This window comes from Schistocerca nitens, chromosome 10 (assembly GCF_023898315.1).
Source record: "Schistocerca nitens isolate TAMUIC-IGC-003100 chromosome 10, iqSchNite1.1, whole genome shotgun sequence".
NCBI classification, from domain to species: domain Eukaryota; kingdom Metazoa; phylum Arthropoda; class Insecta; order Orthoptera; family Acrididae; genus Schistocerca; species Schistocerca nitens.
The window spans coordinates 17,888,406-17,960,494 of NC_064623.1; positions in this window are offsets into that span (position 1 = coordinate 17,888,406).

The window sequence follows — 72,089 nt, forward strand, 5'->3', positions numbered from 1 at the left end:
TCCACGGAATCTTCGTTTACCGAGCAAGTGTTGAAGTCTTGCTTCAAAAAGTGGGCGTGGCGGGCAGGTCTCAGGCACTTCGGTTGCGATTTCAGCACTGAGACTTTGGGAACATATTGTCCATGAGTCCCACTACTAAATAAAAAATAAATTGAAATTAACATTTCTGGACATTTTCGCGAGTTGGTCCAGTGCAATGCTAAGCGATGCTGCGTGGCATTCGACAGGGTCGTGGTAGGTTTCTGTAGGTATGAAGCAGCCGATGTCTACAGACGGGTCATGCAGTTCCCTGTCAATGACGGGCCGCCGGTTTGTGGGCGTGGTGCTGGTTCTCGATAGTGTTATCAGGTGTGTTCCATTGGGTTTGCGTGAGACTAAGTTGGTGGCCAAGACATCGAAGTGAGTTGACTGTGATCCTCCTCAAAGCACTGTAAGCACAATTCTGGTCTTGCGAATTGGGCAGTTATCCTGCTGGAAGATGTAATCACAGTCCAGGAAGACATGAAGCATGGAGGGATGCAAATAGGCTGCAATGAAGAACACGTACACTGAAGAGCCAAAGAAACTGGTACACCTGCCTAATATCGTGTAGGACCCCCTCGAGCACCAAGAAGTGCCGCAGCACGACGTGGCATGGACTCGACTGATGTCTGATGTAATGCCGGAGGGAACTGACACCATGAACCCTGCAGGGCTGTCCATAAATCCCTAAGAGTACGAGTGGGTGGAGCTCTCTTCTGAAGAGTACGTTGCAAGGCATCCCAGAGATGTTCAATAAAGTTCATATCTGGCGAGTTTTGTGGCCAGCGGAAGTGCTTCAACTCAGAAGAGTGTTCCTGGAGCCACTCTGTAGTAATTCTGAATGTATGAGGGGTCGCAATGTCCTGCTGGAATTCCCCAGGTCCGTCGGAATGCATAATGGACATTAATAGATGCAGGTGATCAGACAGGATGCTTACTTATGTGTCACCTGTCAGAGTCGTAACTAGACGTATGAGGGGTCGCATATCACTGCAAATGCACACGCCCCACATCATTACAGAGCCTCCACCAGCTTGAACAGTCCCCTGCTGACACGCAGGTACCATGGATTCATGATGTTCTCTCTATACCCATACACGTCCGCTCGATACAATTTGAAACGAGACTCGTCCGACCAGGCAACATGTTTCCAGCCATCAACAGTTCAATGTCAGTGTTGATGGGCCCAGGCGAGGCATAAGGCTTTGTGATGTGCAGTCCTCAAGGATACACGAATGCGCTTTCGGCTCCGAAAGCCCATATGGATGATGTTTCGTTGTATGGTTCACACGCTGACACTTCTTGATGGCCCACCATTGAAATCAGCAGCAACTTGCGGTAGGGTTTCACTTCTGTCACTTTGAACTATTTTCTTCAGTCGTCGTTGGTCCAGTTCTTGCACGATCTTCTTCCTGCCGCAGCGATGTCGGAGATTCGATGTTTCACCAGATTCCTGATATTCACGGTACACTCGTGAAAGGGTCGTACGGGAAAATCCCCACTTTGTCGCTACCTCGGACATGCTGTGTCCGACTGCTCGTGCGTCGATTGTAACACTACGTTCAGACTCACTTAAATCTTGATAACCTGCCATTGTAGCAGCAGTAACCGATCTAACAACTGCGCCAGACACTTGTTGTCTTATATAGACATTGCCGACCGCAGCGCCGTATTTGCCTGTTTACATATTCTGTATTTGAATACACATGCCTATACCAGTTTTTTTAGCGCTTCAGTGTAGATAGTCAACCGCTGTGTTTGTGGTTTAGATTATTCAAATGGTTCAAATGGCTCTGAGCACTATGGGACATAACTGCTGAGGACATCAGTTCCCTAGAACTTAGAACTACCAAAACCGAACTAACCTAAGGACATCTCATACATCCATGCCCGAGGCAGGATTCGAACCTGCTACCGTATCGGTCGCGCGGTTCCAGACGGTAGCACCTAGAACCACTGAGCCACCCCTGCCGGCGCTTCGATTATTATCACAGTTCCGATGGAAGCCCTGATGAATCTCCCATCCCCCATTGGCCTGCATCTGTGGCGCAGTCTCTGTTCTGAGCACCATTCGCCTAGGTAATAGCGTATTTGGACGCCGCCATCGATCTGGTTTAACAATAAACTTGATTCATCCGATCAGGCGTCACGATTCCATTGATCCGTCGTCCAGTCTCGATGATCCCGTCCCATCTGCAATCATAATTCACGGTTTAATTGGGTCATCATGGGAATTTGTGTGGGTCCTCTGCTGCGGAACACCTTGTTAAACACTGTGTGCTGAATAGTGTGGTACGAATCACTAGTGCCTGCGCCAACACTGTACTATGACGTCAGATGGGCCAGCAATAGTTGCCTATCCTGCTTTACAGAGCGGTCAAACGTCCATCCTCTAAGTCCTGTGGTGAGACGTGGACCTACAACACCTTGTCGCCTACTCCGGGTTTCTCTGTCCTTGGTCCACTTTCTACAGATGGTCACGGCAGCACTACACGAACAACCAACCAGCTTCGCCGTTTGCGAGATGTTCTTTCCCAGGTGCCGGGCCGTAACAACCTGTCCTTTGTCAGAGTCACTTATGTCAGTGGCCGGCCGGTGTGGCCGAGCGGTTGTAGACGCTACAGTCTGAAACCACGCGACCGCTACGGTCACAGGTTCGAATCCTGCCTCGGGCATGGATGAGTGCGATGCCCTTAGGTTAGTTAGGTTTAAGTAGTTCTAGGGAACTGATGACATCATAAGTTAAGTCCCATAGTGCTCAGACCCATTTGAACCATTTGAAGTTATGCCATTGGAGCCCCCACATGGGGCCTGTATCGCTCTAAGAAAGATTCACTATTTGTCTCTGCTCCTCTTATATACGATGTGACTTACCCACATCGCCATCAGGTGATAGTGGTCATCATGTTTTGGCTTATCAGTGTATATACAGTCTGACTTCTTGGAAAAGGATAAAATTGAAGTACACAGTCATAAAATTTTACTACAATGTCATTTTCTATATACACAAATGTTCTGTGCAGTGCTCATGGGATAGTATTGAACTGAACCCCAAAACTGATGGAGCAGATCTGCACTAAAACGGCGAAAAATACGGAAATGTCGCTAATAATGATATTGTACGAGTGTAACTGTTCTTTGACCTTTGGCTACAGGTAGTACTGTAGTGATGTATTATACAACTATTTCCTTTATAGTGGTATGTTCCGTACTAGCGGGAGCCGTTTCTAAATTTAAAATTACCTCTAAATTAGAAATATTTAAATGATGGAAAATGTGTTACATTATTGCTAGGGGATAATTAAATACCATGTTTGGAAAAAATCTTCGAATATTTTCTCATTTTGTGATATCTGAACAAGAACTCAAGCACGTAATTTTTACCTCTGGAGAATACACTGATGGGCCAAAACTTTATGCACTCCGTCTTCAGGCCACAAGTGGCCCATCGGGACCATCCGACCGCCGTGTCATCGTCAGCTGAGGATGCAGATAGGAGGGGCGTGTGGTCGGCAAACCGCTCTCCCGGTCGTTACGATGGTTTTCTTTGACCGGAGCCGCTACTATTCGGTCGAGTAGCTCCTCAACTGGCATCACGAGGCTGAGTGCACCACGAAAAATGACAACAGCGCATGGCGGCCCGCATGATCACCCATGGAAGTGCCGACCACGCCCGACAGCGCTTAACTTCGGCGATCTGACGGGAACCGGTGTATCCAATGCGGCAAGGCCGTTGCCCCAAAACTTTATGACCAACTGCTTAATACGTTGTTTGGTCGGCTTTGGAACGAAATACATTACTGACTCTGTGAAGCAGGGATCCGACAGTTTGTTGGTAGGTATGTGACGTTAGATGTCTACGCACAGGTCGTGTAATTTGCTTCAATAACTGGCCGCAGATTTGTGTATGCGGTGATGGCTCCAGATAGCTACCCAGGTGGACTCCATAGGACCTACGGCAGGCGAATTTGGTCGCCGAGACATCAACGTGAGTTCTCTGTAATGCTCCTCAAACGACTGTAGCATCATTCTGGCTCTGAGACACGGACCGCTGTACTACAGAAAGAGGGCACCGCTGAAGAGGAAGTCATCAAGTATGAAAGGTTTCAGGTAATTTGCAGCTGTGAGCGTGTCTTCGATTACTACCACTGGTCCCATGTAAGCGCAGGAGAATGTCTCCGATAGCAAAAACTGCTGGCGCCAGCCTGCGTCCCTGGTGCGTCGCACGTCTCAATGACGGCATTTGTGGAGACGACCATCGACCTGATGTAGCAAAAATGTGACTCACCCGAAGATATGACATGTTTCCATTGATCGGCGGACGAAACCCGACGGTCCCGTACCCATTGCAATCGTACTTGACGATGTCGTTGCGTCAACACGTGAACACGTAGGGGTGGTCTGCTGCGGAGCTCCACGATCAACAATGTACGATGAACGGTGAGCTCAGAAACACTCGTGCGTGCACCAGCACTGTGCTCTTTCGGCAGGGATACCACAGATCACCATCTATCCTAATTTACATAGCAGACTAATCCCTGAGCCCCACGTTCTGTGAAGAGTCGTGGACGTCCAACTATTTAGTGCTTCGTAGTAATTTCACTGTCCTTCCACCTCTTTCTTTAGATGCTCACGACAGTAGCACGTGAACATTCGATCACCTTCGCCGTTTTCCAGATACTCGTTCACAGTCTCAGTGTAACAATAACGCGTCGTTTTTCAAAGTCACTTATCTCAATGGATTTCCCCACTTGCAGCCCAAATCTTCGAAAAGGTGATGCCCTGTCCGTGTCTGCTACGCTTACATACTTTCGTTACCGCGTGACGTGGCCACAACGTCACCAGGTGGCACCCAATGTCGATATGGGCAGTGGCTGGTTGGTTGATTTGGGGGAGTTGACCAAATGGCGAGGTCGTCGGTCCCATCCGATTAGGGAAAGATAGCGAAGGAAGTCGGTCGTGCCCTTACATCCCGGCATTTGCCTGAAGCGATTTGGGGAAATCACGGAAAACCCAAATCAGGATGGACAGACGCAGGTGTGGGCAGTGGTCATAATGTTTTCGCTCATCAGTGCATAGTTGCTGTTTTTGGGCGGGTTTCGTAATTATGGTCTGTAAATGAATACTAGAATTAGTAACAGAGCCTTTATTCACTCCAAATGTTTCAAATGTTTGTTGCATAACTATCAGTCACTCTGCAGACGTTGCAGCCATTACAAGAAGAATACTCAGATGTCACATTTAAAAACGTATGATTGTCGACACTTGCACAGAGCTCCTGATACCAACGTAAGCAAGTGACGCACTTAATTCAGGTTTCTTTAGAGCTATTAGTTGTCCACAGTTGATCACAGTAAATGCACTGCTCGTCCTCTTCATGTTCAGATGGTGAGTCTTTCAACATGGTTTCATCGATGCATGAATTAGAGTCTTTGGCATCATGATCCTGCTGCTCCGCTATTCTCTGGTTCTTTCTTACGAAGAGCTTTCTTTTGCTAGCCCCAGATGTTCAGGTCTATCAGCCGCTCCAAATGAATCTCCTGCAGTTGGTTTTGTTGAAGACAGTCTCTTCCCTGAAGTCTTGGAACCCCTTTTCTTTCTCCCTTTAGAGAGGGACTCCTTTTAAATGAAAGGACTTAACGTGAGCTCCACTGCTTTACCTGCTATTGTTGTTGGGTTTGATGGTGGAAGTACAGGATGAGGGCAAATTTCAAAACTGGTAACCATTATTTTCTGTGGTTTCTGAGGCCTTATGTGCATTTTATCCAGATTTCTGAGGAGGAAAGTCCATAGACGAAGAAACCTCAGAGGTCACAAGGATAGATCCCACGTTTTTTGGAACCATTTGCAGCCACTTCCATTGTAACGGCTCTACAGTATGCTCAACCCATGAATGGTCCAACGTCTTTCTCAAACACTGGAAAGGTGGCATATGGAGCAACATGTAGAACATCTGTTTGTATCAACTGACGCTAAACGCCGGCCGCGGTGGCCGTGCGGTTCTAGGCGCTGCAGCCCGGAGCCGTGGGACTGCTACGGTCGCTGGTTCGAATCCTGCCTCGGGCATGGATGTGTGTGATGTCCTTAGGTTAGTTAGGTTTAAGTAGTTCTAAGTTCTAGGGGACTGATGACCTAAGATGTTAAGTCCCATAGTGCTCAGGGCCATTTGACGCTAAATTTCGCGTATCCGAAATAGTACAGTCTGTTAGGGACTATCACTTTCTTCTGTTTAGGCTCAACCCATCCCTTAAGTGAATTGTAGACGAAGCGGTTCATCACTTAGATAAGAAGGACACTCTTCAAACTTCTGTCTGACATGAAATACTTGGAAAGTACGTTCTACCGACTCGAGGAAGGACTTCCAAATCAACTTTGTAGAAAATATTCGTGCTGACCAGTATGTTAAAGCAGATGTGTAGAAAGAAATGTTAATAGCACAGGCAGAAAACTCACAATGACGTATCAGAATGGCCGTCGCTACTAGTTATCGGGGCGAGCTACAGAGTGCAGCACTAAGCAAGGGATTCAGCTGTCCGTTATGTCAGTTCGACCGCCTTGTACTGGAATCTAATTCCCAGTGAGGCATGATTGCTCCTTACAATTTTAGTCTCATTACTGACGCCACAGGAATATATCGCTGCTGTACGGGCAGCGCTAATGACTACTACGCGACTTTCAAACTTTTGCTAGTTTTCGTATGTTCCCACATCCAGCCACAAAGTGCAACTTGGCAGCACTTCCCACCTACAGTCGTATACGGGTTCAGAGCTGTCTGTCTACTGATTGACTTCAAGTACAACTGTTTTGAAATGGTGTAATAACCTGAATTTGCTGCAGTGTTGAACTTCACGTAGAAATTTCTTCTCTCCGGTCCAAGGAACATTCGAGGAACTAATTAAAATCCAGGCAATCGATTTCTCATTATATAGTTCAAAATCGAAGTTCCAGTTCTATACATCTCCCATTTACTTCTACATTTTCCACTTTCCTGTCCCTCGTTCACTCAAATTTCGTTGCAGAACAGTGCATTTCAATGATTTCAAACTGTCGTCTTTCCACAAGTCTTGCATAAACGGTTTTACAAATGCAACTCTCGTACTGGACAGTACGTAAGACCCACCACTTGACATCCATGTGCTTCTGGCAAAAAGAAAGAGAATCAAATCAAATTAATTATTTAGTATACTGTTACTTACAGTAATTTAAAGCCTTTTAATGCAATCAAACTTTTGACGCAAAGACAATTTTAATTAATCGTTTTAGCCGCGTAGAGTGGCCACACGGTTTGAGGCGCCATGTCACGGACTGCGCGGCCCCTCCCGCCGGAGGTTCGAGTCCTCCCTCGGGCATGGGTGTGTGTGTTTGTCTTAGCATAATTTAGTTTAAGTAGTGTGTAAGTCTAGGGACCGATGACCTCAGCAGATTGGTCCTTTAGGAATTCACACACACACACACACAAACACACACACACACACACACACAATTAATCCTTTCACAGCAAATATTTACTGTTGAGTTTTCGCTATTATAATTTGACTAACTGCCGAATTACAGTGACTTACCGTTACCTATTATTCAGAATTACAGTACAAATATAGCTGAAGTTCTAAACTGAATATTTATCACGCACATTAATTAGTAGCTATTGGTAAACAAATAACGAAAACAGTAAGATTTCACACTGTCGTTTCTTTACAGAACGTTATTTTGTCTATAAGAAGCGTCTGTTCTTTAGAAGGTCACTGAAGCGCCGAAGAAAATGGTATAAGCATGCGTATTCCAATGCAGAGATGTGTAAACAGGGAAAATACGGCGCTGCGGTCGGCAACTACAATGACAGGTTATCAATATTTAGGTGAGTTCAAACTATGTGTAGTAATCGGTGTACGAGCGATGTGACACAGCACCTTCCATTCAGCGATGAAGTGGGGATGTTCCTGTACACATTTCACGAGTGTACCTTGAATGTCAGAAATCCGGTAAAACATCAAATCTCCGACACCACTGCGGCCGGAGAATGATCCTGCAAGAAAGGGACCAACAACGACTGAAAAGAATATTTCAACGTGACGAAAGTACAACCCTTTCGCATGTTGCTGCAGATTTCAATGCTGGGCCATGAGCAAGAGTCAGCGTGCGAACCATTCAACGAAACATCATCGATGTGGGCTTTCGGAGACGAAGGCCCACTTGTGTAACATTGATGACTGGACGACACAAAGCTTTACTCCTCGTGTAGGCCCACTAGCACTGACATTGGACAGTTGATGACTGGAAACATGTTGCCTGGTCGGACGAGTCTCGTTTCAAATTGTATCGAGCGGATGGACGTTTACGGGTATGGAGAAAAGCTCATGAATCTGTGAACCCTGCATGTCAGCAGGGGACTGTTCGAACTGGTGGAGGCTCTGTAATGTTGTGGGACGTGTGCAGTTGACGTGATACGGGACCCCTGATACGTATAGATACGACTCTGACAGGTGACACGTACGTAAGCATCCTGTCTGACCTGCATCCATTCACGTCCACAGTGCCTGCGGAAGGACTTGGGCAATTCCAGCAGGACAATGCGACACCACTTACGTGCACAATTGTTACAGAGTGGCTCTAGGAGCAATCTTATGAGTTTGAACACTTCCGCTAGCCACCAAACTCTCCAGACATGAATATTATTGAGCATATCTGGGATGCCTTGCAACGTGCTGTTCATAAGAGATCTCCACCCCCTCGCACTCTTACGGATTTATGGACAGTCCTACACGTTTCATGGTGTCAGTTGCCTGCATCGCTACTTCAGACATTAGTCCAGTTCATGCCACGTCGTGCTGTGGCACTTCCTCGTGCTCGCGGGGGCCCTACACGATATTAGGCAGGTGTACCAGTTTCTTTGGCTCTTCAGTGTAGAATGTATTAATTCCGTTAAACTATATTTGAAAAACAATCCAGAAACCAAGTTTTGTGCTTAAATTACAATTCCACTGCTCCGATGTTCGTCATCAGAACACAGAGTCCGTTAGTGACTCACACGGTACGCTACGTCTCGGAAACCCCTAGCGACCAACATTGTTATTGTAAACAACCCACTGCTCAAAAGGAACAATGATGTACGCAATTACAACAACAGAAGAAAAGACTACATTCATTTTTCCTAATTAAGACTGTCTTTGTCATAAAAAGGAGTGCACAATGCTTTTATTTAGATCTGATTGTTTTACCACATGTGCGATATATTTACTAACGGAATGTGAGAGAAAATGGTGAAAGACATTCGACAATATACTATATCCAAGCTATAAGAACTAAATCAGCGCCGGCCACTGTGGCCGAGCGGTTCAAGGCGCTTCAGTCTGGAACCGCGTTGCTGCTACGGTCGCAGGTTCGACTCCAGCCTCGGGTATGGATGTGTGTGATGTCCTTAGGTTCGGATGAAGTAGTTCTGAGTCTAGGGGACTGATGACCTCAGATGTTAAGTCCCATAGTACTTAGAGCCATTTGAACCATTTGAAGTACATCTGCTCAAATAAATATGGTCTAATGAGAAGAATGAATGACTCTAAATAGACCAAGAACATACGCGAATCCTTGAATTGAAGCGGAAAACAAGAATATCCGGGAACATAAAAAGCAAAAAAGACTTCGAGGAAATTGGCATACGGCCAGAAGATACAGAAAACAGGAACAAATTCTGGATAACTTTAGCGACGTTTGAGGTTTTCCGACACGAGAACGAATAGCTGGTACGGAAATGGTTCTATGGATGTCGTGCTGGGCACAGCATATTGACGAAAGACATCTACAGAAAAAAAGAGAAACTCAGAGTACTGTCATAATGGTTGTTAGATTATCGTGTTACTTAAATGACAGACTAAGGTGGTCAATAAAATAATGAAATAAAAAAATTAGAACTTAGGACCTCTTGTATAATTGCTTGACATAGCAGTATTACACCGAAATTGCAATATCAGGAAACTTACGTCAATTTCGCCACTTTGGAGTTTCCTAAAATATTTGACAGTATTTCACAATTTTACCACTGCTTAGGATAAATCTTTCTCATGAAAAGAGATGAAGAGGAGTCTGTAGCCTTAGTTTCTTTTATATTGACAGGACTTCTTTTGTTGGTAATTTTGTTCTGTGTTGTTCGAGTTCCTTTCGAATTTTCGCTTCTCGCTGCCTATTTGCTTTGCTGTTTTTGCTCGAAGTGTTTAATGTATGTGCTGACGTCTTATTTCATGTAGATGTGGTATTTTCTCCAGTTTAACCATTCTTTCAGTGCCTGTTGTCATTTGTCATTTCTCTTTCTCTTATTTCTTTTACAGATTGTACCAATTTTGTATGTATTTTCTAACTTTTTTCCTTCTGGTCGATCAAGCTCTTTGAATCTTTTTGTTTTAGTTTCTTGGTGTCCAGTCGACGCAGAGTTGTTTTGATGCTTTTACTGTTAACAGGTGTAGACCTGAACTCTATTTTTTTAAAAATTCCGCGTCCGGCCATCCTGATTTAGGTTTTCCGTGATTTCCGTAGATCACGTCAGGCAAATGTCGGGATGGTTCCTTCGAAATGGCACGGCCGATTTCCTTCCCCATCCGTCCCTAAACCGAGCTTGTGCTCCGTCGTTGTCGACGGGACGTTTGACACTAATCTCCTCCTCCTTTTTTTTAGTGTGACATTTATTATTTTTGGAGTGTGTCTTCGAGATTTAGCAACAAGATCCGCCTAGGTCTGTCTAGATTTCTTGTAGTGATGGGCTGAGTGATGGCTATCACATAACTCAAGGTTCCGTTTTTCATTTTTGTTGGCAGGTGTGAGCGGTTCCGTGTTCCTCGCTGCCCTTCTGTTTTCTCCGTTCCTGTCGCTGATTCGTCGCCGCAGCCGTCTTTCAGCGAAAGGTGAGTCCTAGGGTACCTACAGCAGAGCTTACTTACCGTAGCTTCACCGCTAGCTGAACAGTTCAAACTTTCGTGGACGTTGAGTAACTCATTATTTGTAGGACGAACTATGAAACAGTATATGCTCAGTGTCACATGACATAATTATGAAGGAGTTATAATATCCCAGTAAAAAGAGAAGTACCCGAAGGGCTCAGTTCTCGGACCTTCCCTGTTCACTGACTACACTAACGACTTTGAGAATTATGTACCGTCTAAGAATGTATCATACACTGCTGGTATGACACTAATAACAGCACAAAACAATTCGTAAGCTGTACTAGATAATGACTGAGAAACGATACAAATAACTAGTCACTGGTGTCGGAGCAATCGACTGTGCACTAATCAGACAAAAACATAGAAAATCATTTTTAATCTCGAGGTTATTATAAATGAGGAACCAGAGAAATTACTTGTTGCACGTTGCTAGTTCGCCATGACGGTTGTGAAACGCGTATGAAGACGCCATGAGATGCCTTCACTTGACTACACATACGACGCTTCATTCTCTAGATCGCATACATCTACTATCTTTGGCCTCCGTAATGCTCAGTGGTTCGCACTAGAGTAAGCAGAAAAATCTGAGATATTAACCCATGACAACAGTAATCTAGGGTCATCAAACATCGTCTTGAAATCGCTGCTCTAAGAATACCAGGCAAACTGACATAATAAATAACAAAAAGCACCTAACAGCTTCTAAATTAAATTTATTTCACCGACCCATGTGGTCGACGAATTGTAGCTGAACACACAATTTGATGCAAATTGTATTCTGTGAATTACCGGAAGCCTATGAGCCAACTGTGCACTACGTGCATGAGACTAATCTAACTTCCGTTCGTCCCTGCGTGATCCACCTCATACCGCCCCTTACGTTACCACTTGGTCGATATTCATGCTACGGATGTTTCTCACAAACTAGGCATGTTCCTGCAGGTACATCCTTACTCTCCATCTACAGCTTACGGCCACAGGAATGTACAAAGTGAAAGCCTAGGTTCTACATCCATATTTACACTTCGAAAACCGCAGTGAGGTTCATGGCAGAGGGTACGTCCCATTGTACCAGTTATTAGGTTTCTTTCCGTTCCATTCGCAATATGGAACGCAGGAAGAATGATTGTTTGAATGATTCTGTGTGTGCAGTAATTAGTCTGAGCCTATCCTCACCATCCCTATGTGAGCGATACATAGGGGATTGTTGTAAATTCTTAGAGTCATCATTTAAAGTCGGTTCTTGAAACTTTGTTAATAGACCTTCTCGGGATTGTTTACGTCTATCTGCAAGAGTCTTCCAGTTCAGTTCAAAAAATGTGTGTGAAATCTTATGGAACTTAACTGCTCAAACCATCAGTCCCTAAGCTTACACACTACTTAACCGAAATTATCCTAACACACACACCCATGCCCGAGGGAGGACTGGAACCTCCGCCGGGACCAGCCGCACAGTCCATGACTGCAGCGCCTCAGACCGCTCGGATAATCCCGCGCGGCCCAGTTCAGTTCCTTCAGTATCTATGTGACACTGTCCCACAGGTCAGACAATCCCGTGACCATTTGTGCTGCCCTTCAGTATCCACTGTTAGTCCTATCTGGTACGGGTCCCACAAACTTCAACAGAATTCTAGAACCAGTCGCACTAGTGATTTGCAAGCAATCTCGTTTGTAGACTGACTGCACTTCCCCAGTATTCCACGAATAAACCGAAGTCTACCACCTGTTTTATCTATGACTGAGCCTGTGTGATCATTCCACTTCGTATCCCTACAAGGTATTACACCCAGGTATTTGAATGAGTTGTCAGGCTGCAGCAGTGACTCATTGATGTTATAGTGATATTGGTTACTACGTTTTTTCGTTTTGTAAACTGCACTATTTTACATTTCTGAACATTTAAAGCTAGTTGCCAATCTTTGCACCATTTTGAAATCTTATCACGATCTGACTAAATATTTATTCAGATTCTCTCAGACAGTACTCCATTGTACACAACTGCATCATCTGCAAAAAGCCTGAGGGACTACTAATGCTGTCTGAAACTGCAACAGCAAGTGCCCCAGCACACTTCCCTGGGGTACACCTGAAGTCACTTCTACATCTGACGATGACTCTCAGTCCAAGATAACATGCTGTGTCCTCCCTACCAAAAAGTTCTCAACCCAGTCACAAATTTCTCTTGATACCTCGCATGATCGTAATTTTGACAGTAAGCGAAGGTGTGGTAATGAGTCAAATGCTTTTCGGAAATCAAGAAACGCTGTATCTATCTTACCGCCTTGATCCAAAGCTTTCATTACGCCTTGAGAGAAAAGTGCGAATTGCGTTTCACATCATCGATGTTTTCGGAATATATGCTGGTTGGTATTGAGAAGTTCATTACTTTCGGCGTACCTTATTATGTTTGAGCTTAGAATACATTCTAAGAATCTACAACGGTAGTGGATGGTAGTTTTATGGATCACTTCTTGCAGACGGGCGTGACCTGAGCCTTTTAAAAACTGTGAATAACGATGTGCGATCTGCCTCGAAAAGTTGTGATTGCTGAAGTGTGACCAATAACTCCCGAACGTTTTTTACACTACTGGCCATTAAAATTGCTACACCCAGAAGAAATGCACATGATAAACGGGTATTCATTGGACAACTATATTATACTAGAACAGACATGTGATTACATTTTCACGCAATTTGGGTGCATAGATCTTGAGAAATCAGTACCCAGAACAATCACCTCTGGCCGTAATAACGGTCTTGATACGCCTGGGCATTGTGTCAAACAGAGCTTGGATGGCGTGTACAGGTACAGCTGCCCATGCAGCTTCAACACGGTACCACAGTTCATCAAGAGTAGTGACTGGCGTATTGTGGCGTGCCAGTTGCTCGGCCACCATTGACCAGATGTTTTCAATTGGTGAGAGATTTGGAGAATGTGCTGGCCAGGGCAGCAGTCGAACATTTCCTGTATCCAGAAAGGCCCGTAAAGGACCTGCAACATGCGGTCGTGCATTATCCTGCTGAAATGTAGGGTTTCGCAGGGAGCGAATTAAGGGTAGAGCCACGGGTCGTAACACATCTTAAATGTAACGCCCACTGTTCAAAGTGCCGTCAATATGAACAAGAAGTGACCGAGACGTGTAACCAATGGCACCCTATACCATCACGCAGGGTGATACGCCAGTATGGCGACGACGAATACACTCTTCCAATGTGCGTTCACCGCGATGTCGCCAAACACGGATGCGACCATTATGATGCTGTAAACAGAACCTGGATTCATCCGAAAAAATGACGTTTTGCCATTCGTGCACCCAGGTTCGTCGTTGAGTACACCATCGCAGGCGCTCCTGTCTGTGATGCAGCGTCAAGGGTAACCGCAGCCATGGTCTCCGAGCTGATAGTCCACGCTGCTGCTAGCGTCGTCGACCTGTTCGTGCAGGTGGTTGTTGTCTTGCAAACGTCCCCATCTGTTGACTCAGGGATCGAGACGTGGCTGCACGATCCGTTTTAGCCATGCGGATAAGATGCCTGTCATCTCGATTGCTAGTGATACGAGGCCGTTGAGATCCAGCACGGCGTTCCGTATTACCCTCCTAAACCCACCGATTCCATATATTCTGCTAACAGTCATTGTATCTCGACCAACGCGAGCAGCAATGTCGCGATACGATACACCGCAATCGGGATAGTCTACAATCCGACCTTTATCAAAGTCGGAAACGTGATGGTACGCATTTCTCCTCCTTACACGATGCATCACAACAACGTTTCACCAGGCAACGCCGGTCAACTGCTGTTTGTGTATGACAAATCGGTTGGAAACTTTTCTCATGTCAGCACGTTGCAGGTGTCGCCACCGGCTCCAACCTTGTGTGAATGCTCTGAAAAGCTAGTCATTTGCATATCACAGCATCTTATTGCTGTCGGTTAAATTTCGCGTCTGTAGCACGTCATATTCGTGGTGTAGCAATTTTAATGGCCAGAAGTGTAGTATCTTCAGCTTCCATTTCTTTCTCGGCAATTTCCTTCCCAATCTTCACAACAATGTTCTTGTATATGTTCAGAGCTGCACACACAGAGCGAGCAGCAAGTGTTGTGGTGGTAATGGGTGAAGATTTGCCGACTTTGTGGGCTTTCTGTGGCCGCATGTAACGTGGGACTGTCGGAATGCTGCTGCCTGTGTCTTCGGCGCGTGCTTTTCTCCCTACTACTTCCGCCGTAACTATCATTTCTTCAGTAATAATGAACATACTATACCTTCTGGGGGCTCTTAGAATACTGAGACTGCTGCATTATGATTCGTGCAGAAGTTATGCGCAAAAAGTTTGGAGTGGCTAGCGAGAGTGCGTCCTTTTACTTAAAACCGCCGACTGCTTCTAACAAGAGGAGCGTACTTCCATTGTTTCGGTGTGTGGTACAGAGTGTTTGGTGGCAGCCAGGCTGTCTCGCAGCACCTCATTACAGTTGTAAAACTACCGTAGACTATCACAAGTAAGAGTAGACTGTGGTTATTTTCCGGTAGCCTTGGTCAGTTAAGGTGGTAATCGCGCAGCCTGTACGTTATGTGTGTGGCATACCTATCAGGCGTTACTTTATTTCAATGATTTTGTTTGCGGTTGCGATCAGTGTCTTAGTAGATTCCCCTAGAAACCGGAAGAGGTGAACCGTGCACAAACCAGACTAGATGAGGATATATAAACGGACACGTAATCAACGGAACAGTTTTGTTCTACGTAGTTGTCCTGTTGTCTGTTACTTAAAAATCAAAAGTATTTATGCTAACTTGACACTGTTAATGTTTAATTCAGATTTTAATCGGAAATTGTTTATTTGTAAAGTGAAAGAGAGGGATATTGTAGGAAAATTAAGGGTAGAGGTTTATAATATAGCTCTAGAATATTCAGTTTCTTAAAGAAAGGCAAAGTTTAAAAAAGTTGCAAAGCAGAGACCTACCAAACATCACTTCAGTACTTCGTCGAGTCGATATAAAGCATGTTTGTGTTATTCACAAATAGCTTTCGCACTCATCGATAATAACATGATATTATGGCCTTTGATCGTGGTGAAGAACGTTTTGTTGAATGCAGAATAATAGCAATAATTGTATAAAACTCTTATGTTTGTGTGTGTAAACTATACTTGTATAAAAAAATAATTGCTTTCTTTACATAAAAGCTCAGAAGCTACGATGTCAAACTAATTTTTGTTGCTTACAAAATACTATTTATATTTTTTTTCGGATGTAAAAGACACAAGGAGCTAACACTCAAGGACGCGCGGTTCTAATTATATGTACAACAAACAAACAGAAGACAAAGAGAGATCGTCTGTTCCCAGTTCCTCTCACACACGTTCACTTACACTGAAGCTCCAATGAAACTGGTATAGGCATGCGTATTCAAATACCGAGGTATGTAAACAGGCAGGCAGAATGCAGCGCAGCAGTCGGCAACGCCTTGATAAGACAAGTGTCTGACACAGTTGTTAAATCTTGATAACCTGCCATTGTAGCAGCAGTAACTGATCTAAATAAGTTTGAACCTGGTGTTATAGTCGGCGCACGAGAAGCGGGACGCAGCATATCCGAGGTAGCGATGAAGTAGGGATTTTCCCGAACGACCATTTCACGAGTGTACCGTGAATATCAGGAAACCGGTAAAACGTCAAATCTCAGAAATTGCTGCGGGTGGAAGAAGATCCTACAAGAACAGGACCAACGATGACTGAAGGGAATCGTTCAACGTTACAGAATCCGCTAAAACATAAAATGTCCGACATCGCTGTGGCCGGGAAAAGATACTGCAAGAACGTGACCAGCGTGAAAGAAGTGCAAGCTTTCCGCAAATTTCTGCACTTTTCAATGCTGGGGTATCAACAAGTGTCAGCATGTGAGCCATTCAACGAGACATCATCGATATGGGCTTGTGGAGCTGAAGGCCCATTCGTGTACCCCTGATGACTGCACGACACAAAGCTTTACGCCTCGCCTGGGCCTGTGAACACCGACATTGGACTGTTGATGACTGAAAACATGTTGCCTTGTCCGACGAGTCTCAAATGGTTCAATTGGCTCTAAGCACTATGGGACTTAACATGTGAGGTCATCGGTCCCCTAGACATAGAACTACTTAAATATAACTAACCTAAGGCCATCACACACATCCATGCCCGAGGCAGGATTCGAACCTGCGACCGTAGCAGCAACGCGGTTCCGGACTGAAGTGCCTAGAACTGCTCGGCCACAGCGGCCGGCTTGACGAGTCTCGTTTCAAATTGTATCGAGCGGGTGGACATGTACAGATATGGAGACAGCGTCATGAATTGATGGATCATGCATGTCAGCAGGTGACTGTCCGAGCTGGTAGAGGTTCTGTAATGGTCTGGGGCGTATGCAGTTGGAGGGACATGGAACCCCTGACACGTCTAGATACGAGCCTGCGGGTTACACATAAGTAAGCATATTGTCTGACAACCTGCATCCATTCGTGTCCATTGTGCATTCCGACGGACTTGGGAAATTCCAGCAGGACAATGCGACAACGCAGACTTTCAGAATTGCTACAGACTGACTCCAGGATTACTCTTCTGAATTTAAACACTTCCGCTGGCCACCAAACCCCCCAAACATGATGATTATTGAGCATATCTGGGATGCCTTGCAACGTGCTGTTCACAAGAGATCGCCATCCCTCGTACTCTTTCCGAATTATGGACAGCCCTGCAGGATTCATGGTGTCAACTCGTTTCAGCCCTACTTCATACATTACTCGAGTCCATGGCATGTCGTGTTGCGGCACTTCTGCGAGTTGGCGGGGGCCCTACACGACATTAGGGAGGTGTGCCAGTTTCTTTGGCTCTTCAGTGTATGATTCTTTCAGGGGACTGATGACCATAGATGTTAAGTCCCATAGTGCTCAGAGCCATTTGAACCATTTTGTATGATTCTTTCCATACCAGTGCTACCGATACTACCTATAATCCTACCATTTGCTACGTCTTTTATGTACTGCAATAAATCTACCAAATCGTTGTTTTAGTGGAGCCCAGCTCTACACACGTTTATTTGAAAACGCCGGGCTCACTGACCTTTACTAGTTTGCCTACGCCATTTCCCCACTGTACACCACCACCATCTCGGCATCTGTCCTTCCCGCGTTCCTCAATGCTAATTAAACAACTTCTGCACTCCCTTTCACTACCAATGCTAACTAGACATGCTACATGTTCGCTATCGCTTGGACTAATCACAGACTAAAAACGCTCTTCTCTCTACAGCAGACTAGGTCGTGCACCGTTTTATTCTATAAATTAAGAAACGGTGTGAGCAAACAGTTGTTACTACACTGGTACACTCATACTTTCCTTTCTTGCATTCCCATCTGCAGTATGAAAGATTGCTATGGATTTCTCCATGAACTGAGCACATTTTCAGACGGCAGAAGAAGACAGAGTTCCGTTAGGATTAGTTCCCAGAAAGTCCTTCAGAAACTACTTTAAATGGCTCTGCATACTGACATGTCTGGGCTGCAGATATACAGGATGGTAAGAAAAAATGTGAATAGCTTATAAGGGCGTTGCCGGGTAGGTTTTGCTGATAAATAATTGTTAAGGAAGAAAATTCAATACATTGCGCCGCTTCCGAGTTAATTATCTTTGAATTAACCAATCAGGCCACTTCGCGCGCAAGTTCAAAGGGCCCGACAGAAATTAGTGTCAGTTATTCTCATAGCTTAGATGACAGTGCACGGACTGCAGATTTTGGCTCGGGTTCGATCCTTACTATCGTCCCGTGTCCAATTCTTGTATTGCTCTCTTGTTCGGTTTTAGGAAACCAAACGTTTGGCCTTACCGTCTTCGGCGAGCCTCTCGAATTTGTGCTCCCAACGGCCTGATTGGCTAACTTCAAAGCTAATTACCTCGAAAACGGCGCAGAGTAACGAATTTTTTTCTTAATATTTATTTCTCGGCACAGTTTAACCTGCAACACCCTAACGAGCTTTTCATATTGTTTCTGACCACCCATTATAACTGTTTAATAGATGCTTGCGAAAATGTAGAAAAATTCAACATGAGACGTGACGTTCATGTACGCAATAGCAGAAGCAGTCACTTGTTGGATTTACCTTCCTCGATACTTGCTTCGCTTCGTAATTACTATCAGTACTCAAGAAACAAATTTTTCAATAAGTTAGCGTGCACATGACTCAGATTACCACTAAATACACTCCTGGAAATTGAAATAAGAACACCGTGAATTCATTGTCCCAGGAAGGGGAAACTTTATTGACACATTCCTGGGGTCAGATACATCACATGACCACACTGACAGAACCACAGGCACATAGACACAGGCAACAGAGCATGCACAATGTCGGCACTAGTACAGTGTATATCCACCTTTCGCAGCAATGCAGGCTGCTATTCTCCCATGGAGACGATCGTAGAGATGCTGGATGTAGTCCTGTGGAACGGCTTGCCATGCCATTTCCACCTGGCGCCTCAGTTGGACCAGCGTTCGTGCTGGACGTGCAGACCGCGTGAGACGACGCTTCATCCAGTCCCAAACATGCTCAATGGGGGACAGATCCGGAGATCTTGCTGGCCAGGGTAGTTGACTTACACCTTCTAGAGCACGTTGGGTGGCACGGGATACATGCGGACGTGCATTGTCCTGTTGGAACAGCAAGTTCCCTTGCCGGTCTAGGAATGGTAGAACGATGGGTTCGATGACGGTTTGGATGTACCGTGCACTATTCAGTGTCCCCTCGACGATCACCAGTGGTGTACGGCCAGTGTAGGAGATCGCTCCCCACACCATGAGGCCGGGTGTTGGCCCTGTGTGCCTCGGTCGTATGCAGTCCTGATTGTGGCGCTCACCTGCACGGCGCCAAACACGCATACGACCATCATTGGCACCAAGGCACAAGCGACTCTCATCGCTGAAGACGACACGTCTCCATTCGTCCCTCCATTCACGCCTGTCGCGACACCACTGGAGGCGGGCTGCACGATGTTGGGGCGTGAGCGGAAGACGGCCTAACGGTGTGCGGGACCGTAGCCCAGCTTCATGGAGACGATTGCGAATGGTCCTCGCCGATACCCCAGGAGCAACAGTGTCCCTAATTTGCTGGGAAGTGGCGGTGCGGTCCCCTACGGCACTGCGTAGGATCCTACGGTCTTGGCGTGCATCCGTGCGTCGCTGCGGTCCGGTCCCAGGTCGACGGGCACGTGCACCTTCCGCCGACCACTGGCGACAACATCGATGTACTGTGGAGACCTCACGCCCCACGTGTTGAGCAATTCGGCGGTACGTCCACCAGGCCTCCCGCATGCCCACTATACGCCCTCGCTCAAAGTCCGTCAACTGCACATACGGTTCACGTCCACGCTGTCGCGGCATGCTACCAGTGTTAAAGACTGCGATGGAGGTCCGTATGCCACGGCAAACTGGCTGACACTGACGGCGGCGGTGCACAAATGCTGCGCAGCTAGCGCCATTCGACGGCCAACACCGCGGTTCCTGGTGTGTCCGCTGTGCCGTGCGTGTGATCATTGCTTGTACAGCCCTCTCGCAGTGTCCGGAGCAAGTATGGTTGGTCTGACACACCGGTGTCAATGTGTTCTTTTTTCCATTTCCAGGAGTGTAAATACAAGCGTGTACTATGAACTCGGCTAAAATAAAATATATTGTGTTCAACTGAAGAATTTCTAGAAATGAATCATTGTAATATATGATTTTCTTGAGTGAAAGAAAAAATTTTAGCTCTATACTTATTTTTTGTGACCAAGTATACAATTGATCACCAACAAAAGTTGGCCGGCCGGAGTGGCCGAGCGGTTCTAGGCGCTACAGTCTGGAACCGCGCGACCGCTACGGTCGCAGGTTCGAATCCTGCCTCGGGCATGGATGTGTGTGATGTCCTTAGGTTAGTTAGGTTTAAGTAGTTCTAAGTTATAGGGGACTGATGGCCTCAGAAGTTAAGTCCCATAGTGCTCAGAGCCATTTGAACCCTTTTTGAACCAACAAGAGTTGATTCCACTGTGTATTACGACGAAGCCGACCATATGAAAAGTACTGAAAGGCGAATAAAGATCCTGGTTCTGAATTACTCGGTCTACGTATCACAATAGCTGATGTTTCGGTTTCACAATCGGCCAGTTTTAGCAATAGATTGTTAAGAATCTTTCAGATAGCTTCAATTAACCATATCGCCTGTTGTTTCGTCAGTACATAGACGTGATGTTGCTTCACGATATCGGTATGGGTATTAAAAATTGTTTTACAAAATGGAATTAAAGTATTGTGCAAAATTTTAGCTAGGACCTATATGACCCCAAAAACACTGCGTCTGCAATATTCGTAAAATATGCGACGCACTGGACAGAACTTAAAATTTTTTGTAATGAATACGTAGTTCCATTTTACCATCGGTACTTATATCTGATTCGTAATGGGCACATGAATCATCTCTTGTTACTTGACTCAGTTTTTGTTGGTTTTGACGTGGTGTCTCGGAATCTTGCCTACGCAGCATTCTCCAAACTTCAGATTTTTGTTGGTGCATAGAAGTCAACATGAGTATACGTTTTCTTTGCACAGTAGATTGTTAAAATACATTTGGCTTAAACTATGAAAAGAAAAGTTTAGAAGACCTATCGTAGCGAAACTTCTCGGCAGATCAAAACTGTGTGCCGGACCGAGAATATAATTCGGGACCTTTGCCTTTCACGGGCAAGGTGACGAGTTCGAGTGTCGAACTGGCACACATTTCTGATCTGGCAGGAAGTTTCATATCAGCGCACACTCCACTGCGGAGCGAACGCTGCAGAGTGAAAATTTCATTCTGGACCTGTCATAGTGGTTGTGGGACTATTCTGGTCTTTACATGACCGACTAAATGAATAATTGCGTAATAATAAGAATAAAATCAAATGGAAGAACAATTAGAATAACGAGCGAGGTGGCGCAGTGGTTAGCACACTGGACTCGCATTCGGAAGGACGACGGTTCAATCCCGCGTCCGGCCTTCCTGATTTAGGTTTTCCGTGATTTCCCTAAAATCTCTCCAGGCAAATGCCTGGATGGTTCCTTTGAAAGGGCACGGCCGACTTCCTTCCTCATCCTTCCCTAATCCGATGACACCGATGACCTCGCTGTTTGGTCTCTTCCCCCCAACAACCAACCAAACAACCAATTAGAAAAATATTAAGGAGGTTTAAGGAGAGGAAGGTCATATGTCAAACAGATATTACGCCTAAACCACTCAATCAGGTATAAGGAACTTCATGCTCAATATTTTATGTATCTCTTGTTGATTCTAAAGAAGCCTATTTCTACGTGTACAGAAATACACTATTCAGCGTCATAGAAGAATTTGGAGCGGCCAATAAAACTAAGCAAACTTTGTCTAATACTAATTCCACAGGTAAATTTATCGGTGAAATATCAAAACCATTCAAATTAAAATCGGCATGAGGCAGGTGAATGGGCTGCCTACACTAATATAAATTTAGTTTTGGGGAAAACAGTACTAGAATGAAGAAAATGACTGTATAAGAAGGAATAAACAAAGTGAAGGTTGGAAGCAAAAGAGAGAAACTTGAAATTGACTGCTTAGCTTCTACAGATGATTCAGCAGTTTTAGCAGAGAATCTACAAGATGCAAGAAAACTTATAGACGTTCTCTAAGAGGTAGGAGAAAGAAAATTGGATTACAAATTTCACTTAAAAGGAAGAAGTATAATTGACCAACGTTAAAGGTCCATCAAAATATATGGAAGCAAAATATGGAAATTAAGAAAGTTTCAGAATTTAAATACTTACAATAATCCTGTCAATTGCTTTGGACAAAGCATACAGATACTTCTAAGAAGCATTCTACTGTGCAAATGAAAGGCCGAAGTGGCCGTGCGGTTAAAGGCGCTGCAGTCTGGAACCGCAAGACCGCTACGGTCGCAGGTTCGAATCCTGCCTCGGGCATGGATGTTTGTGATGTCCTTAGGTTAGTTAGGTTTAACTAGTTCTAAGTTCTAGGGGACTAATAACCTCAGCAGTTGAGTCCCATAGTGCTCAGAGCCATTTGAACCATTTTTTTTTGCAAATGAAAGTACAGTAACAAATCCTTACCGATTAATACAAAACCGAGGCATTTAATGTTCTGACGATGCCTGTCTTCATGCTGAGAATTCCTAACCGTAAGTACAGCCAAAGAGTCAAATAATTTGGAAACGAAACAAAGAAACGAAAAATGGATGCGAAAGTGTGGAGAAGAGATATGGGAATGGAAAGACAACAAGGAGGTCTATGAAAAAGTGATAATATAATAGATACAATAAGACGGCATAGAATTACATTTTATGGGCACTTAATGAGAATGGATAACAACAGACTGACAGTTTATTTATTTCATACATTTTTCTTGCTGAAATGCAAAGAGGTCGCATATTACATATTTATAAAAAGGAAAGAGAACGGCTTTGCCGCAGTGGTAACACCAGTTCCAGTCAGATCACCGAAGTTAAGTCCGTCCCTGGTAGCTGAGTGGTCAGCGCGACGGATTGTAATACCTAACGGCCCGGGTTCGATTCCCGGCTGGGTCGGAGATTTTCTCCTCTCAGGGACTGGGTGTTGTGTGGTCCTTATCATCATCATCATCTCTTCCCCATCGACACGCAAGTCGCCGAAATGGCGTCAAATCAGAAGACTTGCACCAGGCGAACGGTCTACCAGACGGGAGGCCCTAGCCACACGGCATTTCGATTTTTACATAAGCTAAGCACTGTCATGCTCGGATAGCACTTGGCTAGTTGACTGTCTGGGTCTGCCTAGCGCTGTTGTCATGAGGGCTGCACTCAGCCCTTGTGAGGCCAATTGAGGAGCGACTTCACTGAAAGTAGCGGCTCCGGCCACTAAAACTGAGAACGGCCGGGAAAGCGGTGTGCTGGCCACATGGCCCTCTATATCTGCACCCTCTGTGGGCTAAGGATGACACGGCGGTCGGTTGATACTGATGGGCCTTCACGGGCTGTTTGGACAGAGTTTAGATTTGTAAAAAGGAAAGAAATTAAGATTTTAAATATAAAAAAGAAATAATTATAATCGCACATTTATACGTACGAGAGGCGTTCATCACGTAATGCAACACATTTTCTTTTCATTCAGTTTCTCTTGAAAAGATACGGAATTTGTTGTTGAACATGGTGGAACATTCACTCTTTAGCTGGTATAATTTCATAAAATTCCGATCGGTAGCTGAAATATACGTAGCCTTCAAAATAGGATCATTCCAAGCAGACAGCTGTCATTGAATTTCTTTTGGCGGAAGACCAGAGCATCTTACACTTTCATAGGTGCTTGACAAGGTTTACAGAGATCTGGCAGTGAACAAAACCACGGCGAGACGTTGGGCGAGGCGACTGTCATCATCGCAACAAGGTCGCGCAACCCCCCCCCCCCCCCCCCCCCCCGTGTTCCGGCCAGCCGCACACATCTGTGACTCCTCCAGTGTTGGAACGTGCGGACACTCTCATTCTACGTGATTTACCGATCAAAATTTGAACACCTCACTGCTCAACTGGACGTTTCTGTTGGTAATGCTGACAAACTCGTCCACCTTGGTGTACTCAAAGGTAGTATACGCAACCCTGGGTTCCTGGTTGCCTAACAGAAGATCACAAGGAGCAACGAAGGACAGCGTGTGCAGATTTCCTTGCGCGTTACGAGTATCATGGTCACAATTTTGTGTCGAAAATCGTCACAGGTGGTGATACATGGTTTCGAAACGGCAGACCACGAAGTGGCACCATACACCTCTCGTCTGGAGAAAAAGTTCAAAGCCACAGCCTTTAAATTAATGGCAACGGACTTCTGGGACTCTGAAGGGGTTATTCTGTTTGACGTCCTCCATCAGCGTGCACCTATCAACTCTGAAGTGTATTATGCTACCCTCAGGAACTTGAAGAAACGAGTTTCAGTGTGCTCGTCGTCGCAAAACTGCAAACTAATTTGTCCTTCTCCATAACAACACAAGGCGTCACACAGGTCTACGCATCCGAGAGGACCAACACCGTTTTTCGGTGTTGTTGATATCGTAGCATTTTAACAGCACCAATGCTGAGAGTGAACCTGACGAAGTAACGATTGTATCTTCGAGAACTACTTTTGCATATTTAAGTCCCCCTAAAATCGCTATATGATCAGCAGCGAGTATGGTTGACGCAATTTGAGGGACCTTGAATTTGCCCCCTTGCTATCTATGTCTGATCTTTCTGCACTGTCTTTGTACTTTCACCCTGTGGTCATGCTGCTAAATTCTCATTCAGTATACCTCGAATGTCTTGAAGCTCTGTCTTAATTTTCAACGTTGCAAGACTACAATGGTCTTGCGGTTTGATTTGAAAGGCTACACGCGACTACGTTTACTCACTGACAGCAATCACTTTAACTTGTAGGCCTTCCACTTGTCTATCTTGCCGTGCATCTGCTAAATTGATTCTGTCCTCTGACAGTGGTAGTTGTTGCTAGCCTGCATTGGAGGTAATCACTTATATCAGAATCTTAAATAAAGATTGAATGCTGAAATAATTTAATGAAATGGTGGCCATAATTATTGACTGATTTTTAACACGAGATTAATCTAATACGAGGGCTGTTCGGAAAGTAAGGGACGATAGGTCGCGAAATGGAAACCACAGTGAAAATCAAAACTGTTTTATTTGCAACAGTTAGCTACAACTTCCAGCTACTTATCTCCAAAGTCGCTGATCCGACTTAGGCGTTTGTCGTAGCGTTGTACTAACTTTCCAATACCCTCGTTGTAGAAGGTAGCCGCCAGTGCTTTCCGCCCATTCTGTACACTGGCCTACAGCTCGTTGTCTGTGCCAAAATGTTGTCTTCATAGCCTGCGGTTCGTTTGAGCAGAGATGAAACTCAGTGGGAGACAATTACGGGCTGTATTGTGGGTAATGAAACAATTCAAATTGGAAACGATACAGGAGCATCTTCATTGCCCCTGCAGAATGCGGCTGAGAATTGTCTTGAAGAAGAAAACGCACGACAGTTATGTATGTTGGCTGCATAGCTTCAGGCGAAATCTCTCTCCAGGCCCTCGTACTTAGCGGGAGATACTATTGTTCTAGGTATCTTTATGTGGTCCCTGTGTGCTCAGAACTAAAAACAACGAAGGAACGCGATCTATTGGCATACTAGAGACACTGCCCAACACACCTGTGCAAAAACTTCATCGGGTTTTCGCTGTGGTTTCCATTTCGCGACCGATCGTTCCTTGCTTTCCGAATAACGCTCGTATTTAATCAATGGCACAAGTTTATTGATTATAAAATAGCACAAATGACACAAGATAAGGGAGGTGACGAATAAATCATGAACTGTTGGCAACACAGAGAGAAGCAACAAATAATTAGCATTCCACTGGATGGCGTTTGGTTGGCAAAGACTAAGGTTTTTCTGCTTTATCGATTTACCCTGGCTCAAAACATTGACAATGCAATCTGAAGCCATCTAACACTGAATAGATTTCGATGTATTTGTTCTACACAGAAGTTATATATACTATGTTCGTGCAGCTGAGAACAACTGACGAGATTGTGATTCTGTTTGCCCTAACACACCGGAGCAGCAATACCACAGCCCTTCCTCGATTTGTAGCCTTATCGTGGGCACCAAATATGCAAATTTGCGGGCTGCTGATCTGTTAGGCAGATCGCAATTACTCATGAATGGAGCTCTGACACCTCCGCAGATTCCAGCGTGTGACAGTTCCAATCGCCGGTAATACCATGGATCAATTTGAATCACTTATACGGCAGTGCACACTTGGGGATCAAATGTCAAGGCGCGTACCTGATGCAAATGAGTTTGTCCTTGGCACTGCAAGTTGCCCAAGATGACTGAGGTCGAAACTCTCAGTACAACTGTGACTTCACCACTGGCTCCACAGTCAAGACCAGTGCCAGCGAGAAGTCATGCTCAGGACGAGCGTCCCAGGTGCAAACCCACTAATAACAAGAGTCAAGTCCAGAATCTTCTATCCAGATCCTGAGTCAGAATCAGAAGCCCCGTTTCTCCACTCCTCCCTTTCCACCAAACCTCGGTAAACTCGGAAAGAGCACCTATGTGGCCAACCCCAAAACAGTCTCCTGCCAATCATAAGACTCGACGAGGACCAGGTCTTCCCTCTAGCTCGTCTGCTCTACCATCCAGCCAATCCTAGTATCTATCAACTTTATGCATGTACTTGCCAGCAGTAGATGGAGCAGTATTCGAGGAGGACATGTAACTCGACAGAGGCAACTCATGTAGCATTTGCCTTTGTGCATGCATCTCCACGCCAATTATTGGTACAAATTTGGCGATGTGAAATACCAGTCTCAATAAGATCTTGAAATCCCTCTTCTCCTGATGCATTTATCAACACTTAAACCAATACCACATCCCTCCTGTCCCAATTTCTCCTCTAATGACCAGCTCCTGCACCTCACTCGCCTCCTATTCCATCAACTCAAGTCACATTAATCCACTATTTTCATTTCTCTCGACCTCGGAAAAACCGTGTGTGGCAGTCTGGTCTCCTTTTTAAACTCCAGACATAATTATGCATTTCCTGCTTACTATGTCCACCATATTACATCCTTCCTATCTAATTGTCCATCCTTTGTCACTATTAACAGTACCAATTCCCATATTTCCTATCCCACTGCAGGAGTACCCCAAGGCTCTGTCCTCCCTTTTCTGGTTTATCTCCTCTACACTGCTGATATGCCAAACCACCCCAACCAGCTCGCTTCCTTCAGTATGCTGATGACAACGGTTTCCTGGTCCTCTACCATGCACTCCAGAAATCCCAGTCATCCCTCCACATTCACCTCAGTCAGTTTACCTCCAGGAGTAACCAGTGGCTTCTCAAGATCAACTCCTCCAAAACCCCGGCAATAATTATAGGATGAACCATCTGCACCTTCCACCTTCATGACTTCTAACTCACCATTTGCAGCCGTCTTATCCAGCTAACTAACACACTAAAATATCTTGGTGTAATCCTCAACCGGCAACTAACGTGGAAACCTCTCCTACTAAACATCCGACGGAAAGCCCACAACAGACTAAAACTACTAACAGGTCAAACTTTTTCACACCTACAAAAACCTGATCCGAACCATCCTCTGCCTCGCAAATGTTGCATGGATCTCTCACCCACCAAAGTCCTGTAAGTCCTTCCAAATCCTCGAACGTCATGCACTCCATCTCGCTTTCTGAATCCGTTTACATTCCCCAATTGGGATCTTCCACCGTCTCATCACATTCTCAACCATCCTCATCCACATCTATCACCTCCCCAACTCCTATAATGTCTGCAAACTAGGTTCCAACCACACCATTGTCTCCCCTCTGATTACCAACCCTGGTATGCTGTTGCGCTTCACAAACACATCCCCACATCCTTACACCTACACACACTCGATATCCTATCCCAACTGAACTTCAAGCAACTCCCTCTCCCAGACAATGAGATCCACCCCGATATTTACCCCACCTTCCAACGTTAACTCTTCCTCACCTCTCCTACTTCACATGAGGACTCTTCCCTCCTTTCCGCCTCTCCATCCATCTCCATCCCTTCCTCTTACAACCACTACATTACCCACACGACACACTACTCTTCACGCTCTGTCTTTCCCACCGACTACATTTCCCACTATCCACCTCATCTCATATCTCTCACCTCCGTAGCTTTTCCTACCTACCAGGCCCCCATCTTTCTACTCGCACCCTTCACATCAATAGAATATACACTACTGGCCATTAAAATTGCTACACCACGAAGATGACATGCTACAGACGCGAAATTTAACCGACAGGAAGAAGATGCTGTGATATGCAAATGATTAACTTTTCAGAGCATTCACACAAAGTTGGCGCCTGTGGCGACACGTACAACGTGCCGATATGAGGAAAGTTTCCAACAGATTTCTCATACACAAACAGCAGTTGACCGGCGTTGCCTGGTGAAACGTTGTTGTGATGCCTCATGTAAGGAGAAGAAATGCGTATCATCACGTTTCCGACGTTGATAAAGGTCGGATTGTACCCTATCGCGATTGCGGTTTATCGTGTCGCGACATTGCTGCTCGCGTTGGTCGAGATTCAATGACTGTTAGCAGAATATGCAATTGGTGGGTTCAGGAGAGTAATACGGAACGCCGTGCTGGGTCCCAACGGCCTCGCATCACTAGCAGTCGAGATGACAGGCATCTTATCCGCATGGCTGTAACGGATCGTGCAGCCACGTCTCGTTCCCTGAGTCAACAGATGGGGACGTTTGCAAGACAACAACCATCTACACGACCCATTCGACGACGTTTGCAGCAGCACGGACTATCAGCTCGGAGACCATGTTTGCGGTTACCCTTGACGCTGCATCACAGGCAGGAGCGCCTGCGATGGTGTACTCAACGACGAACCTGGGTACACGAATGGCTAAACGTCATTTTTTCGGATGAATCCAGGTTCTGTTTACAGCATCATGATGGTCGCATCCGTGTTTGGCGACATCGCGGTGAACGCACATTGGATGCGTGTCTTCGTCATTGCCATACTGCGTATCACCCGGCGTGATGGAATGGGGTGCCATTGGTTACACGTCTCGGTCACTTCTTGTTCATATTGACGGCACTTTGAACAGTGGACATTACATTTAAGATGTGTTACGACCCGTGGCTCTACCCTTCATTCGATCCCTGCGAAACCCTACATTTCAGCAGGATAATGCACGACCGCATGTTGCCGGTCGTGTACTGGCCTTTCTGAATACAGAAAATGTTCGACTGCTACCCTGTCCATCACATTCACCACATCTCTCACCAGTTGAAAGCGTCTGGTGATTGGTGGCCGAGCAACTGGCTCGTCACAATACGCCAGTCACTACTCTTGATGAACTGTGGTATCGTGTTGAAGCTGCATGGGCAGCTGTACCTGTACACGCCATCCAAGCTCTGTTTGACTCAATGCCCAGGTGTATCAAGGCCGTTATTAGGGCCAGAGGTGTTTGTTCTGGGTACTGATTTCTCAGGATCTATGCACCCAAATTGTGTGAAAATGTAATCGCATGCCAGTTCTAATATAATATATTTGTCCAATGAATGCCCGTTTATGATCTGCATTTCTTCTTGGTGTAGTAATTTTATCGGCCAGTAGTGAACTCTCTCCTCAGGCAATACCTCTCACACTAGTACAAGTCATTCAGTTTTTTAAGTGGAAGTGCAGTGCTTCAGTGGTTTTATCAGAAGACTTTCACATTCCTGCGATGTGTTTTTGAACTGTATACATTTCCGATTTTTAACTGTTCAGCTCTGATTTTTAATTTAAACAGAACACAACACCAACTTTTGTTAAAATTTCTCATTGTAACTTTTTTTTAATTCGCTTGGCTGAAGAGCAGAGACTTTTACTGCTAAAAGCCAACCCCCCCTCCCCTCCACACACCCATATGGTGCGGGTAGTATAAAATATCAACAAAGACAAAAAAACAGTCTCCAGTGAAACACTCACCTGATGATAGCTGAATTGCGGTCAGCCGAAAGATGGTTGGAAGAAGTCGACATAATACGGCTGCAATTCTTAAACTTCATGGAATGCTCTTTACGCCGGGATAGTTTCAAGAACCGAACTAACACCTGTCTGCATGGCAGACAGTTAATCGTGACTAGATCTTACTTTGTAGAATTGGTTTTACCGAATATCATAAGGTAGTAATGGAAATGCTGACAGCTAACTCCAACAGGCTGGATACCGGCTTTCTCTCACGGACTGGGAAAGGCTGTTCTAGCGCAACACAGCAGCCAAAGTATTTGCCCTACTTCTGCTTTGTGGCGGTACTAGACACTGATTAACGAAGCTCGTATTACCTCGTTAATTGAAACACTTTTCGTGTCAGATTTCGAAGCAACCAGTGGATTGTGCTGACGGTGGTGGCGGAAGGAGAATTGGTGGGGTGGAGTTGCGTGAAATGATAGATCGACTGAATGTGTGGTGGGGCGAAAGCCTCAGTGCCGGCAGTGGCGAACTGCGAGTGACGACCACGATCACGGAAAAAAAATAGTAGCCGGCCGTAATTAAAAGCGTATCGCAGTGCACCGCAGGGTCGCGCTCGAAATTAATTATGTGCGACGGGTTGGTCGACTCGTGCACGCCAGTGTATGTACACGTATGTGCTGCACGCGGGGTGTCGGAGCTCTGCCTACGTTCAGGAATCAGTTTCCACGCGTTAGTCAGTTAATGCGGCCTCTAGCGTGGGAAAAACGTGCGTGAGAGAGGCGAGGAAAGAAAAAAAAAGGAAATGTGCGGTTCATGAAATTAGGTCTGCGTAATTAGTAAAGTTGCAACGAGGCCACAAAACGGGCCGCGTTGTGTTGCGTTACTTCGCGTGCCAGACACGCTAGCGAGCGGAAATGAATTAGAAAATACAAAAAATAAAGAAGAGTTTGTAGGCACGCGACGACTTCAGTGGAAGAGCCGCACGCGACTTTGTGAGCCAAATAGCGTAGCGTAAAGCAACGGCTTGCAAAATTTGTGCGTGTGTGTGTTTGACGTGCACTTGGAACCAAAAAAAATGACCAATACTACATTTTTCGTTATCTGAACAGACTTACTAACAGGATAGACTTCCCTCTTCAAAATGGTATATGTACCATCTACGCTGAAGAACCAAACAGGTACAGCTATCGCGTAGCGCCCGCATAAGCGCGCAGAAGTGTCGCAGCGCGACGTGCCATGAACTCGACTAACGTCTGAAGTAGTGCTGCAGGGAACTGACAACATGAATCCTGCAGGGCTGTCCATAAATCCTTAAGAGTGCGAAGGGATGGAGGTCTCTTCTGAACAGTACATTGCAAGGCATCCCAGATATGCTCCATGTACCGGGAGTTTGGTGGCTAGCGGAAGTGTTTAAACTCAGAAGAGAGTTCCTGGAGCCACTCTGTAACATCTATGGACGTGTACGGTGGCGCATTGTCCTGCTGGAATTGCCCAAGTCCGTCGGAATGCACAATGGACATTTAACATCCCCCTGCTTCCCGGGATTTGCGAAATTACAAGTTGACAATGACCGTGAATTATGAATTTTGACCCGCGTCGGGATAAGGCATCCGAATCCGAAGTAAATAATGATTATTCCGCGGGAAACAGGAGATGTTATAACTTGATCGTTATTGAATGAGTAATTTCATTCAATAACGATCGGTAAATGAAATAATGGAAATAATTTGGAAATAAATTTAGCCAGTGAAAATTTTGCCGAAAGGAATGAGTAAGTTGTAAAAGCAATTAAAAAATAGTTCGCCAGCTCAACTGATGATCGACAGTACTGTTAAGTACGTGAGTAGTTGTGTCAAAAATAAAGTTTACCTGTTTGTAGAGCAGCAGGTGGAGCGGGAACTTTTACGTAAGTGTCATAACAATCTAACCAAACTTATTTTGTTCATAATTTGTCAGCTGACAACACAGATAATTATCTATCGAGATTTTGAATAATGGACTGTCATTCTGTGTTTAAAATTAATTACTTTGCACAGTTTAATCTACTGATAATGAAATATATTGCCAATAACTGATTAACTACGTTTTGACTGATAATAATTCATTAATTGGGGGATTGGCAGGCGGAATAAGCTTTATAGTTTCATGAAATATCCTTGAATTAACTTCAGATGAATATGCATTGAAATAAATCTTAATAATCAAATTTATTACTTCAGTCTATTATTATGTTACTACGGTTGGCGTAAGCTTATTAAGTGCAGCATTTAACTACGATAACCAGTCTGAAATTTACTCTTCACCGTATATGCAAATAATTTGATAATTTCTATTGATAATGGCGTGACACACTCGGTTCAATAAGGTAAGGATTGGAAGGAACCTACTTGGTGTTATTGTCGGGTGGAACGTAACTGCAACACTTCGATTATAAAGTGCTTGTTATTAATTGTTCAACTTCAGAGAAAAGCACAGTCACTGGCAAGCCTTCTACAATTTTATCCTACGAAAATTACGTAGATCTTACTTCCCTCGTTGTCGGTGGATCGACGGAAGTCCACGGCGGCGACACAATGTGGCAGCGGGCTTTTACTGTTGCGACTTGGGCCCACAGTGCGCTTCACATTTGAGCCCTCGTTTCTTCAGCACTATGCCCATTAATCCATAATAACTTGCCCGGCCATGCTTCCAGATATGCCGACCATTACTTTCCCGTCGTACTTAGGTCCACGCACTAGCCGTTAGATGTAACACAGCTAGGACTAGCAGCACTCGACTGTACGCCTTACTCCGAGCACGGCGTCACTGCTACTATTACCCGCTGACGCGCTCCCGCGCCCAGAGGCGCGACAAAACAATCTCTCTGACTTCAACGTTAACTAAATATGCCCTGACTTTCCAGTGTTAAATATTACATAATTTAAACATAGTATTTACAATACATATTTACTCTAGACAATATATCGTATACAAACAGTTTCATGTGTTAAGTAAGCGAAAACATTCATAGCAAGGACTGCGTTGTAGCGTCACAACATGAATGGATGCATGTGGTAACACAGGATGCTTACGTACACAGTCTCATGTAGACGTATCAGGGGTCCATATCACTCCAACTGCACACGTCCCAAAAAAATGGTTCAAATGGCTCTGAGCACTATGGGACTCAACTGCTGTGGTCATAAGTCCCCTAGAACTTAGATCTACTTAAACCTAACTAACCTAAGGACAGCACATAACACCCAGCCATCACGAGGCAGAGAAAATCCCTGACCCCGCCGGGAATCGAACCCGGGAACCCGGGCGTGGGAAGCGAGAACGCTACCGCACGACCACGAGATGCGGGCGGACACGTCCCACGCCAGTACAGTGCCTACACCATCTTGAACAGTCCCTTGCTGACATACAGGGTCCATGGACTCATGAGGTTGTCTCCACACCCCTACATGTCCACCCGCTCGATACAATCTGAAACGAGACTAGTCGGACCAGACAATATGTTTCCAGTCATCAACAGTCCAATGTCGGTGTTGACGGACCCAGAGAAGGCATAAAGATTTGTGTCGTCATCAAGAGTACATGAGTGGGCCTTCGGCTTCGAAAGCCCATATCGATGATGTTTCGTTGAATGGTTCGCACGCTGACACTTGTTGATGCTCGAGAGCTGAAATCTGCAGCAATTTGCGGAATGGTTGCACTTCAGTTACGCTGAACGGTTCACTTCAGTCGTCGTACGTCCCGTTCTTGCAGGATCTTTTTACGGCAGCAGCGATGTCGGAGATTTGATGTTTTGCAGGATTTCTGATATTGACGGTACACTTGTGAAATGATCGTAGGGGAAAATCCCCACTTCATCGCTACCTGGGAGACGCTGTGTCCCATTGCTCGTGCGCCGACTATAACACCACTGTCAAACCCACTTAAATCTTGGTGAACTACCACTGTAGCAACAGTAACCGATCTAACAACTGCGCCAGACCGTTGTTGTCTTATACAGGCGCTGTCGGCCGCAGCGCCGTATTCTGCCTGTTTACATATCTCTGTATTTCAATACGCATGTTGGTTCAAATGGCTCTGAGCACTATGCTACTTAACTTCTGAGGTCATCAGTCGCCTAGAACTTAGAACTTATTAGACCTAACTATCCTAAGGACATCACACACATTCATGCCCGAGGCAGGATTCGAACCTGCGACCGTAGCGGTCGCTCGGCTCCAGACTGTAGCGCCTAGAACCGCACGGCCACTCCCGCCGGCAATACGCATGTCTGTACCAGTTTGTTTGGCGCTTCAGTGTATATGTGTCTGCAGGTTCGTGTGGCTGTACCGTGAGTAATCCAGTTGTAAAAGCGGAAGTTGAAACCGATTCTGGTCGGATTATACGTAGTGAAAGCGTACCTACATCAAAATCATATCTCTGCGTGGAAAGAACGCAAGGAAATTTTAGAATGGTTTGAGAGAGGTGTGTAGGAATAGTTTAGTGGATCGTAGCACAGTGTCACGATGCTCTGATCGTTTTGATAACGGTCGTGTAGGCACTGAGGACAACCGAAGAAGTGGAAGGCCATCACCTCCAACTGACTACGCCTCTCAGGTTAGCGTTAATGAAATGTGAAGAGAGGATCGGCGGGAACCTTGTGAGGAAATTGCATATCACGGCAGGATATCTGTCACTTCAGTTAACAGAATCATAACTGAAGAGTTAAAGTTGAGGAAAATTGATGCCCGATGGGTCTCGCATAATCTGAGTGCAGAACAGAACAGAAGGAGAACATTTTCTGAAATAGACTGTTGCACTTTATGAAATCTGGTTACGAGTTTTTGAGCCGGAACTGAAGTCTTAGTCGTCAGAGAGGAAAAATTCCGAGTCTCCACGCCCGAAACAATTCCGCTGCCAAAGGTGGAAGTGATGATCATGTTTGCCTGCGACACGAATGGCGTCACAGCTACAAATAAAGTGCCGCAGGGGTCGTCTGTAACAGGCATGAAATACAAGCTGTTTCTGCAAAATGTTTTGCGTCCGAGAAAGTAGTCAAAGAAGGCGTGGTATGCTCGGAGCTGGTGTCCTCATTTTACATGATAATGCAAGGCCGCATATTGCCCTTCCATTGAGACGGTCGATAATTATGGTTCAAATGGCTCTGAGCACTATGCGACTTAACTTCTGAGGTCATCAGTCCCCTAGAACTTAGAACTACTTAAACGTAACTAACCCAAGGACATCACACACATCCATTCCCCAGGCAGGATTCGAACCTGCGATCGTTGCGTTCGCGCGGTTCCAGACTGTAGCGCCTAGAACCGCTCGGCGACTCCTTCCGGCCGATAATTATGGATGGGAAATTCTTTCCCACCCACCATACATTCCTGATATGAGCCTACCAGACTTTGATTTGTTTCCCAAAGTGAAGGAACAGCTCCGTGGAAAACGTTTTGATACAACTGATGAAGAAATCAGTGAGGTGACGCCGGTAATTAGACACCTCAACAATGAAGGTGCCCTGTCCGGAATACAGAAGTTCCAAAACGTCGGAAAGCTGTCATAAGCAAGAGTAGAGATTACATCGAAGGCCTGTGAAGGCATTTTGTAAAATAAATTGTTTTCTTCAGTTTGTCTTTCAGTGTGCAGAACTTCTGAAATGGCGCTCGTATCATTTCACTGATTTCAAAGTGGCGGAAAACTTACAAAGATTTTGACACTATGAGATCACATGGCAGCATAGCATAGCAACTCCCCCTAGCCTCGCTGCCAGCATAGCATATCAACTCCCCTAGCCTCGATCCATGCAGTTTCGGCCGGGAAGGGTGTCATAATGCTGGTGCATCCTCTTCCGAGGCAAGCTGACCCGCAATTGTTGTAAGTGGTCGTTGATGTACTGGAACTGGGAGAGAGTTGACATCCTAGCTAGTCCTACACATTTTCTATCGTGGAAACATTTGGTAATCTTGTTGGCCTCGGCAGTACCTCAACATCATGCATACACTTTGTAATGGTATCAGACGCCAAATGTGGCTTTTGTTGTTGTTGTTGTGGTCTTCAGTCCTGAGACTGGTTTGATGCAGCTCTCCATGCTACTCTATCCTGTGCAAGCTTCGTCATCTCCCAGTACCTACTGCAGCCTACATCCTTCTGAATCTGCTTAGTGTATTCATCTCTTGGTCTCTCTCTACGATTTTTACCCTCCACGCTGCCCTCCAATGCTAAATTTGTGATCCCTTGATGCCTCAAAACATGTCCTACCAACCGATCCCTTCTTCTAGCCAAGTTGTGCCACAAACTTCTCTTCTCCCCAATCCTACTCAATACCTCCTCATTAGTTACGTGATCTACCCACCTTATCTTCAGCATTCTTCTGTAGCACCACATTTCGAAAGCTTCTATTCTCTTCTTGTCCAAACTAGTTATCGTCCAAGTTTCACTTCCATACATGGCTACACTCCATACAAATACTTTCAGAAACGACTTCCTGACACTTAAATCTATACTCGATGTTAACAAATTTCTCTTCGTGAGAAACGCTTTCCTTGCCATTGCCAGTCTACATTTTATATCCTCTCTACTTCGACCATCATCAGTTATTTTACTCCCTAAATAGCAAAACTCCTTTACTACTGTAAGTGTCTCATTTCCTAATCTAATTCCCTCAGCATCACCCGACTTAATTTGACTACATTCCATTATCCTCGTTTTGCTTTTGTTGATGTTCATCGTATATCCTCCTTTCAAGACACTGTCCATTCCGTTCAACTGCTGTTCCAAGTCCTTTGCTGTCTCTGACAGAATTACAATGTCATCGGCGAGCCTCAAAGTTTTTACTTCTTCTCCATGAATTTTAATACCTACTCCGAATTTTTCTTTTGTTTCCTTTACTGCTTGCTCAATATACAGATTGAATAACATCGGGGAGAGGCTACAACCCTGTCTCACTCCTTTCCCAACCACTGCTTCCCTTTCATGCCCCTCGACTCTTATAACCGCCATCTGGTTATGTGGCATATTGACACCAAATGCCACTGAATGTATCAGGATGACCAAATGTAGCGGGAAGACACCAAATGTAGTGGGTGGGTGCCAGGAGGTACCATATTAAAACTTGGCAAGAATTTTCCAGATGATTTATTTGTTGCTTCCACTACAGTGTTCCATTGACCTCGGTCTGTGTCTCAGGCTCTGCAATGCTGAGCAAGCAGCCCAGCGGCCTGTGCAATGCAACACTGTGTCGTGCCGGCCTTGGCCAGCCTGCTGAGTTTCGATGACGTCAGCAGGGCTGCACAAGCAGCCGACTCAATGCTGCTCGGTGTGAGCTGTGGGCAGCCAGCTGTGGCCTTCTCCATGTGGACATGGCTGAGAACGTAGCGATGAACAACAGCCAGCTACCCGGCGTCCGAATCTGCGGCCCTCGCCTCGGGAAGCCTCCGGTGTGTGTCGGGAGCCAAGACGACTGCCTGCGGTAGCGAGCCAAAGAGTGGCCCACCATGGCTGGCTGCGGACCCCACGTCAGCCTCAGAGGGTCGAATGAAAGACCTGCCGTGCACTGGGATGCTGGCGCCCAATCTGTTGCTGCATGTAGTGTAAGACGTCGTGGTCTCCTGACCTTCACTGCTTACATATGCCGCCCTCACAATCATATTCCGCACATCAAGACGCTTCATTCGAACCCAAACTAAATAAGATAACCAGAATGACATTTTCACTCTGCAGCGGAGTGTGCGCTGATATGAAACTTCCTGGCAGATTAAAACTGTGTGCCCGACCGAGACTCGAACTCGGGACCTTTGCCTTTCGCGGGCAAGTGCTCTACCAACTGAGCTGTGGCTAAGCCATGTCTCCGCAATATCCTTTCTTTCAGGAGTGCTAGTTCTGCAAGGTTCGCAGGAGAGCTTCTGTAAAGTTTGGAAGGTAGGAGACGAGATACTGGCAGAAGTAAAGCTCTGAGTACCGGGCGTGAGTCGTGCTTCGGAAGCTCAGTTGGTAGAGCACTTGCCCGCGAAAGGCAAAGGTCCCGAGTTCGAGTCTCGGTCGGGCACACAGTTTTAATCTGCCAGGAAGTTTCAAAATGGTTCAAATGGCTCTGAGCAATATGGGACTTAACATCTATGGTCATCAGTCCCCTAGAACTTAGAACTACTTAAACCTAACTAACCTAAGGACAGCACACAACACCCAGCCATCACGAGGCAGAGAAAGTCCCTGACCCCGCCGGGAATCGAACCCGGGCGTGGGAAGCGAGAACGCTACCGCACGACCACGAGATGCAGGCAGGAAGTTTCGATAAGATAATGTTAGTGTTGTATGAATTCATGTAAACGAAATGCAATTAACAAGTAAGCGCACCGTGGTTGAAATACTCGAGGCTGGCGTACACACATACATTCCAGACACGACGGTCACAGAAGCTTTTAGTTTGGGAGAGAAACTGCACAATGGGACGCCGGTCCCTTCAGAGGATGACGCAGCCTATGTCGGCCGGTGACCGCCCGTGTAGCGGACAGCGTGGGCCCGAGTGAAAAGGGGGAACGGCCCCGTGTTCGGCTTAAAAACAAATTCCGCTACATTGTGTGGGAGCGGCCAGCCTATGCATTCTTTACACATTGCATGCGGTTTCAGAGATTTTCACAGGGAGACAGCAAACGCCAAACGCAATTGCTACAGGTTTCCGGATTGGTCGCCTAAAAAGAAACGTCATTCTCCCGTTTCAGAAGAGCAATGCTGATTGGCAGACGATATTTCTGACGCCTTGAGCTGAAGGAGTAATGGAAGAGACCGAAAGATATACCCCTTCACTTCTGGCGTGGAGCGAGGAACAAGTCTCTCCTCAGTACTTCACTGAGAGAGCATCTCTGTCGAGAGCCAAACGAAGTGCTACACTATATTGAGTCCTTGCGATTAAGCGTTGTACACTGTGTTGGCCGACACACTTATTGTGCGGTGTGACCGGACAGAGTTATAGTTAAACGCCTGCGAGCGAATTTCGTGTGGCATCGCAGTGGACTGGATATCTGACCGGTGTACCACGCCAATGGCGAATAGGAATCTTTGACTTCATCAAGGCGTAGGGAGAGTTTGATTGACGAAGGTCAATCCAGACAGAATGAGAGTTATCTTATTTGTCAGCAGCGAGCGGCGCAGACAGCAGTCATCGCAGCTTACGGTATTGTGCGCTACAGCTCTTGCGAGCCCCATATTTCCTCCACAACAGTACCCTTCACTGCATTTTACACGCGACAGCCTCGACCATACCTAGCAACATTCTAAAGGATAATTATTCAATTTGAGTAGGCACGCCTCTCAGCCATTCTGCCAAGTCAACAATCATCTTAAACTTTGTATAGGAATTTCATTAGCGAATCCTATCCTTTAGAGGTAACTTCACATTCCGAAAAGAACCAGGATATAACTTGTTCAATTCATAACTAAAAGTGCCATTGTGATTTCTCAGAATTTTTGCAAAAAAAAAAAAAAAAAAAAAAAAAATTCGTTAGTTTCATGTTTTTCTTACACTAACTAGCACTACTCCAGTACCCAAGTATCCCACTAGTTACGTAAGAAATTTTGTGAATTTTTGTGTCATTTCCTTACAGTGGACGACTCCAGAAGATATTTATTGCTGAAAGTTTTTCAGGCATTTCTCTTTAGAACGTTAGGAGCGTCTGTCTGACTTCTGTAGTAGTGTGGGGGTGGAAATTGCATCTTGCAGGAGCCACAGGGTAAAGGGTACATCTCAGAATAATCCTTTGTGCACAATAACAGAATAACAGATCAACCCCACACCTCAGAGTAGCCCTATGGTGTGATATGCGCTGCTGTCCAGGAGAGTTGCCACACTTGAATGAATCTTGTTAGAAAACAACACCTATTTATACTTGGCTGTGCTCCTCTGTTTCGCTAATGCACCGCTTTATGTCACGTATGCATAACACTTAGATTGGCCAGTGAATCCTCTTCTGACAGTGGCTTGCGCCATGGAAACTGCCGTGTGCACCCTCTCCTGCAGTTCTACATCCCTGTGGCCTGTATTTGCCTTCGCAACTGCTGGTGTGAGTAACTTACTGCAATCTGGCCTGCACCTGGCTGTAACTTGTGCTCCGAATATGGCACAAAACTAAGTTTCCCTATCCTAAACGGTGGTGCAGCTACAACTTCATAGAAACACGTGCCACATTTCAACGAGTATTGTCCTGTTGAAAACTGGGAACACAATACTATCGTGTTAGAGGTAACACATGAGGACTCGTGACGTGCGTGACGTACCATTCTGCCGCCAGAGTTCCCTCAGTCACTATGAGACGTGACCTGAAATTATGAAATCATACCCAGTGGCTTCTCACAGCGAGATAGGCGTAACCCCCTGCGCCACTTCAAAACATTGTAGAAGGGGAAACTCTCCCTAGGTCGCTGACATAGTCACCGACGATGATCGTCTTGGGTAAGGCAACTAATCACTGGACATAATGCGACGCCATTAACTAGCAGAAAGACCTCTGCTAGCCAACAGTCAAGCAAGCACGCCTCATACAAAACTTAAGCCCTCCTCACGCGGGACGACTGCTAGTCAACGTGATATGCGACTGCAGCGCTCTCCAGGGCAGATGTCGACTCTATGACTCTATCTGGCTCCCAAACCACACAGTTTGTTTACAAAAATGGACAAGCATAAAATTTTGACGTTAGCTCTTTTAAAACACTCATTTCCTCCATTGTCCATATTCTAGTCATGTTGTTCTTATGTAGTACACATAAATACGAGGGGCGTTCAATACGTAATGCCACACCAGTTTCGGTTGAAAAAAATGCGGAATTTGTTGTGGAACATCATGGAATACCCCCGCTTCATCGCCTGTAGTTTCATGAACTTCCGATAGGTGGCAGCGCTATACGTAGTCTTCAAAATGGCGTCTGTAACGGAGATGCGTTTCAAGCAGAGAGCTGTCACTGAGTTTCTTTTGGCGGAAAACCAGAGCATCGCACATGTTCACAGGCGCTTGCAGTACGTCTGCGGAGATCTGGCGGTGAACAAAAGCACGGTGAGTCGTTGGGCGAGGCATCTGTCATCATGGGAACGAGGTCGTGCAAACCAGTCCTCCCTCATCCACCCCAGTGCCCCGATTTCTCACCTTCAGCCTCCCATCTCTTTGGCCCAATGAAGGGTGGACTCCGCAGGAAGCAGTACGTGCATGATGGGGAGGTTGTTGATGTGGCTCCGACGTCGACCAGTAGAGTGGTACAATGCGGACATACAGGACCTGCCAGTAAAGTGACGATAGGTCGTCGCACTCAACGAAGATTATGTTGAAAAAATAGCGTTTTGTAGCCGAAACAGTGGAGAATAACACGGTGTGTTGGAACCCTGAATGAAACCACCTTACTTTCACAAAAAAATATGTTGCACTACTTGTTAAATGCCCTCATAAGATCTTCAATATCCATGAACATGTTGCGAGGCAAAAAGGAAAGTTCCATGTCCAGTCAATATAGACATCAACTTATACTCGTAAAATCTCACAAAATCGGCCATACTCACTTCTGCAATTGAGCACACTTGTATTTACACGTAGCATCAAAATTACAGAAAATATTTGTATTGATTTGATAGGAAAGTTTCAAAACGTTTTAGAAAGCACAAAGGTGAGAAGAATAACTGGATACAGCAAGAAGAAAACTCACTTCAGCTTTTGTAACTTCTCAGCTCTAGCGACTACGCTATGCAGAACTTCTACAAAACTCGACGTTATGCTTAGTTATAACCTTCTGAAGACTTTACTGAGCGATGTATTAAAAACAGACATTTAATTATAACACATACCACCAAGAACAACGCGCTTTTCATCAATCTTCCATGTGCTAAACTCTTAAAATGGCGGATTTTCACAACATGCGCGTTATAACTCGGTAATAACTAATTACGAAAATTCTTTCACCACCACTACTAAGTTTCCCGTCATTTCATTACAAAAAAGGTCATATTAATAACGGTGCGTTTTCGAAAGACCTCGATGTGCTGGTGCTTAGAAATAGCATAATTCATAGCGTTCAAGCTGCAATATGAAACGCCGGCCGTGTGGCCGAGCGGTTCTAGGCGCTTCCGTTTGGAACCGCGCGACCGCTACGGCCGCAGGTTCGAATCCTGCCTCGGGCATGGATGTGTGTGATGTCCTTAGCTTAGTTAGGTTCAAGTAGTTCTAAGTTCTAGGGGACTGATGACTTCAGATGTTAAGTCCCATAGTGCTCAGAGTCCTTCTTTTTGCATATGAAACCCAGCAAATATGTGCATCATCTGTTTGTGGTGTATACTGCGTTCTTGCCTTTTGTTGGTTCACTGTTTCGTCGCAAGTAACCGAAACATAGCACAAGTCATTTTGCGTTTCCCTCGAGGCAATAGTTCAAATGGCTCTGAGCACCACGGGACTTAACATCGGAGGTCATCAGTCCCCTAGAACTTAGAACTACTTAAACCTAACTAACCTAAGGACATCACACACATCCATGCCCGAGGCAGGATTCGTACCTGCGACCGTAGCGGTCGCGCGGTTCCAGACGCCTAGAACCGCTCGGCCACTCAGGCCGGCTCGAGGCAATGGCTCCTCAGCGTGGAATAACAGGAAGTGACGTCACAAAACTGGTGCAGCCCCACATCATCGTTATCTAAGTCGTGTCTTTGAGGATGATGTACACCTTGCTGGTGAACATAGAAGCGCGCCATCTACAGTACAGTGGACGAACCTCACTCCGTGTGGGACGGGCTTGGCGCACCTGCTCCCTCAGACGATTTGCACGCGACGCCTCAGTACAAGGCCTTTGTGACATTCTTGTGGGGGCAGCGACGCCGACCGCGCGTCCCCCGACGGTAACAGGCGGGTGGGCAGACACCCTCGAAACTAAGTGACGCCGAGTCAAAGAAATCGAGATGCGCCTACCCTAGAATGTCGGGGATGCAACGACGCGTTTGTTTCCTGCCTTTTCAAGGCCGCCGGCCCGCGGAACAAGTGTGTGCATGTGTTGCCAGGGGGAGCGGAGGGGGGTGAGGGAGGTAACAATGAGGGCGGACGCCACCGAGTTTCATCTGCCTAAATGCAGTGGCGCCGCACCACGGCGGACAGTGGAACCACTCCGCTCGCTCTGCCCTCTTATACTAGTTGGACACTCCCCGCCTTTCCTCAGACTACTGTGCTGTTCACTCCGTTTCCACTGCTGGTTACATCTCCCTTCTCCTTACAGACGTTCCTCAAAAGGGTGTTTTTACGGATGGAAATTACTTAGTAGGCAAGACAACCACGTCTGCCTGGATGAAGTGCGTTGTACAGATACCGGAGTAATGTCTGGTGCGCCACAGAACAGTGTAATGGGATCAACAGTGTGAGCGCTTTACGGTAATGATTCGGCGGATGGTATTTGTTCGTGGTGTAGCAACCCAACAGTGTATATGTATGTACAGGGTGTTTCAAAAATGACCGGTATATTTGAAACGGCAATAAAAACTAAACGAGCAGCGATAGAAATACACCGTTTGTTGCAATATGCTTGGGACAACAGTACATTTTCAGGCAGACAAACTTTCGAAATTACAGTAGTTACAATTTTCAAGAACAGATGGCGCTGCAAGTGATGTGAAAGATATAGAAGACAACGCAGTCCGTGGGTGCGCCATTCTGTACGTCGTCTTTCTGCTGTAAGCGTGTGCTGTTCACAACGTGCAAGTGTGCTGTAGACAACATGGTTTATTCCTTAGAACAGAGGATTTTTCTGGTGTTGGAATTCCACCGCCTAGAACACAGTGTTGTTGCAACAAGACCAAGTTTTCAACGGAGGTTTAATGTAACCAAAGGACCGAAAAGCGATACAATAAAGGATCTGTTTGAAAAATTTCAACGGACTGGGAACGTGACGGATGAACGTGCTGGAAAGGTACAGCGACCGCGTACGGCAACCACAGAGGGCAACGCGCAGCTAGTGCAGCAGGTGATCCGACAGCGGCCTCGGGTTTCCTTTCGCCGTGTTGCAGCTGCGGTCCAAATGACGCCAACGTCCACGTATCGTCTCATGCGCCAGAGTTTACACCTCTATCCATACAAAATTCAAACGCGGCAACCCCTCAGCGCCGCTACCATTGCTGCACGAGAGACATTCGCTAACGATATAGTGCACAGGATTGATGACGGCGATATGCATGTGGGCAGCATTTGGTTTACTGACGAAGCTTATTTTTACCTGGACGGCTTCGTCAATAAACAGAACTGGCGCATATGGGGAACCGAAAAGCCCCATGTTGCAGTCCCATCGTCCCTGCATCCTCAAAAAGTACTGGTCTGGGCCGCCATTTCTTCCAAAGGAATCATTGGCCCATTTTTCAGATCCGAAACGATTACTGCATCACGCTATCTGGACATTCTTCGTGAATTTGTGGCGGTACAAACTGCCTTAGACGACACTGCGAACACCTCGTGGTTTATGCAAGATGGTGCCCGGCCACATCGCACGGCCGACGTCTTTAATTTCCTGAATGAATATGTCGATGATCGTGTGATTGCTTTGGGCTATCCGAAACATGCAGGAGGCGGCGTGGATTGGCCTCCCTATTCGCCAGACATGAACCCCTGTGACTTCTTTCTGTAGGGACACTTGAAAGACCAGGTGTACGGCCAGAATCCAGAAACAATTGAACAGCTGAAGCAGTACATCTCATCTGCATGTGAAGCCATTTCGCCAGACACGTTGTCAAAGGTTTCGGGTAATTTCATTCAGAGACTACGCCATATTATTGCTACGCATGGTGGATATGTGGAAAATATCGTACTATAGAGTTTCCCAGACCGCAGCGCCATCTGTTGTTGAAAATTGTAACTACTGTAATTTCGAAAGTTTGTCTGCCTGAAAATGTACTGTTGTCCCAAGCATATTGCAACAAACGGTGTATTTCTATCGCTGCTCGTTTAGTTTTTATTGCCGTTTCAAATATACCGGTCATTTTTGAAACACCCTGTAAGTATGTACGTATTAAACTGGGGACTTAGAAACGACAGAGAGGCTGAGGCGAAGCGCCATATAACGATCCTGCCTTGGAGGCGGTTAAGTGGGAGATGTGTCTCAGAGCTGGACAGTGACAGATGGTGGCGCGAGGCTGGACGCGCACGTAGTTTATGTATCAGCCGATAGAGGACAATATTGGATAGGGGGACTGTGATTTTAGTTTCGATTGTGACCACTAGAGTGCACTAAAGTAATAGAATGTATTTCATAAACTGTTCTAGTATTTTCGTAAAGTGTTATTATTTCTTTTTGTGAATGTAAAATGTCATAAATGTGTTTTAGCAGTATGAATGATGCGTGAGTGTGGTTTAAGGTTAATAGGAAGATAATTGTTTAACGAGTTATGTAGTAGGATTTAGTGTGGGAACATTTCAAACAAGTATGGATGTGGACAAAGTGGATTTTTGTAGAATAGATTTTTAAAGTCAGTTTATGGTAAAGAGAAAGTTAATTCAGGTATAAATAACAATAGTAAATAACTTTATGCGTAAGCAGAACTTCAGCATATTTTATAATTACGTCGGTAAAAAGTGCAGTCGTTAGGTTAACTATTTTGCGATTGGTTATTGATGAAAAGCGCGGACTGACGCGGGAAAGTGTTGTTTTGCTATTGGCTGTTGAGTAAAGTGACCAATGGTAAAGCAATATTCTTCGCGCGCCTTTCTCTGCTGGAAAAGAAGACTTAGAGTATTCTAGAGAAGAGTCGAAGCCTAGCCATGAAAGAGATCGGACGTGTGCAGGAGTAGTTCCGATGGAAATGATAAGTTGCCGGATCTAGCAGTTTTCCATACATCAAAAGTGTTGGAAAGTGACGGCATAATTATTCTGATGTGTGTGTAGAAATTTCGGAATTTTTAATTGAATTTTGTGACGAGAAAAGACATATATTCCGCGTGGCGTATTGAGCAGGTCGGTGGCTAAAAACTGTGACTGCATTTGGTACCGACAGACTTAATATTTGGCGAGCATTATCAATCAAGAACAATCAGTATTTTTCTAGCTATTACGTTTTCGGGAAATTCAACACCATAAATTTGCTAACGCAAATGAAAGGGATTGTGAGTGACTGTGTTAAGAGTAGGACGGGCTTGGCAGTGATACTTGTTCAACTAATTTTCAAAATATATTAATTGAGGACAAAATTTCCAAACTTTCATTTCGTATTTCTCCTGAAACGTAAATTAGTGACATAAATTGCAGCCTGGTTCACGTCGAAGTACAGTAGGTTTCTAGATTTCACTCGGCTTTCCTACTGATGATCTCCTGAGACTATGTTGACAGGTAGGTGCAGGATCGTCGTAAAGGGACGGAAAGAACCGCGCCCGCCGCAAGACTACAGCAGTCCACCCAGCCCACCGCCGCCCCACACATCGAACCCAGGGTTATTGTGTGGTTCGGCCTCCAATTGCCCCCCCCCCCTCCCCGCACCCTGGGAACATCTCATACCAGACGAGTGTAATCCCACATGTTTGCTTGGTAGAGCAATTATGGTGTACGCATACGTGGAAACGGTGTTTGTGCAGCAGTCACTGACACAGTGTAACTGAGGCAGAATAAGGGGAACCAGTCCACATTCAAAATGCTTCTAATGGCTCTAATCTCTATGGGACTTAACATCTGAGGTCATCAGTCCCCTAAACTTAGAACTACTTAAACCTAACTAACCTAAGGACATCAGACACATCCATGCCCGAGGCAGTATTCGAACCTGCGACCATAGCAGCAGCACGGTTCCGGACTCAAGCGCCTAGAACCGCTCGGCCACAGCGGCCGGTGCCCGCATTCACCGATGTAGTTGGAAAACGATCCACAGGCTGGCCGGTACACCGGACTTCGACACTAGCCTGCCAAGGGCCGGATTCGTGCCGAGGGCCGGCACTCCTTCCTGCTCGGGAAGCAGCGCGTTAGATCGCGTGGCTAGCTGGGCAGGCTGACCTGAGAGTAACTCATACCCGGTGAAAATTTCAGCAGTATTGATATCGAGTCAGAGCTCAGCCAAATATGAGTCTCGTGCAAATACTTGCAGGTACCTGTTAATATTGTAAAACATCAGGATGTGTGCCACACTAGTCGTTAGTATGTGGTATCCACTGACAGCACAGGAGTAATGAGTCACAACTAGAGTAGGTCATCTATTCTAATATTTAGAGAGGAAACATCATTTCCAAAAATCTCGAACAACTCTTGACAATTTAATTAGTATTATACATTCAGATGGAATATGCGAGGGTTGTAACTTAAATAGTGACAAGTATTTATTCACAACTAATACAAAAGAGTTACATGTTTGCACCTGTTGGTGTCCTTCAAAGTAGGCACCAGCGTTGTGTAGAACCCGTTGCCAGCGATGTGGAAGGTGTAGTATACCGTTAGCAGAGCCTGTTCTGTTGATGGTGCGAATGGAGCAGTCTAGAGTTACGGTGATTCTCTTGTACGACTCTCATGGTGTTATCCTAACGCATTACGTTCCTGCATGGCAGACGGTAAATGCACAGTATTACTGTTCGGTTTTGAGCATCACCTGCGACCAGCTTTGCGAAAGAAGCGTCGACACTTTCTGCGCAACCCACCCATCATTTTGCACGACAGTGCACTGGCGCATACAGCGCAAGCTGTGGCTGCTCTGTTCGCTCGATGGGACTGGGAAGTACTGTATCATCCACCTTACTCCCCGGAGTTAAGTTCTTGTGACTTTGATTTGATTCCGAAGATGAAGGAACCACTCCGCGGCATTCGCTTCAGAACTGTTCCAGAGATTCGACAGGCAGTAGACCGCTCCGTTCGCACCATCGACAGAACAGGCTCTGCTAATAGTGTACTACGCCTTCCACATCGCTGGCAAAAGGTTCTACACAACGCTGGTGATTACTTTGAAGGACAGTAACAGGTGCAAACATGTAACTCTTTTGTATCGGTAGTGAATAAATAGTTTTTGCTATTTAAGTTCCAACCCTCGTATCTCAAAGAGATCGTGAGTAATTTACTCTGACTTTTTATTATAGTGGGCATTACGCCGAACATGGGCAATATATTTTTTCAAAGAAATGTACGGGTCTCCCATTAAAAGCGACTGCGGGAAGAAAAATCCTTGTCTCCGCTGTGAAAAAGTGCAAAAAAAAAAATGGCTCTGAGCACTATGGGACTTAACATCTGAGGTCATCAGTCCCGTAGAACTTAGAACTACTTAAACCTAACTAACCTAAGGACATCACACACATCCATGCCCGAGGCAGGATTTGAACCTGCGACCATAGCAGTCGAGCGGTTCCGGACTGAAGCGCCTAGAACCGGATGGCCACCGCGGTCGGCTTGAAAATGTGCAGTTTCGTTTTCTTTCTCGGAATCGATTTAACGAAGATAGCATAAACTGGGTACATCGGTTGTCGTCATTGGTAGAGAACGCACAGAATAACATGGCCCGTAGATGCACTGTCGGCGGGGCATGCGTGAGGAAACCGGTGGCGGTGGGGGGGAGGGGGGGGGAGGGGGGACTGCAGGCAGGCGGCCAACGCACTGTAGGAAAAGTGATGAGTGATGGAGGCCAGCTGCAATTTGTAAACTGAAACCTACGCTCACATCTGTGGTGTGTATTGGGTCGAGCACCTCCACGCACAGAATCACGTGGTGGCCATCCAAAAAGATGGACAGTCACTTCTGCTTTGCTTGGTCTCTAAAGAGAATCCTGCTGAAAGTGCAACAAATGCAGCTATCTATTTTCGCTTGGTTTGTCGGCTTTCAGAGAAGCGTCATGAGTGGCGAAAAAACGTACATTTCTGTTTTTGCCATGTTAAAAAAAAATAGCTTCTTTTCCCAAAACACGGCGAAGATTACATAGTGTCAGCTGACAAACGCGTTGTGCAGAGAGAACAATGAGGCAATTCATGGATTAATAAGTTTATTAAGTGAGGAACTGAGGAAAAGTAAGAACGATAGCTTAAGCAGGATCACAACCTCGGTACAGAAATAAACGTTTAATGTCTTCACTTATGTTGTTCTAAAACTCTTGGCATTTCTCGTTTCACCACCTTCTAGGGCCCCTAAAATATTACATCCTTTCGTCGAAAAAGTCTGTAGTTAGTGGAATAACGTGGTGGATAATGAAGTTTGCGTAACAACCATATAGCAAAACCCTCCCCTGTTTGTGTGCTATCATTAGCCAAAATCTCATTCAGATGTCCCAGAGCGTTTATGAAATATGAGGAATGTTGTGAATGTTTCATACTGACTTTGTCGTTGGTACACGCGATCGCAGGTGAGTGTGCTACATCAGATCAATGTTCTTCAGATTGGTGACAGACAGAGGACACCATTCAAGTTTAAAGAAACATTCAGTATGTTAGCTAAATTCCATACGTCGCAGCAATATCACGTAATAATCACCAAACACAAAATCTTAGCGACTCCTATTTTTTATTACGTACAAAGAATACGAGGGGGTGCAGATCCCTTCTGAACAGCACGTTATAAGGCGTGTCTGGGGAGATTGGTGGCCAGCGGCATTGTTTAAGCTCAGAAGAGTGTTCCTGGAGCCACTCTGTAGCAATTCTGGACGTGTGGGGCGTCGCAATGTCCTGCTGGAATTCCCGAAGTCTGTCGGAAGGCACAGCTGACATGAATGGATGCAGGTGGCCAGACAGGGTGCTTATTTACCTGTTACTTGTCAGAGTCGTATCTAGACGTATCAGGGATTGCATATCACTCCAACTGGAAACGCCCCACTCCATTACGGAGCCTCCACCAGCCTGAACAGCCCCCTGCTGACATGAAGTCTGCATGGATTCATGAGGTTGTCTCCATACCCGTACACGTCCATCCGATCGATCGTCCAAGCAGGCAACATGTTTCCAGTCATCAGCAGTCCAATGTCGGTGCTGACGGGCCGAGACGATGTGAAAGGCTTTGTGTTGTGCCATCATAAGGGCTCTTAAAGCCCATATCGATGATGTTTCGTTGAATGGTTCGTACGCTGACAAAAATGTTCAGATGTGTGTGATTCTTATGGGACCTAACTGCCAAGGTCATTAGTCCATAAGGCTACACGCTACTCAACCTAAATTATCCTAAGGACAAATGCACACACCCATGCTCGAGGGAGGACTCGAACCTCCGCCGTGACCAGCCGCACGCTGACACTTGTTGATGGCCCTGCACTGAAATCTGCAGCAATTTGCGGAACGGTTGCACTTCTGTGGTATTGAACGATTCTTTTCAATGGCCGCTGGTCCCGTTCTTGCAGGAGCTTTTTCCGGCCGCAGCGATGAGATTTGATGTTTTACCGGATTCCTGGTACTCACGGCACACTCGTGAAATGGTCATACGGGAAAATTCCCTACTTCATCGCTACCTCGGAGATGCTGTGTCCCATCACTTGCGCGCCGACTATAACACCACTGCCCGCATCTCGTGGTCGTGCGGTAGCGTTCTCGCTTCCCACGCCCGGGTTCCCGGGTTCGATTCCCGGCGGGGTCAGGGATTTTCTCTGCCTCGTGATGGCTGGGTGTTGTGTGCTGTCCTTAGGTTAGTTAGGTTTAAGTAGTTCTAAGTTCTAGGGGACTTATGACCACAGCAGTTGAGTCCCATAGTGCTCAGAGCCTCAGAGCCTATAACACCACTATCAAACTGACTTAAATCTTGCCATTATAGGAGCTGTAACCGATCTAACAACTGCGCCAGACCGCGCGGGGTAGCCGCGTGGTCTCAGGCGCCTTGCCACGGTTCGCACGGCTCGCCCCGTCGGAATTTCGAGTCCTCCCTATGGAATGGGTGTGTGTTGTTCTTAGCGTAAGTTAGTTTAAGTGTGTGAGCCTAGGAACCGATGACCTTAGCAGTCTGGTGCCATAGCAACTTACCACAAATTAAAATTAAGTTAAACTGCGCCAGACACTTGTCTTGTATAGGCGCTGCCGACCGCAGCCCCGTATTCTGCCTGTTTACATTTCTCTGTATTTGAATAAGCATGCCTGCAACAGTTCCTATGGCGCTTCAGTGTAACTGGTCCTTGTGACTCTCTACTGTCGACTGATTACTGACTATCGTTTCAATAACCAGCGAAGATCGAACAGTTAAAGCACGATTTGACACATTACACATTAACGGATTAAGTGGACTTCTTCTGCCTGTTTGCTCGGGTCTGTCCGCCACTCTCATTTACGTAGCTTCGTGATTTCCCCGCCTGTACTTAATCTCTGTCACTAGTTGTGAAACGTTGTTGCCTTTACGCTGAGTTGACAGAAGTCACGTGGTTCCCCTCTCATGTTGTGTCGGACCACCTTTTACCCGGCGAAGTGCAGCAACCCGGCGTGACAAGGACTCAACAAGTCGCAGGGAGTCCCACGCAGAAACATTCAGCCATGCTGCCTCGATAGCCGTTCAGAATTGCGAAACTGTGGCTGGGGCAGGATTCTGTGCACGAACTGACCTCTCGATTGTTTCCCATAAATGTGCTACGGGTGCTATGGGGGTGCTATGGGTGTGGTTCATGGTGTGGGTTCCTGTAGTCGTGTCCTAGTTCATGAACCACGGGCAACGTATGAGTGGCCAAGTAAGTGGTCCCGACAGTCGGGATACCAGTTACTTTGGAATGAGGCTGGGCATCTCGGACATATTCTGAGTCGTGGTCACCTTTGTGCTCATACGGCAAAGACTACCAAATCCACTGGTTAGTCCCTCAACCGTTAGGGGTAAAACCCAATGGGACTCGGGGCAAGTAAGGCTAGCAACCTGCTTCCCTGGTACTTTAAATATGATGCTGGCAACAATCAGAGCAAAATGCCTCGGACCTTTGGAGGTGACGGAGTCCCACCTCTAACTGACAAACCAGGGACTCCTATGATACGACTTGGCAAACAAATGGTAATGAGATGGGGAGCTATTAATATCAATGGGGGCTACTCATGGAAGAAGGTAGAGCTGGCAGTGGCTGCAAGTAAGATGGGGCTGGCCGTTTTAGCTGTTAGTGACATTTGGGTAAGGGGTGAGAAAGAAGAGGAAGTGAGAGGATTTTGAAGTAATGGGTTTAACGTCAGAAGAGGCACCAATGTTAGCACTGAATAGGGGATCGTGGAGGAATTTTATAAGGGGGCTATGCTCCAGACTGAACGCTGAAAGGCATAATCAGTCTTAAATGATGATGATGATGTGCTATGGGTTTCATGTGGGGCGAGCTGGATGGCTATGTCATTCATTCGAGTTGTCCAGAATGTTCTTCAAACAGTCGTGAACAACTGTGGTGCAATGATATGGCACTTTGTCATCCATGAAAATGAAGTCCTTGAATGGCAGGAAATGGACTCTAAGTAGCCCATCATAACCCTTTCCAGCCAATGATCGGTTCAGTTGGACCAGAGGACCCAGCCCATTGAAAGGGTCCTGTAGCCACCTTTCGTTAGTCCGGTAACCCATTTTCAATAGCATTTCTCTTTCTTTTCCTTGTTTATCTTTTCTCATAACTCTCATAGTGGTGTGACTGAATGAATGTGGTTGTGTGTCACGTTGCTAGACGATGGCGTAGTCTTCTGCAGAAAGTCGGCGATAGTCATACAGATTCAGCAGCAGTTGAACAGAATAGCCAACTCTCGTAGTGGTCAAGTAGACAAAGAGGTTTGCGCTACTTGTGAGAAATCCACGTGCGTTAGGTTGGTGGCGGAAATGGCATCTTTGGGTTTTCCGGGCCACGCGGAGCGTGGAGGAGGCTGGAGAGGAAAAAGGCAGGCAGTCTGCCGGCGGTACGGGAAGCGTCCACAACTGTGCTCCAGTCGAAGAAGGGTGAGTTAGACTGACCGCGTGGCGCACTGTTACTTGGCGAGGGGAGAGCTGTTAGCTTTTGGTCTCGCTTTTCAAATCTGAAAGATTGCTTTGCCTTGTCGCAGCAAGGAATGCAAAACTTTGGCAGATGTTTCACTTAGTCAATTTCTATAGCAGACTTGGATCCGCCGGTAGAGCGAAACACAAAGGTGCCGATAAGAAGTGAGCACTCGCTCCTGTATGAATGTCTGTTTACCTTCAGATGTGCCTGTATAAGCTTTATTTTCCTAAATATTAATAGCTTCGCCTTCTCGTAAAATTTCCTTGCTTTATGTATCTTTCGTCCGTGGGGAGCCAACCACGTGGTTGAACATTACAGTTTGTTGGGCTACCGTCATCACTAACTGTCCGGTTTCATGTTTGTTTTAAAGAACGTTAACTGTTCATGATTGTGTGATGTGATATTGTTGCAACTTGGCCACGACACCTAGAAACTGCGTCTCCACAAACCACGTGGGCACGCGGATGTACTGCAAAACGAGTACCGTTTCTCGAGTCATTGCGATCAGTTATCAGGCAACAGCAGTTGTATGAATGATTCACACCAATGATTTTAGGTGTACATTATAACGGTGAATGTATCGATGCTTTTCTTTAATGTTTTAGGAATTAATGTTATTAGGAATTGTGTACATGCCTCACATCCATATCTTAAGAATAAATGATTTTATACACAATTTTCTCTTGCATTCCGAGGTTACGTTTTTGCACCTAAGCCACTCACCTTGTAGCTTTCCTGTTAGGACATCCAACGCGTTTCCTTACGCACAGGTCCTGTGATTAGTTTCACCTTTTATATTAAAACAAATGCTTTAGAATAAGTCTTATTTTCAGGTGTGTTGCTGGGAGCTGACCTTCTGCACAGTGTTCATGCATGTGCTATTTTATTTTAAATGGTTCATTCTCGTGGACAGTGCACGGGAAATACTATTAATTACATCGCATTCCCTATGAGCGATATCACGGCATACGTATTTTTATGAAGTTTTGGTCTGTCATCAAATTAATTTTTTTTCCGACTCGGCCAAACCTTTTCTTAGTTGTATGGTTAGAGTTGGTGGCGACCCTAATCTTCTCACGTTAATTTCACAATCAATAAACATTTCCATTCCCACTCTTAACGTAATAACCCGTAGAAACAGGTTAGTTACACCATTCCTTATAAACACAGCCCACACCATTACCGAAACACCACCAGCGTATACAGTGCCTTGATGAAAACCTCGGCCCATGGCTTCGTGAGGTCTCCACCACACTCGAACTCTTAAAATCAGCTCTCACCAACTGAAATCGGGACTCATCTAAGCAGGCCGCTGTTTTCTAGTCGTATGGTGTCAAAACGACATGGTTACGAGCCCAGACGATGTGCTCTTAGCAAAGGCACTCGCATCGGTCGTCTGCTACCATAATCTGTTAACGCCACATTTCGCTGCACTGTCCTAACGGACGTCCCACATTTGAGTTGCGCGGTTATTTCACGCAGTGTTGCTTGTCTGTCAGCATTGACAACTCTACACAAGCGGCGCTGCCCTCGGTCGTTAAGGGAAGACAGGCGGCTATTGCGCTATCCGTAGTGAGAGGCAAGGTCTGAAATTCAGTATTCTCCACACACTCTTGACACCGTGTATCCCAGAATATTGTATTCCCTAACGATATCCGAAAAGGAGTGTCCCTGCGTCTAGCTCGAACTACCATTCCGCATTCAAACTCTGTCAATTCCCGTTTTGCGGCCACAATCACTTTGGTAGCCTTATCACTTGAAAAAGTACAAATGACAGCTGTATCAATGCACTGCCCTTGTATAACTTACGTACACAGTACTACCGCCATCTGTATATCCCGTGACTTATGTCTTGGTTTCTGACGACTAATTAAGTGAAACTTTCGTAGGCTTACGCTTAGTTTCTGACTGATAGTTGGTAATCAACATTACTGAGAATAGACACTACCTCTGCTAGTGGGTGAGATCAGTAACTTACATGCATTAACAGCTCTTCTTATATTCCTGAAATCATAGGCTGAAATGAATCAGCACTTAATATCAATTCTACACAGAGTCAAATCAACACGAGTAGGTGAATGTTCTGGGCACTATATTATAACTTCTATGTTTGTGTACGTGCTGAAACGTCCCGTTAGAAAAATTATGAAAGACTGTGCTGGTAAACATCTACGTTATTTGTTTTTCAAGCAGCTGAGCGAAACTCAACATACTCAAACGTTTCTCTGTTTACTTATTCTCATCAACACTAAACTGACACACAATATTTATAGCGCAACGCAATATGACTTTCAATAATTCCTACAGAAGAGTAGCCCTGACTAACAATAACCTATACCTTTCATGAATCACTTACCTCACAAAAGTCTTCGTTACTCCAAGTACTGCAATACAGCGAGCGCCAATACTGCCAGCTAAATAAAAGACTCAAACTACTGAAGGCACTAACTACTGATAGGCACAGTTAGCAAAAGAAAGATTTTGATAGAGAACAAACAATGTATTTACCTTAATAGTGTTCAAAAGTCATTATATATATATATATATATATATATATATATATATATATCAGTTCATGACATCCAGTCTAATAAATTTCCTTTTTCTGACGGACACAGGTCCAGATCGTCCGCTCTCAAAACTCCGCCATCTCTCTCCCCACATTCACCACTGCTGGCGGCTCACCTCCAACTGCGCAACGCTACGCGCTGTTCACATCCAACTGCCCAACACTACAATAGAGAATATTCCAACAACGAGTCCAACCGGCCACAGACTGCACACAGCGCAGTCAGTGATTTTCATACAGACCGCTCCGTGGTGTTACCAACATAAAAACCTAAACAGCCTACTTACATAGCCTTTCATACAGAGCGCTACGTGGCGTTACTTCATTGTGGCAGTACCGAGCGAGGTGGCGCAGTGGTTAGCACACTGGACTCGCATTCGGGAGGACGACGGTTCAATCCCGTCTCCGGCCACCCTGATTTAGGTTTTCCGTGATTTCCCTAAATCGGTTCAGGCAAATGCTGGGATGGTTCCTTTGAAAGGGCACGGCCGATTTCCTTCCCAATCCTTCCCTAACCCGAGCTTGCGCTTCGTCTCTAATGACCTCGTTGTCAACGGGACGTTAAACAGTAACCACCACCACCATTGTGGCAGTAATGTTATTTTAAATCTTTGTGAGTGCAGGGCATTGTTCTCACTCGTCTTTACTATGACAGACCTAAATTTCTATTTACCACAGAGGGTGACAGCGCAAATTTGCTAATTAGGCGCATGAGCTTGAAAATGTGTAGCAGTCTAAATCACCTGGTAGCATTGTAAGTAAGAGTGATTTTTTAAGATCTGCCGTAGATTATGGAATTCTCCTTCTAGGAAAGTGTAGCTCATCCGTGAAGGAGACAACGCACGTCACAGCAGACCTATCCATTCTTGAGTACTGCTCAACTGTTTGCGATCCCCACCATGTCGAATTAAGTTTCAGGGGTGTGCTTCTAGATTCGTTACCGATGGCTACGATCAACACCTGAGTGTTACGGAAGCAGTATGTCAACACATACAGAAATCCCTGGAATGAAGGACACATTCTTCTCCGCGAAACACTATTGTTAAAGTTTAGTGAAGCAGCATTTGCGGCAGACTACAGAGCGAATCTAATGCCACCAACGTACATCTTGTGTAATGCTCGCAAACACAAGAGAAAAGGACACATTCTTCTCCGCGAAACACTATTGTTAAAGTTTAGTGAAGCAGCATTTGCGGCAGACTACAGAGCGAATCTAATGCCACCAACGTACATCTTGTGTAATGCTCGCAAACACAAGAGAAATCAAGACGTGTAAGGATGCGGACAGACATTCGTTTTTCCCTCGTCATATATGCAAATAGAACAGGAAATAGATTGACTAGCAATGGTGCAAGATGCCATCGGCCATGTACCGTTTGATGGCTTGTGGGGGTTTCTGTTGATGCAGATGTCTTGACAATATGTCATTTTCTTCATATCGTGTTGTTAACAAGGAATTCGTTTCTGAAACCACAGCACATTAAACTCTCAACTAACTTGCTTGGTTTCGGAAAGAAGCTTTTACTGCTAAAAAGAAGAAGAAAAAGGAGAAGCTACCTGCGAATTAGGAGGACACGGATTGTGGAAGAGGATTATGTTTCTGATGTAAGTGAGGAACTCTCTCCAACTAAAGCTAGATATTCACGGTTTTGTTTCTTTTCTTGTAATAGCAGTAGTCAATTTTCCTCTTGTGAGTCGAAGATGGAGTTGTACAGCGGGCGAGGCGTCGTGTGTCAGGAGGGGAAAGGGCGGGGGTAGGGGGAGGTAATTCAGCGAGCGGGGAGCGACGAAATGCGACGCCAAATCGCTGGCCTCTGTCGGAGAGATCCTCCGACGCTTCGAGCGAAACCCCGAACTCTTCCAGCGGCCCTTGACTGATGGCCGCTAAAGAGTTTGCTCCGCGACTGAGTGAGACAGACGGGGAGAAATGGAAAGAGCGAAAGAGAGAGAGACAGAGAGAGAGAGAGAGAGAGAGAGAGAGAGAGAGAGAGAGAGTGAGTAGAGCGCAGGAGGAATTTAAGAAGAGAGATGGCGAGTGAAAGAGGAAGGAAGCGACCTGGTCGATTGAGTTAACGGCTTACAGGCGACGCTCAGAAAGAATGAGGCAGCGGCAGGGGTGGTGGGGAGGGAGCGAGGCGACTTTGGAGGGGAGAGAAAGGTCGCAACAGCCTTACAAGAGTCACGCACACCTCGCAGAGTGGGCACCAACCTCTCATTTTCCCCGCTAAGCTCCCACCTCACCTCCACCATCTCGCTGATTCCTCCGAGATTTGTCCCACAGGTCAGCTTCCTCCGTACCGTATACTTGGCCAACCACATCTTCCTTCCTCACTTTTTCTGCTCCCGTCTCTGTTTTTTTCCTTTCCTTACTTTCCCCTCCTCCCCCTCCCCCATCCCCGCCAGTCCCCAACTTCTCAGACGCCGACGCTGGGTAGGGCCTGTGATTAGTTAATGGATTCACTTAAGCGTGTTTGATAGATTGCCTGTAACAATGGAGCCTGCTGCGAGCTGTCGCCTGGAGAGAGTGCCCAGGTGGTCTGGGGGGAGAGGTGGTGTGCTTAAAGACGAGACGTCACCGCCAGCGAACCTCTGCCAGCGACTAATGACCCATAATTGGCTGCGTCGTTGACCTCTCCCTCCTCCTAACCCGCTCCTCCAGAGGTGACTTCCGTTCAGGGCTTTTATCACCTACCGCACGTGCGAAGAGCGTCCAGAAAGTGCTATCCTGTTTGACAATAAGAACAAAGAGAGTACACATCCAGAAAAACTTTTTATTGTAAAAATACAGCAAATCATAACCATCCTCGTACGTAGCTCCCACCATTTTGTAGGCATCTGTCATAGCGTGGCACAAGTGCCTATATGCCTTCCTCATACACTGAGATGAAAAAGTCATGGGATACCTCATCATATCGTCCCGGACGTCCTTTCGCCCAGCGCAGTGCAGCAGTTCGACATTGAATGGACTAAACAAGTCGTTGGAAGTCCCGTGCAGAAATATTACGCCACGCTGACTCTATAGTCACCCATAGTTGCGAAAGTATTGCTGGTGCAGGACTTTTTGCACGAACTGATCTCTCGATGGGTTTCATGTCTGGCGATCTGGATGGCCAAATTGTTCGCTCAAATTCTCCAGCACATTTTGTGACTTTCTGGCAGATTAAAACTGTGTGCCAGACTGAGACTCGAACTCGGGACCTTTCTCTTTCACGGGAAAGTGCTCTACCAGCTGAGCTATAGTTTTAATCTGACAGGAAGTTTCAAATACGCGCACACTGCGCTGCAGAATGAAAATTTCATTCTGCTCCAGCATGTTCCTCAAACTAGTCGCTAATATTTGTGACCCAGAGACACGACATCTACATCTACATCAGCCTGATTACTCTGCTATTCACAATAAAGTGCCTGGCAGAGGGTTCAATGAACCACCTTCAAGCTGTCTCTCTACCGTTTCACTCTCGAACGGCGCTCGGGAAAGACGAGCACTTAAATATTTCTGTGCGAGCCCTGATTTCTCTTATTTTATCGTTATGATCATTCCTCCCTTTGTAGGTGGGTGCCAACAGGGTGTTTTCGCAATCGGAGGAGAAAACAGGTGATTCAGATTTCATGACAAGATCCCGTCGCAACGAAAAACGCCTTTGTTTGAATGATTGCCACTCCAATTCACGTATCATGTCTATGGCACTATCTCCCCTATTTCGTGATTATACAAAGCGAGCTGCCCATCTTTGTACTTTTTGGATGCCGTTCCGGCCGTAGTGGCCGTGCGGTTCTAGGAGCTACAGTCTGGAACCGGGCGACCGCTACGGTCGCAGGTTCGAATCCTGCCTCGTGCATGGATGTGTGTGATGTCCTTAGGTTAGTTAGGTTTAATTAGTTCTAAGTTCTAGGCGACTGATGACCTCAGAAGTTAAGTCGCATAGTGCTCAGAGCCATTTGGATGCCGTCCGTCAGTCCCACCTGATACGGATCCCACACCGCGCAGAAATACTCCAGAATAGGGCGGACAAGCGTGGTGTAAGCAGTCTCTTTAATAGACCTATTGTACCTTCTAAGAGTTCTGGCAATGAATCGCAGTCTTCGGTTTGCTCTACCCACAACACTATCTATGTGATCGTTCCAATTTAGGTTATTTGTAATTATAATCCCTAAGAATTTAGTTGAATTTACAGCCTCAAGATTTGTGTGACTTGTTGCGTAATCGAAATTTAGCTGAATTCTTTTAGTATTCATGTGAATAACTTTACACTTCTCCTTATTCAGGGTCAATTGCCACTTTTGACACCATAAGATATCTTATTAAATCATTTTGAAATTCGTTTTGGTCATCTGATGACTTTAGAAAACGGTAAATGACAGCATCATCTGCAAACAGTCTAAGACGGCTACTCAGATTGTCTCCTATGTCGTTAATATACACTCCTGGAAATGGAAAAAAGAACACATTGACACCGGTGTGTCAGACCCACCATACTTGCTCCGGACACTGCGAGAGGGCTGTACAAGCAATGATCACACGCACGGCACAGCGGACACACCAGGAACTGCGGTGTTAGCCGTCGAATGGCGCTAGCTGCGCAGCATTTGTGCACCGCCGCCGTCAGTGTCAGCCAGTTTGCCGTGGCATACGGAGCTCCATCGCAGTCTTTAACACTGGTAGCATGCCGCGACAGCGTGGACGTGAACCGTATGTGCAGTTGACGGACTTTGAGCGAGGGCGTATAGTGGGCATGCGGGAGGCCGGGTGGACGTACCGCCGAATTGCTCAACACGTGGGGCGTGAGGTCTCCACAGTACATCGATGTTGTCGCCAGTGGTCGGCGGAAGGTGCACGTGCCCGTCGACCTGGGACCGGACCGCAGCGACGCACGGATGCACGCCAAGACCGTAGGATCCTACGCAGTGCCGTAGGGGACCGCACCGCCACTTTCCAGCAAATTAGGGACACTGTTGCCCCTGGGGTATCGGCGAGGACCATTCGCAACCGTCTCCATGAAGCTGGGCTACGGTCCCGCACACCGTTAGGCCGTCTTCCGCTCACGCCCCAACATCGTGCAGCCCGCCTCCAGTGGTGTCGCGACAGGCGTGAATGGAGGGACGAATGGAGACGTGTCGTCTTCAGCGATGAGAGTCGCTTCTGCCTTGGTGCCAATGATGGTCGTATGCGTGTTTGGCGCCGTGCAGGTGAGCGCCACAATCAGGACTGCATACGACCGAGGCACACAGGGCCAACACCCGGCATCACGGTGTGGGGAGCGATCTCCTACACTGGCCGTACACCACTGGTGATCGTCGAGGGGACACTGAATAGTGCACGGTACATCCAAACCGTCATCGAACCCATCGTTCTACCATTCCTAGACCGGCAAGGGAACTTGCTGTTCCAACAGGACAATGCACGGCCGCATGTATCCCGTGCCACCCAACGTGCTCTAGAAGGTGTAAGTCAACTACCCTGGCCAGCAAGATCTCCGGATCTGTCGCCCATTGAGCATGTTTGGGACTGGATGAAGCGTCGTCTCACGCGGTCTGCACGTCCAGCACGAACGCTGGTCCAACTGAGGCGCCAGGTGGAAATGGCATGGCAAGCCGTTCCACAGGACTACATCCAGCATCTCTACGATCGTCTCCATGGGAGAATAGCAGCCTGCATTGCTGCGAAAGGTGGATATACACTGTACTAGTGCCGACATTGTGCATGCTCTGTTGCCTGTGTCTATGTGCCTGTGGTTCTGTCAGTGTGATCATGTGATGTATCTGACCCCAGGAATGTGTCAATAAAGTTTCCCCTTCCTGGGACAATGAATTCACGGTGTTCTTATTTCAATTTCCAGGAGTGTAGATCAGGAACAATAGAGGGGCTATAACAGTTCCTTGGGGAAAGCCGCATATTACTTCTGCTTTACTCGATAACTTTCCGTCTATTACTACGAACTGTGACCTTTCTGACAGGAAATCACGACATCGTTGTTTCGGAACAGCAAGTCCACGAATGGCAGAAAATGGCCTCCAAGCAGCCGAATATAACCGTTTGCAGTCGATGATCGGTTCAGTTGTACCGGAGGACCCAGTCCATCCCATGTAAACACAGCCCACACCATTACGGAGCCGTCACCAGCTTGCACACTGACTTGTTGACAACTTGGGTGCATGGCTTCGTTGGATCTACGCCATACTCAAGCCTATCATCAGGTCTTACCAACTGAAATTGGGGTTGGGTTGGGGTTGTTTGGGGAAGGAGACCAGATAGCGAGGTCATCGGTCTCATCGGATTAGGGAAGGATGGAGAAGGAAGTCGGCCGTGCCCTTTCAAAGGAACTATCCCGGCATTTGCCTGGAGCGATTTAGGTCAATCTCGAAAACCTAAATCAGGATGGCCGGACGCGGGATTGAACCGTCGTCCTCCCGAATGCGAGTCCAGTGTGCTAACCACTGCGCCACCTCGCTCGGTTAACTGAAATTGGGACTCATCTGGCCAGGCCACGGTTTTCCAGTCGCCTAGGGTCCAACCGATATGGTCACGAACCCAGGCGTTGTCGTGCTGTTAGCAAATGCACACGCGTCCGTAGTCTGATGCCATAGCCCACTAATGTCCAAAATGTGGCCGCTCTGTCCAAACGGATGCGTTCGTCGCACGTCCCACATTGATTTCTGCGGTTACTTCATGCAGTGTTGCTTGTCTGGTAGCACTGACAACTGTATACAAACGTCGCTGCTTTCGGTCTTTAAGTGACGACCGACGTCCACTGCATTGACCGTGGTGAGAGGTTATACCTAAAACGTGGTATTCTCGGCACACTTTTGGCGCAGTGGACCTCGGAACGTTAAATTTCCTAACGACTTCTGGAAAGTCCCATGCGTGTAGCTTCAAGTACTGTTCCGCGTACAAAATCTGTTAAGTTTCGCAGTGCGGCGATAACCGCGTCGGAAGCCTCTCCACGTGAATCACGTGAGTACAAATGACAGTTCCGTCGGTGAACTGCCCCTTTACGCCTTGCGAACGCGATACTGTGGCCATCTGTAGGTGTAATTTTCACTCTCCCACGACTTTTTTCACCTCATTGTGCAACGTAGCCACCTTTGTCGTCGGCCATGTTGTTTGAGCTCGTCGTCGGTGTTGAATTTTTGACCAACAAGGAACGTTTTCAGATGAGAAAAAAGAGATGATTACGTGTGTAATGACCCCGTTTTTGTCGGACGCCAAATTCTGATGGTCTTTCGTAGTTGCTGTTTCAGGAGTATGCGGACGCTGGTCAAAGTGTCTACAGCCAAAGTCCTGTGAGAGGAGGTGTCGTGTCTTGTTCGCAGTGTTAGGTCGGGCTTGTTACGAATCAAGACATTACGGTTGTGAGCTTTCCGCAGCGCTTCAAATGTATTACCTGACTCTCAACAACGTCTCATATTAAAGATTACCGTAAATTGTTACACTTCACGGTATAAAAGACGGTACACACGTATCTTCGAGGTGTCAAGATTTGATTTGCCTTTATTCTCTACTGATATCACAGTGTGCTTGCAATCCATTGATTGTCGCTTCGATTGAGCGGTCTTACGTCCCATCCCCAGTCACAATCCTGATTAGAACATCATCATCATCTCTCTTGTAACGTGTTGAGAAGTCAAATGCAGTGTTCAGATTTTTTTATGGTTTTGTAGCGCAATCGGTAGTAATGGAACCATAAAAGGACGACTATGTTTCCAGAATCAGATTTTCACTCTGCAGCGGAGTGTGCGCTGATGTGAAACTTCCTGGCAGATTAAAACTGTGTGCCGGATCAAGACTCGAACTCGGGACCTTCGCCTTTGCGGGCAAGTGCTCTACCAACTGAGCTACCCAAGCACGACCCACGGCCCGGCCTCACAGCTTTCCTTCTACCTCTACCTCGTCTCCTACATTCGAACCCTTACAGAAGCTCTCCTGCAAAGGTACCGAGTTCGAGTCTCGGTCCAGCACACAGTTTTAATCTTCCAGGTAGTTTGACGAATATGTTGTCGTCTACTGATCTGTCCAACTGTAAAAAATCTTTTCCTCAGGAACGGGTAGGCGTGTCAAGTTGAAAGACACGTCACATGGTATGGTCTACAGTCCCATGGCGATGCAAAAATTTGAAGCTTCTAAATCAATCCATTAAAAAGATACGGTCATTTATGTCACATATATTGACAGCAGCAAACTCATTCTTCATTACTTATAGGATACTTCCCTTCGGCCTACACTCATCAAATTTGCAAGAAGCTACGTTGCATGGTAAAACCAAATCAAAAACTCCGACAAGTGCTGATTTTTAGTTAAAACACAAGAATGTAAGCGAAGGCTTCTGCGGCCGTTGTCATTGTCAATAAAATTCTTCTCGCCTGTTGACCGCATTGTCTATATACACTGAGGCGCCAATGAAACCGGTATAGGCATGCATGTTCAAATACAGAGATACTTAAACAGGCACATTACGGCGCCGCGGTCGGCAACGCCTACATAAGACAACAAGTGCCTGGCGCAGTTGTTAGATCGGTTACTACTGCTACGATGGCAGGCTATCTAAATTTAAATCAATTTGAACGTGGTGTCATAGTCGGCGCGCGGGCGATTGGACACAGCATCTCCGAAGTAGCGATGAAGTGGGGTTTTTCCGTACGACCATTTCACGAGTGTACCGTGAATATCAGGAATCCGGTAAAACATGAAACCTCCGACATCGCTGCGGCCGGATAAAGATCCTGTAAGAATGGGAACAACGACGACTGAAGAGAATCATTCAACGTGACAGAAGTGCAACCCTTCCTCAAATTGCTGCAGATTTCAATGCTGGTCCACCAAAATGTGTCAGCGTCCGAAGCATTCAGCGATACATCATCGATATGGGATTTCGGAGCCGAAGGCTCACTGGTGTGCCTTTGATGACTGCACGACACAAAGCTTTACGCCTCGCCTAGGCACGTCAACACCGACATTACCGACACTGGACTGTAGATGACTGGAAACATGTTGCCTGGTCCGTCGAGTCTCGTTTCAAATTATATCGAGCGGATGGACGTGTACAGGTGTAGAGACAACCTCATTAGTGCATGGATCCTGCATATCAGCAGGGACAGTTCAAGCTGGCGGAGGCTCTGTAATGGAGTGGGGCGTGTACGGTTGGAGTGATATGGGACCCCTTACACGTCTAGATACGACTCTGACAGGTGAAACGTGCGTAAGAATCCTGTCTGAAGACCTGCATCCACTCATGTCTGTGCTTACCGACAGACTTGAGCAATTCCAGCAAGACAGTGCGACGCCATACAGGTCCAGAATTGCTACAGAGTGGCTCCAGGAACGGTTTTATGAGTTTAAACACCTCCTCTGGCCACCAAACTCCTCAGACGTGAACACTTCGGAGCATATCTGGGACGCCTTGCAAATTGCTGTTCAGAAGAGATCTCTAGCCCCTCGTACACTTACGTATTTATGGACAGCCCTGCAGGAGTATCATGGTGTCCATTCCCTCCAGCACTACTTGAGGGATGAATCGAGTCGATGCCATGTCCTGTCGTGGCACTTCTGCGTTCTCGCGGGGGCCCTACGCGATACTAGGCAGGTGTACCAGTTTCTTTGGTTGTTCAGTGTATAAAACTGTCACAAGAAAAATATTGTCATCTGTTACCAGACTGTCAGTCCGTCTGCCTGTAAGGCCCTTTTTCGTCAGGAATGGGTAGACGTACGAAGTTGAAAGTCCTGTCGTATTGTGAAGACTGTGGTCCTCTGGTGGTGTGAAAACGTTAAACTTCTATGTCAATGCAGTCGAAAGATACGGTCGTTTATCTCACATGTTTTGATACTCGAAAATATATAGTATACTTGCTGACGATCTAGAATCATGAAACTTGGCAAGTAGTAAGATTTCACTGTACAAGTAAAGGAAAAACATACGAGAATTGTTAATTTGTTATTGTATCACACGAAAAAAAATTGTCATTTGTTATTAGACTGTCTGTCCTTCAGTCTGTTACGATCTTTTTTTCTTCTGAACAAGAAGACGTATCAAGTTGAAATTTATGTCATGTAGTAAGATCTATACTCCCTTGCCGTAATAATAAACGTTGGTTTCTAAGTCATCGCAATCAAAAGATATGACCATTTATGTCACATATTTTGAAAATCGGAAAGTCACTCGTTGAAACCTATAGGGTACTTACCGTTGATGTACAATCATGAGAAGAAGCAACGTTTCACAGCTGAAAGAAACGAAAAAAAATTACAAAATTGTTAATTTGTAACTATATCACAGGAAAAAAACATTTTTGTTTTCTGCTATCCGACGTCAAACTTGAAATAAAAATAAATTTCCTTTCCTTCATATCTGTGGTCACTATTTGTTTTTTGTAACTCCGCTAGCGTTTTCTGTCCATAATGACCATCTTCAGATCTGATTTATAAAAAAAAAGTCATATCGGATCTAAAGAAGGTCATTATGGACCGAAATTGGTGGTCTGATGACATAAGAATTAGTGACCATAGACGTAAAATAAAGGAAATTTATTCTGTTTTCGGATGACTTCAATTCGCGATCACGTCGCAGCTTGTGAAATTAAAATATTCTCAAACGTCCAGGAGTCCCTGGAATCGATATCTTGCCAGTACCAGTGTCAACAACAGGCAAGAATCGTCGACATTTTCGGTTCCCAGAATGGATGAACTGTTTATATACTGAGTAAAGTTTGTACGGGACTGTCAGTTTTTTTGTTGGTGCTCCGTGAGTGTTTTGGCGTCCAAAGAGCAAATATTTTTGTAGAATGCAGATATTTCAGACATAAATTCACGAAGAAGTAATCTTGAAACCTGGGGAGAGGTCTCAGTTAGCCCAGATATTGCTAACTTGCTGTTCTGCACTACAAGCCTCTCAACTGCAGTAAGCAGTTCTTCAGTAATTCTGTGGAAACAAATACAATAGGAACTTCTGGCCATACCTTGCACTTACACCGCCACTGCTACACTCCTGGAAATTGAAATAAGAACACCGTGAATTCATTGTCCCAGGAAGGGGAAACTTTATTGACACATTCCTGGGGTCAGATACATCACATGATCACACTGACAGAACCACAGGCACATAGACACAGGCAACAGAGCATGCACAATGTCGGCACTAGTACAGTGTATATCCACCTTTCGCAGCAATGCAGGCTGCTATTCTCCCATGGAGACGATCGTAGAGATGCTGGATGTAGTCCTGTGGAACGGCTTGCCATGCCATTTCCGCCTGGCGCCTCAGTTGGACCAGCGTTCGTGCTGGACGTGCAGACCGCGTGAGACGACGCTTCATCCAGTCCCAAACATGCTCAATGGGCGACAGATCCGGAGATCTTGCTGGCCAGGGTAGTTGACTTACACCTTCTAGAGCACGTTGGGTGGCACGGGATACATGCGGACGTGCATTGTCCTGTTGGAACAGCAAGTTCCCTTGCCGGTCTAGGAATGGTAGAACGATGGGTTGGATGACGGTTTGGATGTACTGTGCACTATTCAGTGTCCCCTCGACGATCACCAGTGGTGTACGGCCAGTGTAGGAGATCGCTCCCCACACCATGATGCCGGGTGTTGGCCCTGTGTGCCCCGGTCGTATGCAGTCCTGATTGTGGCGCTCACCTGCACGGCGCCAAACACGCATACGACCATCATTGGTACCAAGGCAGAAGCGACTCTCATCGCTGAAGACGACACGTCTCCATTCGTCCCTCCATTCACGCCTGTCGCGACACCACTGGAGGCGGGCTGCACGATGTTGGGGCGTGAGCGGAAGACGGCCTAACGGTGTGCGGGACCGTAGCCCAGCTTCATGGAGACGGTTGCGAATGGTCCTCGCCGATACCCCAGGAGCAACAGTGTCCCTAATTTGCTGGGAAGTGGCGGTGCGGTCCCCTACGGCACTGTGTAGGATCCTACGGTCTTGGCGTGCATCCGTGCGTCGCTGAGGTCCGGTCCCAGGTCGACGGGCACGTGCACCTTCCGCCGACCACTGGCGACAACATCGATGTACTGTGGAGACCTCACGCCCCACGTGTTGAGCAATTCGGCGGTACGTCCACCCGGCCTCCCGCATGCCCACTATACGCCCTCGCTCAAAGTCCGTCAACTGCACATACGGTTCACGTCCACGCTGTCGCGGCATGCTACCAGTGTTAAAGACTGCGATGGAGCTCCGTATGCCACGGCAAACTGGCTGTCACTGACGGCGGCGGTGCACAAATGCTGCGCAGCTAGCGCCATTCGACGGCCAACACCGCGGTTCCTGGTGTGTCCGCTGTGCCGTGCGTGTGATCATTGCTTGTACAGCCCTCTCGCAGTGTCCGGAGCAAGTATGGTGGGTCTGACACACCGGTGTCAATGTGTTCTTTTTTCCATTTCCAGGAGTGTATATTCTCACGTTCCCATGACGTGCTGAGCGCGTGTGTAACGTGTGAAATATGAAACAGTGATGTCAACACTTTTTCCCCCTTCATGTTGGCCAAATGTTTGAGTGGAGTGGAAACGAGTCTTCCAAGAGATCGCACAGTGGATTCCTGTCCAGATTTTCGTAGCGAAATAACGAGTGCTGTGATATTAAACGATCAATTAAAAACTCTGAAATTGAAAAAAAATAGAAAAGAAACCAGTCAGAGGATTTGTGAAATGATCTGTCAACAAATAAAAAATAAAACACGAGGGACGTTCAGTAATTAATTGGACACATTTTTTTCTCTGCCAATTTCGGTTGAAAAATATAGCATTTGTTGTGGAACATCGTATGATATTCCCGCTGCAAACCCTACAGTTTCATGTAGCTCCGATAGGTGATGGCGCTATACGCGGTCTTCTAAATGGTTTCTTTAATGGAGGTGCGTTCCAAGCAGGGAGCTATCATTCAGTTTTTGTTCTCAGATATGCTCAGGGGCTTGCAGGATATCTGCAATGAACAAAAGCACGGTGAGCCAGTAGAGTGGTACCTCGCGGGCGTACAGACCCTCCCAGTAAGGTGGGGTAAGGCCGTCGCATTGAACGAAAATAACGTCGAAAACAAGGGTTTTGCAGCCAAAAGATTGGGGAATAATTTGGTGCACTGTAATCCTGAATAAAACAAATCTGCTCTGACAAAAACAAGTGTTGCATTGAAACTTCCTGGCAGATTGAAACTGTGTGCCCGACAGAGACTCGAACTCGGGACCTTTGCCTTTCGCCGGCAAGTCCCCGCGAAAGGCAAGGGTCCCGAGTTCGAGTCTCGGTCGGGCACACAGTTTCAATCTGCCAGGAAGTTTCATATTAGCGCACACTCCGCTGCAGAGTGAAAATCTCGTTCTGGAAGTGTTGCATTACTTACTGAACGCCCCTTGTAGATTACAGAAACATATGAAGTGCTAAGGATGATACTTAAAATATGCAAAGTAAATGAGAGGCCGAAAATTCATTGTTTAACTTGCACTTCCAAGAACTTTTAAGAGTTTTTAAGAATTTTCACTCTGCAGTCCGCTGTGTGCTGGTACATTAACTCTCTGGGCAGGTGCGAGACTCGAACCTGGGACCTGTGTATTTTGCAAGCAAGTGCTCTACAGAGTGAGCTACTCATGCACGACTCGTGGCTCGTCCTCGAAGCTTCGTTTCAGAAGATGCCTCATATCTTAACTCCCAAACTACACAGAATTTCTCCCGCAAGGTATGCTTGATGAACATTAATTTTGGTATGCTTCATTAATTTTAGTTTTGGTTCTTGTTGGCACTAAGCCATTACGAATTTTCTAAATGGCAACTTAGTTGGAAAACTGGTTGAATTCGTAACCTGTATTTGTGTTACCACTGTTTCTTGTTCTTTTTTTAGTTGACTATTGCTCAGAGTATTGTTAGTTTCTCAAAACGACTATGCACGTACATTTTTTTTGTCTTAGACGCTTTGCAATTTATATGAACCTAGGCGTTGATGGAACTACAGTAAGAGAAATAAACATTAGAGTTTTAGGTGCGAAAATTGTAGGTTAGGCTTTACCGCGACTGTTCTTTTCATCTAATGAAACAACAAGTTTACTGTTACTGTCACCGTTTACTGATCTCCATGACGCATTTCAAAGGTTTAAACCTCCATCATCAGGTAGATTTACATTTGTTAGTGTGACACTTGTGTCTGTTGTGTTACGATTTTTGGAGGAACTTGTGGCACTATCTCCAGTGGTCACAAGTTCTTTTCACTGTCATAAAACATCACATGTATACTGTTATATTTTGCAACCAGAGGTCTTTCTATATTGTCATTTTGTAAACAAAGATCTCTGTTTACAAAATAGGACAGTGAAAGAAGTCTGTGACCACTGGAGACTGTGCCACAAGTTTCTCCAAAAATCGTAACACAACACATACGTGTCACACTAACAAATGTAAATCCACCTGATGATGGAGGTTTAAACCTTTGAAACGTGTCTTGGGTTTAAATAAAAAGTGACTTGTAACAAACAGTACACTTGTTGTTTCGTTCGATAAGGATTACAAATTAAGCATTCTGTGGAGGCATGTCGTCATTTAGCAGACACGTAAACGTTACGCTAAGTGTTTCATTTGAGTGGTGATTACTGTGCAACCGAAGATATTTATTTTGTTTGCACCTTGAGTTTTATTCGAATTGCATAGACGCGCCTGCTAAGACGGTGCTGGCGTTTTCTCCTTAGTGACGAGGGACTCTCTTGATTTATTTACTAATTTTTTGTATCTAGACCGGTGCTCTAAATTTTTATTTCACCGCTGAGTGGGAACACTGCCTGCACTTTTGCGCGGCTAGCTAGGAAAGTACCTTGAGAGATCCTGCCTTAGGGAACAACGTCGCAGCTTGTTCTAGCTATACACCGGGCCGTGTAGCGACGCAGCTTCTCGTTCAAACATTTCTCTTCTCTTTTTTTTCCCCTCTCTGAGCGGCGGTGTCCCCGTAATCTCGCACAAGCACACACGCACACACACACACGCACACACACACACACACACACACACACACACACACACACACACATACAGGCATTGGCAAAGCAATCCAGTTAAGAGGCTCGTCACCTACACGGAAAGGCAACGTGAAGCCCTCAGGAGGGAAAACACACACACACACACACACACACACACCCTCTTGTCGTGTTGGGCCCTTCCACAAGACCTCGGACACTCCTCTTATGATGCGAGACGTGTATAAAGAGAGAAGGTAGGGGAGTGGGGTGGATGAGGGGGTGGGGAGTAAAAAGATGGGGAAAGAGGAAATCTGAAAGAAATGCGGGCGGGACGGTGCGCTGTGCGGCTGGGGGTGGAGAAGCCAAGCCTCAAGCCTTTACGCCGGAGATCTGGCACTTAGAATTTCCGGAGGAAAAAATTCCAGTTCATTTCTTCCGCGGGCCCTTCCTCCCTCATCCTGTCCGCACCCCGGCTCCCGTCGCTAACGCCCTCTTGTTCTCTCGCTCGGGTGGCGACGTTGTCTGTGTCTCCCTCTGCCCCACACATACACACCCTCGCGCCTCCGCTGGCTGCACTTTTGGTTACCTCGTCTTCGTCCTCGCAACAATTTGTACGGTCTGGCTGAGCAGTGTTTAAGCTGCATAAGCAGCACGTATCAGAAGAAAGCGCTTCGTGGCAGGGGGCACTGCAAAGTAGGGGTAGTGTACCTTGAGCCCAAGTCCCATCTATACGTCGCCGCCTTTCTGTACACTCCTCAAAAAAGTGTTGATGTTTTTTTACGTGGTGGTGGTATTCGTAAACATCTCAGTTTGCAGTCTGTCGTAAGCATTGTAGGTAGGATTCACTTAAATGGTTTCAAATGAAACAATATGGTTCCAGAGACATTTTCGAGTCTCAAGCATCTCTAATGTACATGGTGTATCAAAAAGGATCATCCGATTTAGTACGTCTATAGTTCTGAAACTAATAAACATATACAATGGCCGGCCGGTGTGGCCAAGCGGTTCTAGGCGCTTCAGTTCTAGGCGCTACGGTCGCAGGTTCGAATCCTGCCTCGGGCATGGATGTATGTAATGTCCTTAGGTTAGTTAGGTTTAAGTAGTTCTAAGTTCTAGGATACTGATGACCTCAGACGTAAAGTCCCATAGTGCTCAGAGCCATTTGAACCATTTTTATACAATGAATTTCGTTTTTTTTGTGAACGGCAAAGTCAAGAAGTTTTTTTTCCCATACCTTTTCATAGGTGTTCAGTATGC